General features: G+C 38.9%; 2 protein-coding genes across 2 annotated transcripts in view; one reads left to right on the top strand and one right to left on the bottom strand.

Annotated features, from left to right (window-relative positions):
• Positions 1-25,732: 25,732 nt before the first annotated feature.
• On the top strand, positions 25,733-51,556 carry LOC122019691 (callose synthase 5-like). Its single transcript, XM_042577158.1, has 41 exons — positions 25,733-25,943; positions 26,223-26,344; positions 26,439-26,535; positions 26,648-26,758; positions 26,882-27,010; positions 27,106-27,198; positions 28,764-28,855; positions 29,579-29,711; positions 29,811-29,948; positions 30,025-30,101; positions 30,216-30,291; positions 30,365-30,493; positions 30,563-30,677; positions 31,603-31,937; positions 33,206-33,258; positions 33,354-33,414; positions 33,511-33,592; positions 33,668-33,717; positions 33,836-33,922; positions 37,510-37,632; positions 37,707-37,801; positions 37,895-37,979; positions 38,062-38,222; positions 38,999-39,122; positions 39,269-39,363; positions 39,457-39,580; positions 39,662-39,813; positions 41,570-41,679; positions 41,806-41,931; positions 42,001-42,069; positions 42,155-42,344; positions 46,730-46,841; positions 46,927-47,046; positions 47,125-47,240; positions 47,330-47,413; positions 49,116-49,228; positions 49,297-49,526; positions 49,730-50,527; positions 50,651-50,701; positions 50,873-51,058; positions 51,157-51,556. The coding sequence occupies exons 1-41, from the start codon at positions 25,923-25,925 to the stop codon at positions 51,385-51,387; spliced, it is 5,496 nt and encodes a 1,831-aa protein (XP_042433092.1). The 5' UTR covers positions 25,733-25,922; the 3' UTR covers positions 51,388-51,556.
• A 2,202-nt stretch (positions 51,557-53,758) lies between these two features.
• Positions 53,759-72,089, bottom strand: part of LOC121996706 (WRKY transcription factor 6-like) — a 21,332-nt gene continuing 3,001 nt past the window's right edge. The window contains exons 2-9 of the mRNA XM_042550776.1: positions 58,436-58,514; positions 58,307-58,365; positions 55,682-55,799; positions 55,525-55,590; positions 55,272-55,415; positions 54,896-55,174; positions 54,068-54,181; positions 53,759-53,941 (exon numbers count right to left, since the gene is read on the bottom strand). Of these exons, the coding sequence (XP_042406710.1) occupies positions 53,759-53,941; positions 54,068-54,181; positions 54,896-55,174; positions 55,272-55,415; positions 55,525-55,590; positions 55,682-55,799; positions 58,307-58,365; positions 58,436-58,514 (1,042 nt within the window). The remainder of the gene's footprint in view (positions 53,942-54,067; positions 54,182-54,895; positions 55,175-55,271; positions 55,416-55,524; positions 55,591-55,681; positions 55,800-58,306; positions 58,366-58,435; positions 58,515-72,089) is intronic.

The raw sequence follows: 72,089 nt of genomic DNA, 5'->3' as shown, positions 1-72,089 counted from the left end.
CATGCTGAATCGATCAGTGAATCGATCCGAACACTCTAATCGATCAGCCGATCGATTAAAATGCCTGTTTCAGCTGGAAACACTTAAGTTCAGTCCTTTACCACATGTGAAGGCTAGATCTTCTCTTTGGAGTAAAGGTACAACATTTAAAAAGGTATCTTTAAGCATCAGTTCAGATTTAGTAGCGATTGGCATGGGTTTAGTAAAATTTTAAATTAGTTCACGTTTCCGCACCTTATAATATAGCTTAGCACAGCATAATGTGACGGTTCGGTCTCGCAGCTTAGTCAGTAGGAGGCGGGTCGTTACAGTTTTTCAAGCACAATCAAGGTAAGCGTAGGTGTTTGTGAGATGCTCTGGCTCAATTCTAGGGGAGCATGATTTCTAGGGTAGAGCCTAGGCTAAGTCCAAATTTGAAAAACTAGTAAAATTAGAATTTTGAAAACAACATTAGAAATATAATTTTAAACTTAAGCAGATTTTGAAAACAAGTAAAACATTTAAGAGAAAAGGTAGAAAACTGATTTGAAAGTTAATATCTATTCTACCCAACACATTCCTATTTGTCTTCTAAGTATAGGATTTAACCAAGAAAAAAATAATAAGCATAAATAATTAGAGTTCTACTAAGCACCAGTACAGTCAAACTAGACAATATAGGTCTCTATCCAGGATACATCAAATGATAGTGTCATGAAGCAGGATCATCGAAAGCAGGATCATCAACTGGAGGGTCGTCAGCTGGAGGTGGTACAGGGGGCTGCTCGGGTGCAGGCTGAGGCTATCCCTGGCGACGTATCTCGCCTCGGAGAGAGGCGACCCCTGCAGCTATCTTAGATCATAGAGATCGGAGGAAGCGATGGCTCTCTCGAACGGCGCATCGAGTCTTAATGGACTGAACCTCAAGATGGGCGAGTCTGTCCTCCACGGAGAGTGATGCCGAAGTCGAAAGCCCGGCTGATGTGGTGGGCCCGGCAAAGCTGGAAGGATCTACGAAAAACTCCTCTGCTAAGAAATCGGGTCACTCCTCTCCCTCGCGTGGTGTATCCTCGACCTCTAGAGCGATAGGAGCAGCGACTGGCGACGATCGACCCTTCCAGGCCAGAATCCCCTCGTCGGTGACCTCTATACCGGCTAGTCAAAGACTCCACTGCCCTAACTCATCGTATATGGTAAGTGGGATGAGTGTCCCTATGGACGTGTCTATCCTAGAGGTGGAGAAAATCTGGGTCTGGATATGACAGTAGGGCATATGGATCACTCCAGACGTGACTGTACTAGATGCATGAATGATGTTATGAAACATATGTAGTGCAATGTCTATATATAGGCGCTGACTAAGAGCGTACAAAAAGAATGAGTGGGATGATCACATCTTCGAGACGTCTCAAGATGTGATGGGCAAAATGCATGCTGTCAGGACTCTGTACATAACATAGTCCTGAACCCTAAGAAGAGTCGACCTGAACTCAGTCAGGCCAAAGGGTCTCTCCTCCCCAAAAAAATGCATATAGATGACGTCTAAGGTGATATGGGAATAGGGATCACCGAATGGTAGATCCCTAATCGGATAGCATAGGAAGGTGAATGTGGACTCCCTAAGCTCTAAACTCGTACGAATCAGGGAGGAGGGTAAGCTGGATGTCAATTCCACCAACTCTGGTGGATTATGTAGTATCATCAACCTTTTCAAGGTTGTGATAGAACTGGACATACAAATCCTGGTTTACTGTGTTGTTACAGTAAACCAGTTTCCCTAGGTGATAGTAATCTATCATCTGGACTGCGGGAAGACAAAACTGGGCAAAAAATGCCCTACCTACATACCTAGGTTTAATGGACTCAAATGTAAATCTAGCAAAATCTACCTTATGCTGCTCCGAGGGGAATCTAGTGTCCGTAGAAAGGGCCCTAGCCGGTGTAGGATCAACAATGCGACGTTTCCTATTTTTGACAATATATATAAAAAAATGCAGAATAACTACAAATAAGGACAATAGGGAGGTTTGAGATATACCTAGGAGGCATTGTTAGGAGTAGGGGAGGAAGAGGTGGGTTGAAGGCGCCTTGGTTGGGGAGAAATCGCACGAGAATCTCATGCTCGGCTTTGGCAGAAAACGAACAGAAAGCTTCTGTTCATGGAGATATTCCAGGTTGAAGGTACCTTAAATCATGTTTAAGGCGCCTTATTAGGTCTGTTGGAGGCGCTTCGGAGATGATCCGAGGCGCGTTAGGTTAGGTCGGCGGGAATTTTCCCGCCTCTGTTTAGGGCGCCTCCCTTGTGCTCTAAAGGGCGCCACGTGTTATAAATAAATTTTTTTTAAAGTATTAAGTTAATTTGTTTTAAAGGTTAGGTTAATTAAGAAAGAAAGAAAAAAATAAGTTAATTAAGTTTTTGAAAAATATTTTAAGTTAATTAAATTTTTGAAAAATATTTTAAGTTAATTAAGTTTTTGAAAAATATTTTAAGTTTAATTAAATTTTTGAAACATATTTTAAGTTAATTAAATTTTTGAAAAATATTTTAAGCTAATTAAGTTTTTGAAAAATATTTTAAGTTTAATTAAATTTTTAAAAAATATTTTAAGTTAATTAAATTTTTGAAAAATATTTTAAGTTAATTAAGTTTTAAAAAATATTTAAGTTAATTTAATTTAAAAAATAATTAAGTTAATTAACTTTGAAGGATAATTAATTTAATTTTAATTTCGAATTTTGAATTTTAATTCGAATTTCGAATTTGAATCTTAATTTAATTTTAATTACGAATTTTAATTTCGAATTTTAATTCGAATTTCGAATTTTAATTCGAATTTCGAATTTTAATCTTGAATTAGAATTAATTTAATTATAATTATGAACTTTAATTTCGAATTTCAAATTTTAATTCGAATTTCGAATTTGAATTAATTTAATTATAATTATGAATTTTAATTCGAATTTCGAAATTACGAATTTTAATTTCGAATTTCAAATTTTAACTTGAATTTTGAACTTCGAGTTTGTATTTGAATTTCAAATTTGATTTTTTTTTTAAATTTCTATTCCTTAGTCATCTCACCCGATCTAAATTTTCAATCAGGTAATCCTATAATTTTATGAGATGAATTAGGTTCAATTTTAGGGTTTCGTTTAACTTTATGTTAGATTCAGGTTTAGCTTTGGGTTCAACAAGTAGACATTCTTTGGATAAACTTCTGGGCTATGGTGAGTCACAAGGACATCATTAAAGTAATCATGCCTTCGAGGTTTTCCAAATAGTCCTACCCATTGAACTTAGTACAAAACCTTGGTCTAACTGGTATGATCCATAAAAGGGTAGCTTCGGTCAGTTCCACTTAGTCAAATGCACCAGGTCGAAGATATATCTTCCTAGACATGCGATGACTAAGCTTCCCCAACGTACTATCATCCAATACTTCACTAGTACCGTGGGTCAAGTTAAACCTAGCCCATTTTAATCTAACCTTAATTACCCTGCCGGGTAGTCTACTCTTGGTTACCCTTATCGGGTGGATTAAGTTCGGAGGTGCCAGCTATTCTAGAGCCTTCCCTTAGATTTTAATTTGATTTAATTTGAATTTAATTTAAATTTAATTTGATTTAATTTGAATTTTAATTTAATTTAATTTAATTTAAATTTAATTTTTATTATTTTTCTTCTAGCTCCCCCTGGATCATAGCCTCGATATGGTCTATCGAGGTAATGTATTTGATCCTTAGGGACCCAATATTGACCAAGTCCAACTTGATTAACTAGGTTGGACTTGGGTACCCATGCTTGGACTGATTTATTATTTTATCTATTTACTAAGGACAGGTAAGATCTATATTTTCTTTTAGTTTTATAACCTAGCCTAGTTTTGTTGTAAACGACTCTTTGTGTCCCAAGAATTAGGTCAAGCTTCTTGGAGCCCAAAGAGAACCGTTCTAATGTATTTTTTAAATCCTTAACCTGAGTTTTCAGACTGGAGTTTTCTTCCTCAAGTTTTTGAACTTGAGTTGAATTTCCAGTCTGACTTGGGTCAGGCAAGGTTTTGGGGTTAGTCACTTCTTTAAGGACTGTTACTTCCTTTAGAAGTGACTTGACCTTTAGGTTTGATTTAGCTAATTTGTGTAGTAAGTAATTAACTAAATTATTAAGTCGAGGAACACTTACAGCGGGGTCTGGCCCTTCGGAAATGGATACGAATTCGTGGCTTCGTTCGAACTCGGCTTCCGACTCGCTCTCGCTCTCGGACAGATTGATCTGGTCCCGGGCCATTAGTGCAAGTAGACTCGTCTGATCGAGTTCGTCTTCGTCGTCCTCTGAGGAAGATTCGTCCCATGTCACCTTTAGCACCTTCTTTTTCCTCTGCTTCTTTGCATCCTTCTGATTTGGGCAGTTGGCCTTGATGTGCCCTTTCTGGTTGCATCCGTAGCAGATCACTTCGAGTTTGACTTTTGAACTGGATTGAACCTCCTTGGATTGTACTGTCTTCTTTAGATCTCTCTTGTTGAAGCCTTTCTTTTTCTTGTAAAGCTTCTTCACTAGGTTCACGAGATCGGAGGTTAATTCGTCGTCTTCATCATCTGAATTGGGTTCATCTTCCTCCTTTGGTTCAATCCTTCGCCATGATCTTGGTTCGCGTGTTCGACTGTTACCTGCAACCAAAGCAATACCCTTCTCGGTTGGTAGTGTATTAGTCTATTCATGTAGTTCGAATTCCGAAAATAATTCATCTAATCTAATGGAAGATAAGTCCTTGGAGACTTTGTAGGCATCTACCATCGATGGCCATAATGTGCTCCTCGGAAAAGCGTTTAGAGCATACCTTATGATGTCCCGATTCTCGACTCTTTGCCCGATCGCATGGAGGGAGTTGAGAATGTCTTGTATGCGAGCATGGAGTTGACTTGCGGTCTCTCCGTCCTGTATTTTCAGGTTATATAATTTATTAAATAAAAGATCTCTTTTACTAACCTTGGTGTCGGAGGTGCCCTCGTGGAGTTCGATCAGTTTCTCCCAAAGCTCTTTTGCACTGGAGAACGTCCAACTCTGTTGAGCTCCTCCTTAGTCAGTCCACACTGGAGGGTGTAGGTCGCTCTGACATCAGCTTCCACCTTCTTGATTAGGGTCGGTTCCCATTTTTCGCAGGGTGTCGGCTTGCCGTCTTCGTCGGTTGGCAGTTGTATTCCAGTCTTGATGATCATCCACATGTCGAACTGTATCTTGAGGAAGGTTTCCATTCGCCCCTTCCAATATCCGAAGTCTTCTCCGGATAAAAGCGGGGGGGGGGGGGGGGGGAACGGTGCTGAAACCCTCTTGTTGGGCCATTGATAATATGCAAAAACAAAGACAAAGTAGAAATGTCCCAAGACTAGGTCTTGGATTAGCAATGCGGGAAATAAAATTTTAAGATTATGAACTCGAGTGGTGTTGCACCAACTTCAAGCTAAAACCGATTCAAAAAAATAATTAGAATGTAGCTATTAAGCTAGATTCTAATTGACTCCGTAACAATTGAAAATACCACGAAAAAATTTACGTGATTGGTGGTTGCACCATATCAACGCGACCCCGCTTTGATATCAATTGTTGGATCGAGAAGCGCTAGAGGGGGGGTGAATAGCGCTCGTGGCTATTTTGCATTTCAGAATCGTAAATCGTTCGAGTAATAAAGCAGCGGAATAAATAGAAAGAATCACACAAACACAGAAGACACAGGTCGTTTACTTGGTTCGGAGCCTGTGGCGACTCCTACTCCAAGGCCCACGATCGTTGATCGCTTACAGTGGCAACAACTATATCGCGCAAAGAGTTTGTACAAATGTAAGTTATAATAAGTGCAATAATTAAAGAAAACTTATACCGATGACAGAATCTTAAAGTAGCAGAGCTCCGGGTCGTCGGAAACTTGTAGCAGCACTTCAGGGTGTTTTTAAGGCAGCGCGTTGTAGCTTGATCACTTAGAAATTGTTGTATAAAGTTGCTGCTCAAGTCCCTCTTTTAAACAGTGTTGGAGGCGCCTCCAAGCCTGTCCGAGGCGCCTCCAGGCCGTCGAGTCGCACGCGTGGATCGGCTTTGATCTAGTCGCACCTATTCCATTGAAGGCGCCTCCAAGCTGCTCCAAGGCGCCTCCAACGCCTGGTCTATGGCGCCTCCAACGTCTGGTCCATGGCGCCTTCAGCTTCCTCCGAGGCGCCTCCAGCGCCTCTGGACAGCTGACTTCGGCAAGCACCCGAGGCGCCTCCAAGCCCCATGGAGGCGCCTTGGACACTATTCATCCGAGGTTAAATGTACTCCTTTGTTCCTGCAAAATGTGTTAGTCCCAAACACAAAACCCTGCAAAACAAAGTTAGCACAGAAATATGATAAATGATATCGACAGTCATCGAACTGTCCGGGTCTTATTTTGAATTTTCGACCGAAAACCCTAGGTCGACCCGACGCCTACTGTTCCCTCTATGGGGAATGCATCCTCACCTACTCCACTCAGGAGATTTACCTGTTGCCAGTGTGATCCTCCAGATCGATTGGACTTTTGCTCAGCATTCGAAGCTTCTGGACTTTCTGCTGGACTTCCGCTTCCCGGCCCGTCCAGTCTTCCACCTGGTTCACGACACCAGGACTTTCCACCTAGGGTTACCCCCTAGGACTTTTGCCTGAAGCTGTCGACCCGCCAAGACTTTCCGCATAGGGTTACCACCCCTAGGGTTTTCTACCTGCCTAATCGCAACTAGGACTTTTGCCTAAGTATTACTTGGGACTTTCCTGCAAGCTCCATGAACTTGTTAGAACACAACACTACTTAACTTTGAACCCTTTGTCATTAACAAAACTTGGGTTCGATCGTCTGATGTTTCCCGCACCAACATCTCCCTCTCGTGATGACCAACAAAATCATAAATAGAGAAAAGTTGACTGAGTTATTGTCGAACGACGTGTTTGACTATCTCGAGTAACCCTCCTCTCTATTTCTCAGGTTGCCTTTGTACTCTCTCAAGACGTGCTATAAAATTTTTCTAAGTGTTAATGAATAAATGCTCATTCGACACTTCCTCCTTTTGTTAAATTTTTCGAGTGTTCGTCCATGCATCGTCGTTCGACCCCTTGGGGCTATCTAGTGTCTTGATCACCTTATAGAGTTTTGTGAAAATTTTCTAAGTATGCATTTTTATACCTTCATTTGTCACTTTGACTATTTGACAAGCCATTTGACTGCCTATTTCGGTGTACGCCGAACAGTATTTCCCAAATTGTCTCTCTACTTTTGTGAGCGAGGATCCTTTTTACCAATCGGCAGTAGGACCGATATTTATAGTTGCCACATGACTTATCACTAGTTTTGATCTCGGGTTTATAGCCGCCGCTCGGCTGTTGTCGTAAACTCGAGGGTTTATAGTCGTCATTCGGCTGTTGATTGCTTAGACAATGATTTATAGTCGTCGCTCGACTACTGACGTAAACTAGGATTTATAATCGCTGCTCGACTTTTGATAGCGTAGACAAGGGTTTGTAGTCACTGCTCAATTGTTGACGTAGACTAAGGTTTATAGTCGTTGTTCGACTTTTAACTTGGCCGAATGACACAAGGGTATGGAACACTTGGAAATTTTATTCAATGTCTCCCTGCAGACACAGGACATACATTCATACAAGTGTATCTGGATTTAATCACATACCTCTCACCCGACCCTATAGAGCTGGAGATGGTTTGCGCTCCAGGGACGATCTAGTTATCTCCCATCTCCATCTTGTAGATAGTAGACTCCCAAGCGGAGCTTCTGAATGACTCTATAGGGATTTCTAGCTTAGTGACATCACCGACCGACTTCACTCTCTTTCAAACCAAGTCGCCGACCTGCAATAACCTTGGAATTACTCTCTAGTTGTAGTTATACTTCATGCGCTACCTGTACGCCATGAACCGGATGATGGCCTTATCTCGTGCTTCATCTACCAAGTCGAGTTCCATGAATCTCCATTGTTGGGCAATTTCCCTAGGTCAAGTTTGACTAGTTTGATTAAACTTGAGTTGAGTCAAGTTTGAGTTAGGATTTGAGTTTTGATGTTTGACAATATATGGAGATTGCTAGGACAATTGTCCGGTTGTGGAGATGGTCAAAGGGTTGACCAGGATGATGAGAATACAAGTCAAATAGGTCAAGGTTGATAAGAGACTTGACTGGGAAAGTCCTAACTGGAGGTTAGGCGTATGGAAGTCCTAACTGAAGTTTAGGTAGTGGTGGAAGTCCTAACTGGAGTTTAGGCAGTATAAAAGTCCTAACTGGAGGTTAGGCGTATGGAAGTCCTAACTGGAGTTTAGGCAGTGGTGGAAGTCCTAACTGGAGTTTAGGCAGTATGGAAGTCTTAACTGGAGTTTAGGAAGTGGTGGAAGTCCTAACTGGAGGTTAGGCAGATTGGAAAGTCCTAGTGAAGCTAGGTAGGAGAAAGTCCTAGTGAGGAGTCAGGCAACGGGAAAGTCCAAGTGTGATCTTGGTAAAGGAGAAAGTCCTGGTGAGGAGCCAGGTAATTGGAAAGTCCAAGTGTGATCTTAGTAAAGGAGAAAGTCCTGGTGAGGAACTAGGCAATGGGAAAGTTCAAGTGTGATCTTGGCAAAGGAGAAAGTCCTGGTGATGAGTCAGGCAAGTGGAAAGTCCAAGTGTGATCTTGGCAAAGGTTGTAAGTCCAAGCATGTGGTTTTGGCAAGGTAAGTCCTAGTGTGACTTGACAAGTAGAACTTGACAACTAGGATGAGGCCGAAGGAAGCTCTTGAAGGCAAGGCGTGAAGGATGGGGAGATATCCGAGAGACGCAAGGTTGATGGAGGAGGCTAGTGTTGGGTTTTTCGGGCCGCAAAAACTGCTTTTTGTGTTGCGGAACCTCGAATCCCATGCCACCGGATCCGTGCGAAGTTATAAAATTTCATAAAAACTTCGTGTACGAGTTTTTATAGCCTAGATCTACACTAGATCTACAAGGAAGAGACTTATACCTCTATAGCGATGCCCTTCGCGTATCCCGCTCGTCCAAGGTTCGCCGGATTTCAAGGTTGTCAAGTGTACAACCCTCTATGTGTATCCACACGAACAAATCGATGGAGAGAACCTTTAAAGATGTGCTAGCAACCTTAGAGGATCAGCAATGGTGGAGGAGAGGGAGAGAAGAAAGGTAGAGAGGAAGAAGAAGATGAAGTTACCAAACCAAAATGAAACTCCCAACCAAAACATAAAGTGGTCGGCCACTTCAAAGCCTTTTAAACCTCCATGGGATACCAAGAGTCACAACTCTTGGTCTCCCTCATGAGGTGGCACACACATATGCTAGCCTTGATGATGTGGCATATCATTATTAGCCCACTTAATGCCAACTCACAGATAAGGTGGCAAATGGTCAAGTCAAACTTGACCCTTCATCTTCCTCTCAAGTCAAGTCAAACTTGATCACTTCTCTCCCATGGTTGATAAAATCTAACCATTAGTTCAAGTCAATTTTAATTTAATGAATCTCTATTCATTGAATTAAATAGACTCAATGAGTCTAAGTCCAAATTAGACTCATTTAACACATGAACCAAATTGAGTCCAACTCAATTGGTCTAATTTGGATTACTCTTAATCCAATTTGGTTCATCATATGAACCCAATCCTCTAGGTATATCAAATGAACCTAATCTCCATCTAATTGCCCTTTGTGTGTGACCCTATAGGTTCTTGTAACATAGCAATGCTCCTAAACCCATTTAGAAGCATAAGTAATGAGCGGTATCTAGCAACACATCATTACTACCCAAATTACAAGAATGTTGAGATCCAACATCACCTTGTGACTACTAATTGTGACTCTTCACAATATATGACAAGTGTCCTTCTATCCTTGACATCTAGATTGATCAATATGAGGCATAGACCGTGTCATCCTCTAATCAATCTAAATCTTGAATTCCAAGTAGACTCACTCAATCAAATGAGCTCAACATCTCATATTGACTCATTTGGGCATGGTCATGCACTTAGTGGTCTCACTCTATCAAGAATAATGATGTCACTCCCGTCATATAGAAGGGATAGATCCCATCTACATCACTCACATCCTTCCGCATAATCCATTACATACCCAGTAATCGCCTTTATAGTCCACCAAGTTACGGGTGACGTTTGACGAAGCCAAAGTATGTAACTCCTTATGTAGGGAACCATGGTGACTTCATGTCCAAGGACTAATAGTCATACTAATAGCCACATGAGAAAGTATATGACACTCATATAACGATTCATAATACTTTCTCATGACAGGTCATTCAGTATACATTTTCCAATGCATACCCATGTGTCAACTTGATATCTCCATATCCATGACTTGTGAGATCAAGTCATCGAGTTAACCTACATGCTAGTCTTGTCGCATTAACATTGTCCCTGAATGTTAATACTTGACTATGAATGATTAAGAGTAGTGTTCCCTATATCATCTCACTATCGATTCAACCAATCGATTGATATAGGTAAGAACCTTCTACTCAAGGACGCTATTATACTTAGTTATTTGGCACCAATACAAGTAAGTATAATAACCATAAACAAATGTCTTTATATACATAAGAATATGATACAACGAGTCCATACAACAATCATCAAATGATTGGCTCTAGGGCTCTAACTAACAATCTCCCACTAGCACTAGTGTCAATCAGTATAGGCTCTAAGGCCTAATGACCTAGTGTGACCATCATGCTTTCTCTGTGCCAAAGCCTTGGTCAAGGGATCTGCGATGTTAGCCTCAATGGGTACTCTGAAAATCTTCACATCTCCTCTATCGATGATCTCTCGAATGAGATGGAAGCACCGTAGTATGTGTTTGGTCCGCTAGTGTGAGCAAGGTTCCTTAGCCTGTGCTATTGCTCCATTGTTGTCACAATAGAGCTCTATGGGATCAACTATGCTAGGAACCACCCCAAGTTCAGTAATGAACTTGCGGATTCAAACTGCCTCCTTTGCTGCTTCTGATGTAGCAATATACTCGGCCTCTGTTGTAGAATCAACGACTGTGTCCTGCTTCGAACTCTTCCAGCTCACAATACCACCATTTATGCAAAACACGAACCCAGACTGCGATCGATAATCATTCTGATCAGTTTGGAAGCTAGCATCACTATAACCCTTTACAGGTAGCTCGTCATCGCCTCCATATATCAAGAAATATTCTTTAGTCCTTCTCAAGTACTTAAGAATATTCTTGACCGCTATCCAGTGACTTTCACTTGGATCTGACTGTATCTGCTCGTCATGCTCAAAGCATACGAGACATCAGGACAAGTACATAGCATGACATACATGATAAATCCTATAGTAGAAGCATAAGAGATCTGATCCATGCGGTCTCTCTCCTCTCTGGAAGAGGGACCTTGAGTCTTCGAAAGACTTACACCATGTGACATCGGCAGAAATCCCTTCTTGGAGTTCTGCATGGCAAACCGTAGTAGTACATTGTCAATATATGTACTCTAACTTAGGCCAAGCAATCTCTTAGATTTATCTCTATAGATCTGTATGCCTAGAATGCGAGATGTTTCACCTAAGTCCTTCATTGAGAAACAAGTCCCTAGTCAAGTCTTGACAGACTGCAGCAAAGGGATGTCTTTCCCAATGAGTAGTATGTCATCCACATACAATATAAGGAAGACAATTGTGCTCCCAACAACCTTCTTGTAGACACAAGGTTCATCTTCATTCTTGATGAAACCAAACTGTTTGATTGCATCATCGAATCGAAGATTCTAGCTCTGAGAAGCTTGCTTTAGTCCATAAATGGACCTATGCAGCTTGCATACTCTGCCAGTATGCTGTGGATCTACAAAACCCTCAGGTTGTGTCATGTACACATCCTCGAGCAGGTTTCCATTCAGAAACGCGGTTTTGACATCCATCTGCCAGATCTTATAATCGTGGTATGCTGCAATAACAAGCATGATCCGAATGGATTTAAACATCGCTACTGGAGAAAAAGTTTCATCATAGTCAATACCATGAATTTGCTTGAAACCTTTTGCTACCAAGCGACCCTTATAAATAAATCCATCCATGTCAGTCTTTCTCTTAAAGACCCACTTACACCCAATGGGTTTGACCCCTTCAGGTGGATCAACCAAAGTCTATACTTGATTAGTGTACATGGATTCCATCTCGGATCTCATGGCCTCTAGCCATTTCTCAGAATCTGTCCTCATCACAGCTTCCTGATAGGAGGTAGGCTCATCCTCAATGAGCACAACGTCATCATGGTCAGACAAGAGAAATGAGTATCTCTCAGGCTGACGATGTATCCTATCAGATTTGCGAAGAGGTAGGTCTACTTGAACTGGTTGTGGTTCCTTAACTCCTTGTAGAATAACATCATCCACAACACTTTGTGGTTCCAGTTCAACTTCCATCGAGACTTCAATGCTATGGTCCACATCTTGAACTTCTTCAAGATCGAACGTACTCCCACTAGTCTTTCTAAAAATAAAATTCCTTTCTAGAAATACCCCAGTCTTAGCCACAACTATCTTGTGTTGACTGAGAATGTAGAAGTAATATCCCTTCGTTTCCTTGGGATATCCAATAAAATAGCACTTATCATATTTGGGTCCCAATTTGTCCGAGACTTGATGTCGAGCGTAATCCTCACAACCCCAAATCCTCATAAAAGACACCTGAGCATCTCTCCCAGTCCATATCCTATATGGTGTCTTTATTACAGCCTTGGATGGAACTCGGTTGAGAATGAAGGTTGCTGTGTCTAGAGCATAACCCCAAAGCACAGCTAGAGCATAACCCCAAAGATACATAGGAAGATCTGTGTGACTCATCATAGACCGTACCATATCTAATAAGGTATGATTCCTCCTTTCGGATACACCATTCCACTGTGGTGTTCCAGGAGGAGTGTGTTGGGATAGAATCCCACACTCAGCTAGATAGTTACGAAACTCATGGCTAAGATATTCTCCACCTCGATCTGATTGAAGTATTTTAATACTCTTGCCAAGATGGTTTTGTACTTCATTCTTGAATTCTTTGAACTTTTCAAAGGATTCTGACTTATGTGTCATCAAATACACATAACCATATCTACTGAAGTCATCAGTAAATGTAATGAAGTACCTATAACTACCTCTGGCAGCGACATTGAAAGGGACACATACATCACTATGTATAAGTCCTAACAAGTCAGTTGCTCTCTCACTGTGTCCACTAAAGGGAGTCTTGGTTATCTTACCCACTAGGCATGACTCGCATGTCTTATATGATTCAAAATCAAATGAGTCCAGCAAACCATCCTTATGGAGCTGGGATAAGCGTTTGTCATTTATATGACTTAAGCGACAGTGCCAGATATAGGTTTGGTTCATGTCATTTGACTTGAACCTCTTGGTACTTATGTTATAGATAGGGTTTTCAAGGTCTAGAATGTAGAGTCTGTTCATCAGAGGTGCACTACAATAGAACATATCATTTAAATAAACTGAATAACATTTGTTCTTTATTATAAATGAAAAGCCTTTCTTGTCTAAACAAGAAATTGATATAATGTTCTTAGTCAAAATAGGCACATAACAACAATCATCCAATTCTAGTACAAGCTCAGATGCCAGAGATAGAGAATAAGTTCCTACAGCAACAACAGCAACCCGTGCTCTATTACCTACGCTAGGTCCACCTCGCCCTTCGTCAATGCTCTGCTATTTCTCACATTAGTACAAATGTGATAAGCACATCCGGTATCTAATACCCATAATGAATAAATAGATAGATTGACTTCTATAACATATATACCTGAAGTGGAAGTCTCACTTCTCTTCTTCTTAAGATCTTCCAGGTACACTTTGCAGTTCCTCTTCCAATGTCCGGTCTGACCACAGTGGAAGTAGGTAGCATCCTTGGCAATCTCTCCTTTGGGTTTTAGTGCCTTGCCTTTGATCTTGGCTTGGGACTTTCCCTTACCTTTGGGCTTGCCCTTGCCCTTATGCTTCTGAACCATCAGAATAGAGTTGGGCTTAACCTTCTTAAGGTTGAGCTCAGCAGTTCTTAATATGCTAAGTAGCTCGGGCAGTGACTTGTCAATTTCGTTCATGTTATAATTTAGAACGAATTGACTATAGCTATCTGGTAAGGATTGCAAGATCAAGTCAGTGGTCAGCTCTTGGCCAAGTGGGAATCCCAACCTCTGTAGATTTTCTATGTACCCAATCATTTTGAGTATATATGGGCCTACGGGAGTCCCATCTTGCATCTTGCACTGAAACAGTGCCTTAGAGATCTCGAATCTCTCATGCCTCACTTGTCCTTGATATAGTTGACGAAGATGTTCAACCATATCGTAAGCACCCATCAACTCGTGTTGCTTCTGAAGCTCAGAGTTCATGGTCGCAAGCATAAGACATGACACATCTAATGCGTCATCTTGATGCTTCTTGTAAGCATTGCGATCAGCTCGCGTGGCAGTGGCAGGAGGTGCCTCAGGAATGGGTTGCTCCAGGACGTACATTTTTCTTTCCTGAGTGAGAACTATTCTCAAATTTCTGTACCAGTCCAGGAAGTTAGCTCCATTGAGCTTGTCCTTATCGAGGACAGAACACAGGAAGAAGGAGTTCGTGTTTGACGACATGGTAATCTACAATAGAAAAATGCAGAAAAATAAATATCATATTCTAATTAATCATCTAATTAGGCCTTTAATTAAATGATGCTCCCACTGAATTATAGAACTTTTGTAGAATCAAGTCATGGTCGTGGTCAAACCACACTTACTAGATTCTAACTAGCTATAATTCGTGCGGGACAAGATCTACATCATACTACGCCTTGAGTTAGCTTTGGCTAAATCACCCAAGACTTAGTATGATCAGTAGGTAACTAATTACCAATTACATCTCTATGCAACTTTTGTTTATAGGATCAAGATCCGCATGTATATTAAAACTTGAGTTAGCTTTGGCTAAATCACCCAAGAATTAATATAAATGTGATTTTGACCTATCTACCAACCATTGGAAAATGCCTATAGTTAAACTCGATCCAATTGAGTTAACTAGTTACTCAATTTAATTGAGTTGTACTCACCCATACGTTGATAGGCGGGACCAAAATTGTCCCTCCGCACCCTACCAAGATAATATGCGTTGCTCTGCTTTGGCAGATTCAACAACAACATGTGATCGAGCTAGTGATGGGTATCACAGCATGGTAGGCATTTCGAGTTGAAGCGATTGAGATCTAATCTAATCGACGATGTGTATCATATACGTGATTTAGATCTAATCTAATCGTGGAGGTGTATCATGTATGCGATTTAGATCTAATCTAATCGTTAAGGCACTAATTAATTACTAATCTAGCATGCATCACATACACACACAAGCAATTAATTAAATTTTGTGATTAGTCATGGCCCTACTACGATCTTCTCAAGCCAATGAGAAGATCGGTTGGTCAACCTAGGGTCAATAGCTTCCTCAAGCTCCTCCTTTTGACCGTCATGTGTTGCTTGCACCCTCCGCATAACTCCGTCTCAAGTGGACCTTCCACCGCTCCAATTTTGTACATTACAAAAGGTGAAACTCGATTTACATTCGAGTCTAAAACTATTTTACAACAGGAATATAAATAGAAGGGCACGATGCGCAGGTCGCGAATCAAGTACAACATGCACAAACACACAAAATGGCGCGCATACCATATTATGAATTACAACACATATTTCCAATCAAATTGGGTTCTTTGGGTCATGACCATCACAAAATGATACATAATTCTAAATTATGTAATTTACATAAATTTATGTAATTTTTCTAATATTTTTACGATTTTATGAGTCGCAACTTTCCAGCGGTCCCAATTAGCGATTTTCAGGCGCAATCGCGGAACGAAGCCCCTTGCGGGGTTAGGGGTAGCACCCCTACTTGTGATATAACCATCGCAAGTGTTCCTAAGCGATCCTACAACACCTTAGCCCATTGTCCCAAATCATTCTGGGCGAGACCTTGCCGATTCGGAAGTTGTTTCTTGGTAGTCGAAGCCTACAAGTGTTCAAACACTTGTTGCTTCGCTTCTACGAGAAAAATACCCATAAAATACATAAAAATCATAAATTTACAGAAAGTTACAGAACTGATATTTTTCATAAAAATATAAAAGAAATTCATACACGCTTCGCACGTGGCTCTGATATCACTGTTGGGATTTTCGGGCCGCAAAAATCACTTTTTGCGTTGCGGAAACCCCGAATCCCATGCCACCGGATCCGTGTGAAGTTATAAAATTTCGTAAAAACTTCGTGTATGAGTTTCTATAACCTAGATCTACACTAGATCTACAAGGAAGAGATTTATACCTTTGTAGCGATGCCCTTCGCGTATCCCGCTCGTCCAAGGTTCGCCGGATCTCAAGGTTGTCAAGTGTACAACCCTCTATGTGTATCCACACGAACAAATAGACGGAGAGAACCTCTAAAGATATGATAGCAACCTTAGAGGATCAGCAATGGTGGAGGAGAGGGAGAGAAGAAAGGTAGAGAGGAAGAAGAAGATGGAGTTACCAAACCAAAATGAAACTCCCAACCAAAACATAAAGTGGTCGGCCACTTCAAAGCCTTTTAAACCTCCATGGGATACCAAGAGTCACAACTCTTGGTCTCCCTCATGAGGTGGCACACACATATGCTAGTCTTGATGATGTGGCACATCATTATTAGCACACTTAATGTCAACTCACAAATGAGGTGGCAAATGGTCAAGTCAAACTTGACCCTTCATCTTCCTCTCAAGTCAAGTCAAACTTGACCACTTCTCTCCCATGGTTGATCAAATCTAACTATTGGTTCAAGTCAATTTTAATTTAATGAATCTCTATTCATTGAATTAAATAGACTCAATAAGTCTAAGTCCAAATTAGACTCATTTAACACATGAACCAAATTGAATCCAACTCAATTGGTCTAATTTGGATTACTCTTAATCCAATTTGGTTCATCATATGAACCCAATCCTCTAGGTACATCAAATGAACCTAATCTCCATCTAATTGCTCTTTGTGTGTGACCCTATAGGTTCTTGTAACGTTGGCAATGCTCCTAAACCCATTTAGAAGCATAAGTAATGAGCGGTATCTAGCAACACATCATTACTACCCAAGTTACAAGAATGTTGAGATCCAACATCACCTTGTGACTACTAATTGTGACTCTTCACAATATATGACAAGTGTCCTTCTATCCTTGACATCTAGATTGATCAATATGAGGCATAGACCGTGTCATCCTCTAATCAATCTAAATCTTGAATTCCAAGTAGACTCACTCAATCAAATGAGCTCAACATCTCATATTGACTCATTTGGCCATGGGCATGCACTTAGTGGTCTCACTCTATCAAGAATAATGATGTCACTCCTGTCATATAGAAGGGATAGATCCCATCTACATTACTCACATCCCTCCGCATAATTCGTTACATACCCAGTAATCGCCTTTATAGTCCACCAAGTTATGGGTGACATTTGACGAAGCCAAAGTATGTAACTCCTTATGTAGGGAATCATGGTGACTTCATGTCCATGGACTAATAGTCATACTAATAGCCACATGAGAAAGTATATGACACTCATATAACGATCCATGATACTTTCTCATGGCGGGTCATTCAGTATACATTCTCCAAGGCATACCCATGTGTCAACTTGATATCTCCATATCCATGACTTGTGAGATCAAGTCATCGAGTTGACCTACATGCCAGTCTCGTCGCATTAACATTGTCCCTGAATGTTAATACTTGACCGATCAAGCTCTGACCGGACTGAACTCTGTTTTGGTTTGAACTGATACCTACTTTAAGTTAACCTGGTTCGGTTGACCGATCCTCATGTTTGGTTGACCGATCGGGTCGAACTTGCAAAATAGTGTTAGACAATAATCCTGCAAAACAAAGATTAGCACAGTAATATAAAATGCATGAGTAATAATATAAAATAGTAGAACTGTCTTGATCTCAACTTAAAAACCTACCCGATTTCTTCAGTTGGATCAGCGACCTTAGGTTGTTCCTTTCAGGAACTCGATCTCACTGTCGCTCCTCCAGTTGCTTACTTCAACTTAACTGCCAAACATGGTCCTCCAGATCTGTTTGGACTTTTGCCTGCTTAGTGTTTGATCGCCTGATCCACTAAGCCTTTTCCTGCAATATTATATTAGCAAACAGCAAAATAATACAGAAAACAATGGTAAACCTAAACCTAGATTTATCGAGATCCGCTGGTCCGGTCGATCGCGCGCGGTCGACCGAAAACCATCCGATCAACCTTGCTTGGAGTTCACTCGTCCAAGACTTCTCGTTACCTAAGGTTACCACCCCATAGGGTTTTCTCAACCTGGCTTCACTCACCAGGACCTAAGGTTACCACCCCTAGGGTTTTCTCAACCTGGCTTCACTCACCAAGACCTAAGGTTACCATCCCCTAGGATTTTCTCCACTTGGCTTCACTCACCAAGACTTAGTATTCGGCTACCCAGGGATCAAGTCCTCCAAACCTTCTACCTGGCTTCCACGATATACCGAGATTTCTCCCCTTGCCTAGCCTACAACTAGGACTTCCCTTGATCAAGCTCCATACTTAAACATACTTAAGCATACTTAAACATATTTGTCTGACATTAAAACCTTGGAGGTCGATTACACCAACACCTAGTAGTTGTTGAGCTGCTAGTTGAGAATCTGAGTGGATGAGGACCCTTGTGGCTCCTATATGCTGAGTTGCCTGTAAGCCAGCTATCAAGGCCTCATACTTAGCTTTGTTATTTGTAGCCCTATAATCCAGCTGCACGGACAATTGTATCATGTCCTCCCAAGGTGATATTAAGAGGATGTTGATCTCGCTTCCTTGCCGAGTGGATGAATCATCTACATAGATCTTCCAAGTACCGTCCGACTCGGCGTTCTGGACCTCGATAACAAAATCAGCCAAGGCCTATGCTTTGATCGTCTTTCATGGTTGATATTGTATATCATACTCGTTTAGCTCTGCGGCCCATTTGATCAGCCATTCGGATGCTTCTAGGTTAAGGAGGACTCTTTCCTGTGCGCTATTAGTCATCACCATAGTCGGATGTGATATAAAATATGGTTGGAGTCTCTGAGCGACGAGTACTAGTGCTTATGTCAATTTTTCAAGACTAATGTCGCAGGACTCTACATCTTTTAATATATGACTTATAAAATATACAGGTTATTGCTCAGGGTCGTTCTGCCGTACCAACGTCGAGCCAACTACATACTCTATGGATAACAAGTAAATCCAGAGCAATTCGTCGGTGTTAGGCTTTGCCAATATAGATAAGGAGGTAAGGTACTCCTTAAGCTCCTTCAGCGCCTTGTGGCACTCGGCATCCAACTGGAACTTAGTTGCTCGGTGCAGTATCTTAAAGAATGAGTGACTCGGTTAGATGATTTGGAGATGAATCTCAATAATGAGATGATCCGTTCGGTTAGCTGTTGGACCTCCTTCAAATTGCGGGGCAGGGGCATGTCCTGCAACACCTTCACTTGCTCGGATTCGCCTCAATTCCCCCATTTGGTGACTATATAGCCCAGGAAGCGACCACTCCTTGCTCCGAACAGACACTTATTTGGATTCAGCTTGATTTCATATGCTCTTAAAGTTCGACAGGTTTCTTCGATATCTACACAGAGGTCAATGGCTCGAAGAGATTTTATCAAGATATCATTAACATATACCTTTATATTATGGCTGATATACCGTTAGATCACCTTGTTCATCAATCTTTGATAGGTGGCACTGACGTTCTTCAATCCGAACGACATAACATTGTAGCAGTACGCCCCATCAACCGTAATGAAGCTGACCTTCTCTTGATCTTTCACGGGCGAGCGACACTTGGTGGTAGCCTTGGTATGCGTTGAACATGCAGATCAACTCACAACCCACTATGGAGTCCACCATTTGGTCTATCCGGGGTAGGGAATAGAAGTCCTTTAGGTAGGCCTTGTTCAAATCATGAAAATCAGTGCAGACATGTCATTTGTTGCCCCGCTTGGAGACTAGTATGACGTTGGCAAGCCAGATCGTAAATTGCACCTCGTTGATGTGGTCGACCTCCAACAATTTTTCTCTCTTCACTAGGATGATTTGGTTCTATTCTGCGCTAAAGTCCCTCTTTCTCTGTTTCACCGGCCGAGTTTCTAGTCGGACTTAAAGCTCATGTTGAGCTACGCTTGGCAAGATGCCTGAGAGCTCGTGTGTCGATCAGGCAAACACATTATAATTTCTCCTAAGATAGGCAACCAACTCTGCCTTCTTCTCCTCTATCAAGTCGGCGATGACAAATGTAGTGGCTTTCAATCGGCTAGAATAGATCTGAACCTCTTTCTTTTCCTCATAGACTAGTGTGGGAAGTTCTTCGATGATGGCATTTACCTCCAAACGATGCATCTTCTGTGCGGCCTTCACCTTAGATTTGACCATCTCAACGTAGTACCGCCGAGTGGCCATCTAGTCGCCTTTAACTTCGCTCACCTTGTTATCTACCGAAAACTTGATCTTCTGGTAAAAAGTAGACACCACTGCTCGGAACTCATTCAGGGTCGGTCAACCCACTACGACATTGTGGCGGACATCACGTCCACCACAATGAAGTTTGTTATCCTGGTTCTCTTAAGAGGTTCTTCTCCGAGCAATATGGCCAGTCGAGTTTGGCTAATCGGTAATACTTCATTGTCTGTAAACCCGTAGAGTGAGGTCGTCATGGGCTACTGTTCACTCCAGTCGATTTGTAGCTGATCGAATGCCTTTTTAAAGATTATATTCACCGAGCTACCTGTATTAATAAAAATTCGGTGAATGGTATAGTTAGCTATTACCATCCTGATGATCAAGGTGTCATCATGAGAAATCTCCACTTTCTTTAGGTCTCGGGGGGTCGAAATTGATCTCAAGTCTCTTGGGCTTCTCCTTGTTGTATCCAACAACATGTATCTCTAGTCACCGAGCGTGCGACTTCTTGCTCGGTTGGAATCCTCACTAGTTGACCCACACGTGATCATTCCAATTTCACCCCGAGCAGCGTTATTTTGGTTCTCCTCCTCCCGAGCTGAGAGACTAGTCCGCTCAACAGAAGCTCGGATAGGACTTGTGTTATTTCTTCTTTGAGGCTGACGCGCTGTTCGTTCGTCAGTCTGTCTACTTCTCTTTGCTCATCCAACTGACATCGATGTCGTCGCTCGGGAGTCAGTGAGCGACGACGATGTCCTAGAGGAGCTGGTCAGCTGGAAATCCACGTCAGGTCATAGCAGTTGCGCATGTTGTACGTCACCGACTGATGGAAGGAGAAAAACAATAGTGTTTATGACTTGCCTTTCATAGCTTTTGGATGATCTACTACAACATGTTGCACCACATGTGTTCTTGGCTCTGGATGTGACTGTACTACTCCCGATCGAGGGCCTTTTGGTGGTTGATGATTGGTAGTCGGCCGCCATTTTGAGGGAGTAGTATGCTGAGCATGCACTTTCTTCCTTTGCGCCGTCTGGGCTTCCTTCACATTTATGTATTTAGTGGCCTGCCGGAGTAGGTGGTTGAAGTCTTTTGGCAGCCTTCGGATGAGGGAGCGGAAAAATCCCTCCTCGGTATGCCCTTAAACGAAGGCATTTACCAATATCTCTGAGGAGACTGATGGAAGGTCCATGGCCACCTAGTTGAACCGCTTAATGTAGGCCCACAGTGCCTCCTTGGGCCCTTGCTTCAACATAAGTAGATTAACACTTATCTTCTGGTAACGACGACTATTGGCTAAGTGGTGCAAGAATGCTGCTCGGAAGTCTTTGAAGCTTTGAATGGATCTGATAGGCAAAATCGTCTAAACTAGCGTTGTACTGATCCGGAAAGTGTGGTGAGGAAGACCCGGCACTTCACTCCGTTGGTGTATTGATGGAGCGTAGCCACATTATTGAACTTGGCCAGGTGGTTATCCGGATCGGTCATTCCATTGTATTCCCCGATCGTCAGTAGAGTGTAATGTCGTAGAAGAGGGTCGTTCAAGATCCCCTGAGAAAACTATCAGTTGATTCGCTCGGGTGAATCATCATTTTTTGGTGCTTTCCCTTTCCGTGCATCCCGAACTGACACGCTGTCCGATGAAGATCTTGATTCTTTGTCTGCTCGATATTGTTCCTCTGATGGAGTCTGGCACAATGCGTGATGAAAGGGGATCAACACATTAGGCGTGCCCCCATATGTGCCAGTCGTTTGCTTATTCTGGTCCGAACGGATACATGTTCCGCTCGATCTCTATATCCAACTTGCTGCCCCACTACTGATGTCACAAGCTCATGTACCTGCCGCTCGGCCAACGCTTGTTGCTGCTACTGCTCTACCATTTTCGTTGTTCAGACTTGTATCAGCATATCTAATTCTTCCTTCATCAATGTCACTGTCGTGAGTTGTCCAGTGTCCTCGATCTTCGCATTTCAAATACAGGCTACGTTTCCCACAAACGATGTCAGTATGATCCTGTCTGAAAATCATGAAGAAGGCCGGCAAAGTTCACAAATTAATCAACTTCAGTAATAAACTCATCTTTAATAAATTTATTTTATAATCGATTATACATTCAAGCTTTGTTCATAGACATTATCAACTAGTGAGAATACAATTTCATATAATTTGTTACAAAGTATATATATATAAAATGATATAAAATGACTATATCATGTTATACTTGAAAATTAGTAGTCTAGCTGGAAAAGAACAACAAATGCGGTAACCTACAAACAAAAAACAATTTGTTAAAATTAACCACCAAGAATGTCAAGTTAGAACAAATTCACAATAGGACCAAGCACACGCTTGGATAAGTTGTAGGGCACATGCTGGCGAGTGGCCACACAGGCAACCATGGCGAAGCTCAGAACACAACCACCAGCCGCTAGTCACGTGCTGGCGGCCAGCACAACTACCAGTCGCTAGTCGTGTGTTGGCGGTTGGCACAACCACCAGCCGCTAGTCGCATGCTGGCGGCCGACACAATTGCCAACACGTGAGTTGGCTATCGACATAGCCCCAGCATGAGAGCTGGCGATTGGCACAGCCGCCAGCACGCAAGTTGGTTGTCGGCACAACTGCCAACATGCGTGCTGGCCAACTGTTAGTCGCTGCCGGTGCTGGTGAGAGGGAGAGAGATAGGAAGGAGAGAACTCACCATAATTTTTCGGAGAAGTTCAAGAATGGGGAGCACTCGCATGAGGAAAAAATCAGGGTGTGCCCTAGAAATTTATGTGGACTTATCGACGGAATTATTTCCATCGGAAATCCGTCGATAATCCCTAATATTACTGATGGAATATGTGTTCCGTCGGTAAACATCGATGGAATCCACATTCTACCGATAATTATTAACGGAATGTGGATTTTACCGGTAATCTTATCAGTAAAATTAGGATTCTTGAATTATGAATAGCTCTACTGACGGAAATAATATTTTATTGGTAATTATTGATGAAATATTATTTTTATCGATAATTACTGACGTAAATTCGATCAATAACTCTATAATTATATATTATTCTTAGATATTTTTTTTTATGTAATATTGGTTAGGATGGAAAATTAATCTCTTGTTAAAACTCTTTGGTTTAATCATACGGCAAACTCAGATGTGTCACTCTTGGTCTGGATTTAAACGAGAGATGACAAAAATAACACATATATTTCATTCTTAAAAGAATTATTTCTCTCCATTTCGTTAATACATTATTTTTTAAATTAATTTTCCATTATTTTATTTCATTGCTTGGCGATTCATTTCCAATGCTAAAGTGGAGGCATCTTTCCTTACCCAGATAATGCACCCATCAGAGGGAAACAAGGGTCCCACTTTTCCCCGAGTCATCTCATCTCGACAAGTATTCTTCGAGCAAGACAATTAAGAGTACTTCAAATATATTTCTAGGTGCAGCATAACAGAAGCAAAAAATGGCATCCCTTGGCAGGCCTCCTCGTACTTCGGGCGACTCGAAGTAGGCCCACCGCATGACCCTAACTTTTTCCTGATCCCTCACACTCTCTCCAATGAAACCGGTGCACGTTCCTCCTCGGCGGAATAATACCCAGCATCTTCGTTCCTTGGGACAAAAAGCGATATCTCTTGACGGCGAACCCTGTCATTTTGAAGTTATTTCTACGCGTTGCTCTCTCCTCTCTCTCTCTCTCTCTGCTCTCTTCGTAGCTCCCGTCCCGCCCACTCCGCCTCTCGTTCTTCCGCAACGAAAGGTGAGCTCCTCGGACGTCGTCGATTGATCTATGGAACCGATCGTTTTCTGAAAATTGTTTTCGAGTTGGAGCTCCCGATCGATAATCCTCGATCAAGTTGAAAATCTTGGTATCGATTCTAATTTTTCACCCTCGTCGGACTTCGCGGCCTTCGACCTCTGCTCTGCTATAAGATTGCGCATTGAGAGGGGATGAGAAAAGAGTGCAAAATGACAGGCGGCGGTGAACCCTCATCGACGTCCATCCCAGCGGCACCGACGGGGCCGCATTCGGGGCCCCGGGGGTTGTCGCGGAGGCCATCGTCGAGGAACCCCGCGATGCCGGCTGGATTTTCAATGGAGGTATTCGACAACGAAGTCGTGCCGTCGTCGCTCAGCAGCATCTACCCCGTCCTCCGTGCGGCAGCCGAGATCGAGGCCGAGCGCCCCCGCGTCGCCTATCTCTGTGAGTTCTCTTCCCCTCCTTTGGAGCCGCCTTCTTGCTATTCCTCCTCCGATCCTCCTCCTCCTATTATTATTATTTGATTATAATCTATTATTGTTATTATTTTTATAATAATAGTAATGATAATATTTTTATGATTTTGTGATGCGCATCAGGCCGGTTCTATGCATTCGAGAAGGCGCATCGACTCGATCCTAACTCCATTGGACGAGGAGTTCGCCAGTACAAGACATCCCTCCTGCAGCGCCTTGAGCGGGTAAGCATATCGCTCATTTTATCAGCCTTTTTATGCCCCTCTGAACTCAATGAAAGCGAATTTCTGTTACAAATGAGAATTAATTTTCTAGATTCCCATTTTTATCAAATTTGCATGGATATGGCATTTGATTTGCGTTTAACTTACTCGGTCACCCTCATTCGATGACGGCATTATTAAGGCTGTTATAAAATGAATTAAACAAAAATATCAAGTAATGAAAAATAAGTGTCATAGTATCTAAGTTTAGAAACTGATATACATGTTAGTAGTAGGTAGCTAACATATTTAAAAATAATAATAATTTTTGAAATGCCTCTCCCCTATTCAATATTTTGAAAATGACAAAATATCTTTAAATATTTTTATTTTACTGTCAAAAAATCATAATTTAGAAGTCTTGAGTAGTTGTTTTAATTTTAGATAGGGAGTATTTTAATAGCAAAATCAAAATTTTATAATATGTTTTAACACTAATGAAACCTTATCCAATTGGCATGCACAATTTCCTCAACTTTTGATTTCCGATTTATATGGGCAGAAGATCGTACAGATTGCATTAAAACCTGACTAAACCATATCGAGGATATGCTATTCTCTTGGGCATAGAGAAGTCTGTACGATGTGCTGCCAACAATTCAGTTGCTGGATTGGGTGAGTAGCGAACGTTGAAGAGTAAAACCCTGTCGCGTAACTACCTGTGCCATAATGGCAAGATTGGGAACTTGCCCAAATTTTGTATTCGTTTGATTTTAATCTCTGTAGATCGCTCTGGATGTATCACTGGGAAAGGAAACATGTTGTTTCTGGATGGATAACTACTTTCTGGCCTTTAATTTTTCGTCCACCCTAGATGTAACTAACTTGAGAGGTTTTCTGTTAAACCTAGCTTTCGCAAGGCTTCCTGATTGTAATTGTGAATGACGATTTTTTATACTCAGGTAATTTATAGGTTTTCTTTCAACCTCGCAATTTGTTGTTTTTCGCCAAATATATATTTATGTACCATTCAGGGGGTGATAATGAATTCGGCATTAAGCTCTGTTTGCCAGTTTCATAAGATTTACTCTTATTACGAAATGCTCTAGAGAAAATAAATTCTTTATTTTCTCTTCTCTACTTCCATCTTTCTTATAATTTACTGCATTAAGTTGTCATGACTTGTGAATAAGACGATTTTTATTCGATGACTAGTAGAATAATTTGAGTCCAATTTTTAGGACAATTCACCCAGTCTTGCTAAACGGGTAAAAAAGAGTGATACTCGAGAGATCGAGAGCTTCTATCAGCAATACTATGAGAACTACGTTCGTGCTCTGGACAAGGGCGAGCAAGCAGATAGGTAAGCCTGACTTCACTTGGTGTCTATTATTTCCTGACATTTTATGGATTTTTAATTTGGATCTATGATCAATAATGTTTATTCCTCCTGGCAGAGCTCAACTTGCAAAAGCTTATCAAACAGCCGGCGTCCTTTTCGAAGTCCTCTGTGCTGTTAATAAGACTGAAAAAGTTGAAGAAGTTGCTCCGGAGGTTTGTTTAGTTGCCCATATTTTTAATTTATCTTATCCCCTAAGAGTTTTGAACATCTTGTATTTATACACAAACTTTTCTCTTACAAGTCTTGTCTACACCTTTTGGATAGATTATTGCTGCTGCAAAAGATGTCCAAGAAAAGACAGAAATTTATGTGCCGTATAACATCCTTCCCTTGGATGCTGCTGGTGCTTCACAAAGTATTATGCAGCTTGAGGAGGTATTCTATCTCAGTCATCGTACTTGCAAAATATTTGTCAATCGTTAGTTAGCTGACATGAGCTGTATATCTCGTTCTAGATTCTAATTAATCGGTTCCTTAATGCGCCTTCATTTTTTTCAGATTAAAGCAGCTGTCACTGCCCTGAGGAATACGAGAGGTTTGAATTGGCCCGCTTCCTTTGAACAGCAAAGACATAAGACTAGGGACTTGGACCTACTTGATTGGTTAAGGGTTGTATTTGGATTTCAGGTAGAAGGTTCTTAAGGTTTTTTTTTTTTGGGTTCTTTGTGATGAAACATTGGTTTTGTCTATAATTTCAAATTGATTTTATTTTTTGTTTACAGAGAGATAGTGTAAGGAATCAAAGAGAGCATCTGATCCTGCTCCTTGCCAATGTTCACATAAGGCTGACACCAAAACCTGAGCCTATTAACAAGGCAAGCACATGCTTCTGAGTTGCATTAATACTCATTTATGCTTTCAAATTGGAAAGGTGCACTAGCGAGAAGTATAGATACTGTCTGACATGTTTATTGATGATTTCATCTATTCATGTCTGAAGAGATACTTGATATCTTGTGGTTTTGTTCACTTCATCAGATAGCATTTGCCTTCATAAGCTAGGCTTCAAAACCTTATCGAACACAAATAGCTAGTGCATTATTGTTTAAATTTTTTTAATTACCCTGTTTCTCTTGACAATTAAATAATGCATCTCTATGAGCGATGTGTACATGATTCTATGTAGGAGATCTTTTTTAGGATATTTGCTTGGAGGATTATTAACTATTTAAAATTTAAAAAATAACGAGAACAATAAAATAAAAGAAACATAAGTAAGACTAATTTAAAGAGTCATCAAATTACATTTTTACACTTTCAAAGATCTACTGTTGATAGGAATTGCATGGTTCTGTTACATGGTTTGTAAGTCATCATTCTCAAAGTGAATAATATAGTCCTCGCAGAGATTGTTTTGTTAATATTAGAACTAATTGTCAGTCTAGATGCTACTTGTTAGATTTTGTGCTTTTGGTGAGAACAAATCTTGAGCAAGTTATATGCTAAAATAATGTAATGAATAAAAAATTGTTCAACTTAAAACTTTAAGACAATTGTCAAAATTACGATGCACTAAGAGTGCATATATCAAACAAGGTTTTTACTGCTAGAAAAAATTATAAATAAAAGTATGCATAATACCTGAGAAAGTCATGGGGCATGCATATTGAGTATCACACATACACAGGGCTACCATAAAGTCGTCTAAGAAAGTGATGACTTCCGGGATACCATGTTGTATGTTGATGTACCTTATATGAGGAGTATCTGCAGTGATATTACCTGAATGTGGAAGTCCAAATTCCTATGCAAATTATAGCTGATCCAGTAGAGATTCTTACATTCAACAGAACTAGCTATGCAGTCAGCATTTAATGCTAATAGCAAAAGTATAGTTACCATGGTTACCCAAAAAAATTAATTACTACTATCTGGTTTAGAAAGAAGGGAAGCCTTGACGTAATGATAAAATTATTATTAAAATTATTGTCATGTGACCAAAAGGTTACGGGTTCGAATCCTGGAAATAGTCTTTTGTAAAAAGCAGGATAAGATTGCGTACTATGGATCTTTCCCCGGGACCTCGCATGGCAGGAACTTCGTGCACCGGACTGTTCTTTTTTTTTATCTGGTTTAGAAAGAACATGCTTAATTTAGTTGGTACGTAATTTGTGTCTCTTTCATCATTTTCATTTTTTCCAAATTTGCTGCGGTGAAATTGGTATGGTAGGATGTAAGCTAGTAAGCTCCATAATTGTCGTCATCCTGCTTTTGTGTGTCCACATTGATTATGGTTTCTGATTTATGCATCCATCAGGTGTATAATTGATGAGCAATTTATTAGTTTCTTGATTGCTTGACTTTGTATTCTTTCTCTTGAATTGCTAGTATTTTAATGATATAAACTCCTGGTTTTAGCTAAGCTAGTTCCTTGCCACAGCTGGATGCTCGAGCCGTTGATGCAATTATCAATAAACTTTTCAAGAACTACAAACAGTGGTGCAAATTTTTAGGACGCAGGCATAGTTTAAGGTATTTTCTCATAAATATGTTTGGGCCTATTGTTTCAACAAAGATCGTCAGATTGAGGTCCTTGAGATCCTAAGTAGAGAGAGATTCATAGGTGTTTGTATTATAAAAATACAATTTAATTAAATTATCTATTATATTAGAACTATATTTTACATTTATAACTTGTCATATATTTTTTTTAAAAATATAGAAAAAAATATATAAAATTTTAAAACTATATCATTTACAATCATTAAACATTTTTAGTCCATTCATATATTATAGATGTGAACAGCGATTCAGTTCTTAATGTGTGGCATCATTATGCAACACCTTTTTATATGTTGAATGATATTAATAAGATGGACAATTGATATAGTTGAAAATGATTTACTAATTAAAAGTTAAAATGAACTCCAAATTAAAGGTTTTCCAAAATGATATAACATAAAAAGATTGTCTATTTCCAACAGATGTCAAGCTTTAAACTGTTAATGAATATAAAATATTTCATTATCAGATTAATAGGATAGAGACCCTAACCTATGAAGGATGAGGAAGTGTGAGGGAGCTTATCTTTAGAATGTAGATTCCTAAGCTCTCGGCCGATTTAGTTCCTATTTGGGATCTACATCATTTGAGTTTGTTTGGACCATAAGATCCTAAGGTTCAGATCACAATCCTAACTACCATTTTTTCAATGCTTAAAATTGCTTACAAAAAGTTGTCTGAATATTTATTCAGGTTTCCACAAGGTGCACAACAAGAAGATATCCAGCAAAGGAAGATCCTCTATATGGGGTTGTTTCTTCTTATATGGGGAGAAGCTGCCAACGTCCGCTTTATGCCTGAATGTCTGGCCTACATATTCCATAATGTGAAATCCCTGTTTCAAAATGTGCTTTTATTTTATCTTCCATTGGAAAACTTTATTTTCTAAATGATTTCTTGTTAAGTAAAATTGTGCTGATGTTAGATGGCATATGAGCTGAATGGCCTACTAGCTGGGAATGTCAGTGTTGTGACGGGTGAGAATATCAGGCCTTCATATGGGGGAGATGATGAAGCATTCCTGAAGAAAGTGATCAGTCCAATTTATCGTGTGATTGAACAGGTGTGCATAGTTATAATAGTTTGGATAAAACTAAATAATCACATTTGAATGACTGTCTGCTGATTGTATTTGTTAGGAAGCTAAAAAGAGTAACGATGGAAAAGCCCCACATTCAGCTTGGTGCAATTATGACGATCTAAATGAATACTTCTGGTTTGTTAAGAAATTTGTTCAAATTAATAGATAATTTGTCCCTACATTTTTTTTTTCAAGAATTTGTATATTCTATTTATTTATTTTTCTTGAAGTTAATTGCTTAATCATCAGGTTTTCTGATTGCTTTTCTTTGGGGTGGCCAATGAAGGATGATGGGGATTTCTTTAAAGCCATACGGGAAACAAGGGTATGAAATTTGTCACGTTTATAACTGAATTGAAGTTATGCAAATAGAGTCACACTGGTAAGCTATATCACAGGCAGCAAGTGCATTACAAAATGTCTCTAATAAGAGCACAGGAAAATCGAGTTTTGTCGAAACAAGAACATTTTGGCACATATTTAGGAGTTTTGATCGCATGTGGACTTTCTATATACTTGCACTACAGGTATTACTAAGTTCATATATGGTTTCTAAATTTCATCCCTGATTATAATCCAAATTTATTTATGTCCAGGCAATGCTAATCGTGGCCTGGAGTGGATATTCACTGACAGATATATTTCAGAAACATATATTATACTCAATTTCTAGTATTTTTATTACAGCAGCGCTTTTACGCCTCCTTCAAAGTATGATCATTTTAAAGTTTAATTTTTACTGCGCCTTTGTTTTTGTTATTATAATGTTTAGACTTTGAAGTCAAACTCTGCAATTAACATTGATGGACGTTTTGCCGAGTATGATCTTGTTGAGGATATATTATATGAAAAATCATTTGGAATAAATAATTTCCTGTAGAATGTCTGACTGGAATTTTTTAATTACATGAGATCTTCATTGACTTTGAAGCGCCGAATTTTCTTTAGGAGATGGTAATGGAAGATAATTTGATATGGAAAGTCTTAAGCCAATGTCTTTGCTTTCTTGTTTAGAACATAGAAGAATGTGTTCTCAGGACTCTAGTACAGTAGTTCTGTGATTGTATGTAGCTTGTGCTGGTGACAGCACACTATTCATTGTGGATCAATAGGTTAAGATTGATTTGGAAGCTATTCCGTATTTTCCTGATTGAGAGGTTTCACTCACTTAGCATAAATAAGAAGATAACAACTTCTTTTGGTCACTTTGCCAGAGAACTTAGTCAAATGTCAAGATTTTTTTTTCCCAATTCTAAAACACAATCGATGCAATATTATGTGACACATAACAAGCAATTAGAAAATGTAATGCATTTTTTACGTAAAGGCTTAAGGAGTGCGGAGTTTTGGACGTTGTTGCACCAAGGTTTAGGCAGAAGGATATTTAATCGTGTGGAAAATCTTACTTCAATTATTTTTTAAAACTCTGGTCCTTATTTATTCCTTGCTAATTTTGACAAAATTAAAACTTAGATCGTTTTGTGTTTTTCCTCGAACCTACGGTTAAATTTCAGCTATGAGATCCTTTAGCTATCAGACTTTTGGTATTTCTGTTGCTATTTTATGCTTCATTTTCTTTTGCGTGTTTTTTTTTCAATAATATCACTGACATCGTTGACATCCTTTGCCATTACAGGTGTTCTTGACCTTGTTCTAAATTTCCCTGGCTACCACAGAAGGAAATTCACTGATGTCTTACGAAATTTTCTTAAGATATTCATCAGTGTTGCATGGGTTATAATTCTTCCTCTCTTCTATGTTGATTCAGCATCAAATATAACTCTTCCTTGGGAAGCCTTGACAGAGTGGCTACGTCAAGTAAAAGGGGTCCCACCTTTATATATCATAACGGTGGCATTATACATGTTACCAAACTTATTGGCAGCATTCTTGTTCTTGTTTCCTATGCTCCGAAGATGGATAGAGAATTCAGATTGGCATATAATCCGATTACTAATGTGGTGGTCTCAGGTAGATATATTACTTTCTCTTCTATACTAATAACTAGGCCTTCTGTGAAATCTAAATTGTGTAGAACTTAGTCTATTCAAATAACAAAGTTGCAGAAACCTGTGTTGTCAAGCCATTCATCCAACAAAACCCATGGAAATACTGAATAAGTCTCTAGTTGGCATTTGTTTCAGTGTATACCATAATTTTTTTTCAATTTCTTAATAGAACCAATGACACCTTCGGCCAACCCTTTATGAGGGTGGAACTGAGTCGGTTTTTGGAAAAAAAAAAAACTGGCCTGATCCTATTGGTTCCATTTTTATTTCGAACCCCCTACTGGTTTAATAAACCTATGAATGGAAATTTTGAAAAATTAAACTGCATCGAATTAAGTCAGCTTGCAAATGATTTTTGATTTTCTGGGGTTATATTGTACATTTGACACATATTGTCCAATGTAAAATACATCTGCTTGTATCCTTCCTCCTTTTTGTGAATCCATAATGGAATCATTTTGATGTTGTCTAATGCACCACGTGTTGGCATAAATTGGTAAGAACTCCATCTTAAGAACCCTAACCAAATGAAGTATATTGCAACATAGACATTTTAAAGCTTGGCGTTCAGTATAAGTAGATTATTTTTTTCATACAAATACCATAAAAGATTTTTTATTTTTTTGGATTATACCAGAATTCTTTATAACTTCCATGAAGCAGAATCTTTTATAGTTTCTGACTTTCTGATTTTGTCATCAGTCTTATAAAAGATATCACTTGCTGTATATAAAATATAGCATATTGATTATTATAACATTCTTCATATACATTTTTTTTGATGTTTTATGGTATGATGATGATGAAAAGTTTGATATGCTTATATTAATCCTATATATTCAAAGCTAGTATGTTGATGAAACTATAAATGTTAAATAATAGTTTTTGAAAAGTATTTTTTCAAATAGCGGGGATTATGGTCCAACTATTAAACCTTGAATCTCTCACTGTTCTTAAGCGTAAAGATCTGGGTGAAAAGATCTGAGAACCAGGAACTATGCCTGTTTATGAGAGTATGAGAGTGGAATTACCAGGCTTCAACAAAGATAACAAATTATTTTATTGCCATCATTATAGCTAGCACTTGATGTGTCAATTCTCCTTCATATGACGTACTTTTGTTGCTACAGCTGATGTAAAATACTTGTAATAGAGTTCAATATAAACACTATTTTTTTAAAAAAAAAAAAATGTGTAGATTTCTCAACTAAGTTAACATCTTTATCTCAGCCAAGAGTTTATGTGGGCCGCGGTATGCATGAGAGTCAATTTACATTATTCAAGTGAGTTTGCCATAAAAGATTGATTCTCTTTTGACATATAGGAATATTTTTATGCATCTCTGAAACTGCTACCTGGATATGTTCTCTTTTTCTAGGTATACTCTTTTCTGGGTTTTGCTATTGACATGCAAATTTGCCTTCAGTTATTTCTTTCAGGTGCCTTCTCCATTTGGTTCTTACTCTTTTTGATCTATATTAAGGAAAATATCATTTTACCTTACTCTTACCAAAATATTCTTTGTTCTTTGGCAGATAAAACCTCTAGTAATGGCCACAAAGGTTATAATGAATGTGCACAACATTCATTATGCCTGGCATGAATTCTTCCCCAACTGTAATTATTTCTCTTCCCTTCTTTTTAAATTTTTATTAGAAATTGTTCAAGCTGTTTAGCTTCTGGTTCATGCAGCTTCTGGTAGTCTTGGGTCTGTTGTTTCACTATGGGCTCCCGTGATATTGGTAAGTCAACATGTTTCTTCTTTAATTGGATACATCTAGTGTATACTAATCATTTTTTCTCGATCTAGTGTTTCAGAAACCAAAAAATAAATTACACATGTTAATTTTTCTCTGGCAGGTGTACTTCATGGACACCCAAATATGGTATGCAATTTTTTCCACCTTATATGGAGGTGGCTCTGGAGCATTTGGTCGACTTGGAGAGGTATGGGCCAGCAAAACCATCCATTTTAATCAGTTCCATTTCACTTCCTGTTAATTAAATAAACCGAGGACACTTTGTTATTTTATTGTTCTCGTTTCTCTTTTAATGAAACTTTTAGTTTGGTAGTCACATCTTGGAATACTGCGATGTCATTTCTGAGTTGCTTGAAAATCTTATTTCACCCTTGCAACTAGAGGTAGTTAGAACGTGAAAGTGAAATGACTGTTTTAGTGCATGCTGGATGATAATGCACATCATGGCCATATAGCCAGCTGAAATTGTGCATCTGGCAGCAGCAATTGCCCTTCTTACATTGACTAGTATTGATACCATGCATAGCACTGAGCTTGCTTCCACAATACACTGGAAGAAGAGTTGTTTCTTAATTTTCTTTTCCTCATAAAAATAAGGTTCAACAGAAACAGTTGGGCAACATAATGTTCTGAAGTTGTCCAAGTAGGAAGGTTTCTTTAGGTCCTATTTTTTGCAAATTATCCAGGATTTCTTTTGTGATCGTAACATTAATCACTAAGATGCCTATATTGAACTGGATATTTTATGATTAATGCACAAAAATTCTGACGATATTTGACATTCCATGAACTTGATGCCAGGCTTGAATTGCTAGGTCGAAGTTGAAAATATTGTTTTTCCAAATAACTTATGGGTTATAATTTCTTAGTGAGAATATAAATGTATAGATTGCTCTCTTTTCTAAGAGGGGGTTTTTTTTTTAAAAAAAAAAGATGAGTGGTTACTAAACCTTTAACATCTTTAATGTCAAAGTAGATCGATGCTCCCATGTTCAAATCCCATCTATGTCCAAAACATTGCTATGCTGGGTGGAGAATTAAACACTGCATATATTACCCCTTTTGTATTTAAACTAATTTATTTATTTTTAAATGCTCACAAATTACTCTAAAATACTTGTGAAAATATTTAATAAATTCTTGACTCCGGGCAAAATAATGATTATCTTGCGAGCTGAAGTTAGAGAAGATTTGTGGAGAAAACAAGACTAAAAATTGACAAACGGAGAGAAACCGTCAATAGGTTTCACTAAAAATAGATGTTTTATTCAATAGCAAAAGATAATCTTCAAACAACTAAATAGGATGCTTATATAGATCCAAAAACCTGAGTTGCAAGATGAAAATATTAAAAATACCTTAAATATAAAAAAACTAAAAAATACTAATTAAAATAGTAAAAAAAAATATGTTCGAAGTCTCCGAAAAGGTCCTAAACGATATTTTTTTGGGACCTGAAACTTGGTCGATTATGAATTCCTTGTACCAAATCTGGATATTTGAACGAGCTTTGATTAAAAAAAATTACGCCTCGTTCTATACTTGAGTTAAAAGTTATGACGCATTGAAGCTCAGGTCATTAGTCCTTCATCAATTCTTAATGAGATTTTTGTATTTTAAAATTTTTTATCTTCTATATTATGTTTTCATTATTTTTTATTATTAAATTTTTGATCCAATGAACTAACCTTTGTATGACTCGTCCCATACACGTGAGAAGAACCATTGTAACGCCCCGGCCCGGGCGGGCCCCACTCGGACCGAACCGGGAACGCCACCAAAATTGTCCATCGGGTTGACGACTAGCTCCACAGACCACCGGAGGTCCTTTCAGCGTACTTTGTCCTCACTCGCACGCACCTTGGAAAAACTTCCCAGGAGGTCACCCATTCTCAGATTTCTCCAAGCCAAGCACACTTAACTTTGGAGTTCTTAAATTTGGACTTCCAAAACGGAAGGTGCACCTTGGTGATATGGATAGTACCATCTAACCTTTTAAGCCATACTTAACCAGAATCTCAGAACCGGGGTATTTCAATCACCCACACTTAAAGACACAACATCCTCGTTGTGTAACCACGAATCACACCACAAGCAAATCCCAGAATCTCCCTCGCTAGGTGGTGCCCTGGGTGCTCCTGCCACAAGCGCATTCACGGTCGCAAGGTGGCTCTGATACGTCCGGGCGGGCCCCACTCGGACCGAATCGAGAACGCCACCAAAATTGCCCATCGGGTTGACGACTAGCTCCACAGACCACCGGAGGTCCTTTCAGCATGCTTCGTCTTCAGTCGCACGCACTCTGGAAAAACTTCCCAGGAGGTCATCCATCATCAAATATCTCCAAGCCAAGCACGCTTAACTTTGGAGTTCTTAAGTTTGAGCTTCCAAAAAGGAAAGTGCATCTTGGTTATATGGATAGTACCATCTAACCTTTTAAGTCATACTTAACTAGAATCTCAGAACCGGGGTATTACAACCATGACCAAGCTTGTGTTAGGCAAATGAGACACTTGCTTTGAGTTCTACTAAGCATTGCCTTGAGCCATGCATGCCAGACCCAAGATGACACATATGAACATTGATTGTCTCAATTCCAAATTTGGCTCATTGACTATTGGGGTTTTGCCATAGAATAAGTATAACCATCTTATACATGGTCATGGGAGGTGTCCACACAAATTTTCCATTGATTAAGCGGTTACTTTGGATATGGGACCTTGTCTTGTTGGTAGCTAGGACACCGGAGGTTGCTAGACAGATGCCAATAGATTGGTTTACTTGAGATGATGTAGTGGCTCGGGCTTATAATTTCTTTAGGCACCCTAGCCCTAAGAAACCATGGGTTCAGTTAGTGTGGAAGACATATATTCAGCTAAGGCATGCAGTTACATTTTGGATGTTGATGCAATGACATCTTCCCACTAGATATAGACAGGAGTACTTGGAGGATCGACAGTTCACCTTTTGTCGTCATCAGGTGCTAGAGTCTCAAGAGTATCTTTTCTTTGGTTGCCCCCCTATTGCGAAACTTTGGAGGAGGATTAGAGAATGACTTCATATGCGATAGGAGAGTGGATGATGTGAGTCTTTGGGAGATACTACTGAGGGAGTAGGGTATCAATAAGGCATGTCTAGTCTTGTCTTTAATGATATCATTATCTTTGACGAGCAAGGAATAATAGTTTCTTTGGAGAGGTGCAGTTAGATATTGAGAAGATTTTCAAGAGTGTGCAAACTTATGTGTATCGGTTTTTGGGAGTATACTCTGATTTGATATTGCGTCAGACATAATTACTTCGCATGGACTAGTGACTTGATTGAGGTGAGCGTTTGATGGCTTCTCATTAGCTATATGGGACGGTTGATGTTGGTGATTGGGCTTGCCTGATCCATTTTGTAGCCCTTTTATTTGGATTTAATATATTTTTATTTATCAAAAAAAAAAAAAAAAAGGGTGTGAGAAGAGTATAAATATTTAAATTGAATCATTTCCTAAAGCTGAGCTTTTTTGAGATATCATTGGTTAGTTGATCAACTTTGAGACACCTTTTTTTCACCTCAGATTGTTTCCAAGAAATTATTCTTTTTTATAAAACTCTGTTTCATTTTTACATAGATTGACAGTATTTAATAACCTGATAAACCAAATACACAGTGATTAGAATAATTTTCTATCCCATTAGATTCTGTGTATGGGATGAAAATTTGTCTCTCTCATTCTTTAATTAACTCACATCTGATGGATGGCTTTCTGCTTCCATATTTTTATAGATACGGACACTTAGCATGCTGAGATCAAGGTTTCACTCTTTGCCTGGAGCTTTCAACACATATCTTATACCAGCTGAGAAAGTTCGTAAAAGGCGATTCTCACTCTCGAAACACTTTTCTGAGGTTCTGTTGCAACTATTAATATGGAAATGTATTCACAGTTTTGGTGCCTTGTATCTAAAACTACCAAAATTTAGGCATCTCCAAACAAGAGAACTGAGGCAGCAAAGTTTGCTCAGCTATGGAATGATGTAATATGTAGTTTCCGAGAAGAGGATCTTATAAATGATAGGTAAGGCTTCATTATGCTACTTTTGTTGCTACATCCAACTTTTTTCAGTTAATTGTTCTGGAAGATTCATATTGCTTTCCTTCTTTAATTCAGAGAGGTGGATCTTTTGCTAGTCCCTTACTCTTCAGATCCTAGCCTCAAGATAATACAATGGCCACCGTTCCTACTTGCTAGCAAGGTCTTTATCAACACTGATTTGGTACTTCTTATCGTGTTAATGTCATTTTTTTCTTTCAGTAATTTATCAACTTGTGGAACAGATACCAATAGCATTGGATATGGCTGCACAATTTCAATCAAAGGACTCTGATCTTTGGAAAAGAATCTGTGTGGATGAATATATGAAATGTGCTGTCATTGAATGCTATGAGTCCTTTAAACTAGTACTTGATCTTCTGATAGTTGGGGAGAATGAGAAAAGGTCTTCTCCACCCTTTTTCTTCTAACCTGGTTTTTTTTTTTTGTTTCACACCTTACGGTGTCTACTGACACTCGTCCATTTCCATCAGCTCAATTTAAAGTTTAGAGTTTTTTTTTTCCCCCTTTTTTCATATACTTGCAAATGATGGGGGTGCTAGGAAAGATGATTTGGAAAATTTAGTTTGCAACTTATTTTGCTTTCCTAACCAGAAAAAAATCACATACCTTGATCTTAACATGTTAGATGGATCGATACATTATTCTTAGAGTATGTGCAGCTTCTCTGCTCACAACTGGAGTTAAATCACCTTCATAGTCACTGTTTTAAACTAGCTCAGAACACAATAGCAACAGGACTGGGTGAACTGTTCCAAGATTATCTTGGCACTGAGGAATTTAAGAGGCTTAAACTGCAAAGTCTATTTCTTCAATAAGCAACGACATTAAAGGGACCTTAGATTTCAAGGATTACCATATTAACTTCATTAAGGCAATTTAGGATATTTATCTGCACATATGATAGGATACTGCAGTCATATGTGAGAAGACATCCATAGTGATCTGTTGAATCGTTCTCATAGTTCATTTTCTTAGGCAACAATTAATCTGCCAAAATTCTTTTTAATTATCCACCTTAATTTTTATTTGATGCCATGTTGAGAGCATGTTTTAATGGGTGATAAGACACTAAAGGCTAGATATTCTCATATTTCATATAAAATTGATTTCCACCAGGTGTCATTATGTGTCAAATTTAAACTTATCCTTCCGTGACAGGATCATTGGCATAATTATTAGGGAAATTGAAGCTAGCATAGCAAAGAATGCCTTCCTCAGTAACTTCAGGATGAGCGCATTGCCAACATTGTGCAAAAAGTTTGTCAAACTTCTAGAAATCTTGGTAAGTCACATTTCCATCTTTAATATTCTATATCTTTGCATCATTTTATTCTGCTTACAACGCTTTTTTTTGGGTTTCATCAAGAGAAAGAAACTTTTTTGTTTCAAAAGTAGGATGGCATTCCTATTTCTTTTTTAATATTGCAGAAAGTGGGTGATGCGTCTAAGTTTGAAACAGTCGTTCTATTGCTTCAAGACATGCTGGAAGTGGTCACCCGTGATATGATGGTTCATGAGATTCGGTTGGTGAGCTAGTATCTGTTTCAGAATGGTTGACTTCGCCTTGTTTGTTTCTAACATTATTGTTTGACCTTTAATATTGGATTTGCTTTTAGAGAATTGGTTGAGCTTGGCCACAGTAATAAGTATTCTGTACCTCGAGGGCAACTTTTTGCGGGAACAGGTTCAAAACCATCAATAGTGTTTCCACCAATGATTACACCACATTGGGAAGAACAGGTTGATGTAAATTAATGTTTGTTGTTTTCTGTTTGAAATCATATTTATTTATAGCTGAATTGCTTATAACCTACATTGCAGATTAATCGGTTGTACCTCCTATTGACAGTGAAAGAATCTGCAATAGATGTACCTATTAACCTTGAAGCTCGTAGAAGAATAGCATTTTTCTCAAACTCTTTATTCATGGAAATGCCACGTGCACCTCGAGTTCGGAAAATGTTATCATTCAGGTATGCTGCTCGGTTGTTCAATTTATGTTCCCTTAGAGTGGTGTGGTGGTTGAGACATGAGATATTACCACATTAGATCATGAGGTTGAAACTCGACATATCCAAGCATGTCTTCCTCATGCCTTGACCACTACACTAATGGCTAGTAGCTACTCCGTGATTTACCTTCTCCGTGTTGACCTGACGGGAGTGCTGGGATGAGCGCATCACCTTTTTACCACATTGATTGTTTAATTTACAATTAGCAATCAAATTTAGTTAGTTGAGTTTATCATGTATGTTGCAACGAACTATTTTATTTACACTCTAAGATACTGCTCACTAGTACCATATTTTTATGACTTGCAAAATATATAGTGCTCCTACTAAGTCCATATTTTTGACAAAACAACTTTGTAGAAGAACCTTCATTTAAATGCCTTAATCTCCCTCCAAATCTAGATTGGGCCAAATAAGGTCTCCATGTAAATCCTAACTCCTAAGAGTTCCATGTGCTCTTTTTTTTTGTCTCGTCCTCGTCATTTTTTAGTATCTTTTTGAGAACATTAAAAATTCCTACAACATCAAGAGTGATATAGCCTTGCTTAGAACTCGATGAATATATAAGATTCATATATTCGACCACAAATACTTTAAAATGGTTTACGATGATAATGACTATTAATTACTCTGAATATTCATATATTATAAAAGAGTCATAAGGAATTTTCTATAGTATATTAAGGAAAAGGTTGCATTTTAAATTAGTACTTGTACTCTTTAATCATGCATTTAATTTCTTTGTAATATTTTTTTAAATTAAAAAAAGACAGTGTGCACAAAGATCTCGCTAATGCGAGATTCCAATAAAGGGTCCGATCACATTGGATATTGTATGTAGTCTTACCTCTTACATGTATTGCAAGAGTCTTTTTTTTTTGCGACTCAAACCCGTGATCACTTATCGTTGTGTCAAGGCTCTCCTTCAATATTTTTTGTCCAAGAAAAATAAATGCTATTTCCTACCTAATCATTATGGCAAATTGGGTTCATCTTCATCAGAGTACTACTAAACTTAGTTAAAAAGTGAATAACATATTGGTATAGCAAGATGCCATGAAATTAATTTTTCTCTCAAGTGAGGCATGATAGTATGATTGATTGATGGAAGCTTGAGAAGTGTTCATGTTTGAGTATAGAATTCATAAGTCAATTGTTGTGATTCTCAAGAGAAGTGGTCACTCTTTTGAAGAATACAACCAATGTTTTTGGAACCTTCAATCTTTTTAAATAGTGTCAGTTAACTCAATAACATCATACTTTGAAGGGTGAATCAATAAGCATTTGGTTTCTTTATTGTTCTTGGCACATATGCAAATTTGCTTAGTCAACATAAATAAATTTTAAAAAACTTAACACAACTCTCTATTGTTGGATCTGATGTCTAGTTTTTGGTTGGATTCAACTTAAGTTTGATAGGGGTGAATCAGTAGGCTGAACACAACATAATTGAATATTGAGATTGATGTTTAACAAATTGTTAGGCTAAACTACCAACTGGGCAATTTTGTATTAATAAATTACTAATTGGCTAGCTTTATTACCAATTTGGAAGTTTGATTTAAGTTAGTCCCTTTGAAACTAGGGGCTAGAACTTGTTAAAAATCTTATTTTTGTTGGACTTAGGCGTTAATTTGGTAAGCCCTACTTTATATAATCACTTTATTGTGTATTTTCCAAAATGAAGAACATATTTATGAATCTGTGTCATTGGCAGTGTAATGACCCCTTATTACAGTGAGGAGACTGTATTTTCTAACAACGATCTTGATTTGGAGAATGAAGATGGGGTGTCTATCATATTTTATCTGCAAAAAATCTATCCAGGTTTTGATCCATTTCTTCTATAGATATCATAAATCTGAACTTGTTAATTTGCTATACTATGAATTAATCCATTTCCAATTTTCATGATCTGTTAATGGAATCAACGCAATCGATGGCTTTTGATAGATGAATGGAATAATTTCGTGGAGCGAATCAATTGCAAACATGAGGGTGAGGTTTGGTCAAATGAGGAGAATGTTCTACAACTTCGTCATTGGGCCTCTCTTAGGGGACAAACTCTTTGTAGAACTGGTACCTTAAGTTATATTTCTAGTTATTTTAATTTATAGATCAGCTGTTGATCTGTCTCACATGGCACAGTTAGAGGTATGATGTATTATCGGAGAGCGTTGAAACTTCAAGCTTTTCTTGACATGGCTCCAGAAAGTGGTGAGAGATCCTTTTGTGTCGAGGCCGCATTCCTTTAATTCCTGAGATTTTGTAGAACTTAATTACTCATGAATTTTACATGCAGATATACTTCAAGGATATAAAGCTGTTGCTGATCCAGAACACGCAGAAAAGAGGAGTCAAAGATCATTATCTGCTCAGCTTGAAGCTATAGTGGATATGAAATTCACATATATTGCAACTTGCCAAATATACGGCAATCAAAAACGGTCAGGAGATCGCCGTGCAACAGATATCTTGAATTTGATGGTCAAGTACGTTTTTCCCTCTACCATCTAAGTTCATTGTTATTGAAAGTTCTTTCGTATACTTAAATATTGCGTGCAAAAAAATTCCTGAAGAAAAATTTTAAAAAGATTTCAAGGGTAGGGAATTATGTTATAAATATGTTATATACTTAAATTGAATCTATGTATCAGCAAAAAATTGACTTAAACAACTGCCACTGATAATTCTCAAGTTAGATTTATGTTATAAATATGTTAAATTCTTAAATTCAATGTAAAGATGGTAAATATTGGCCAAATTTTCTTTTTCATTCTAGATTTTTTTACTACTGCATTTACATTTCTATATTTTGAATCTATATGTTAATTATTTTCTTTTATGCTCCTTTATTATCCTACCTTATCGGATTTCAGCAAAAAAAAAAAAAAATCAAAAGAAAAAAAAGGGAAAATCTGGGATCAAGATGCTATTGGTTAGTATTTTTTTTTATTTATTTTTTTGCAATTTGCAAAGAAAACAGTTATGTTTTACCAAAAATTGTGCTCCTTTCCCGTGTTTCTGATGTGGTCAAATCGTAAGTGCATGATTTTATCGTCAAGTAATAAAATATTGATTCATAGGTGATTAAACACTAGTTGAGTTAGCAAAGCAAGTTATCTAGAAAGTCGAGTTTGTATGTGGCTTGAGAGATTGAAGGAGGAAGAGAGAGAGAGAGAGGGAGTTGAGAGAAAGAGGAGTAGGTTTGAGAGAGGGCCTAAAGTAGAGGTGGTCAAGGAAAGGCAAGTGGTCAAAGGGAGAGGTTGGAATTGGGGAAAACGATTCTAAGACTTCAGTTTCACCACAATAATTGTAAACTCATAATCTATGTTTGGTTTCCTATCCTCATATTTATGTAGGTAGACTATCCTATAGTATCTGATGTGAACTTTTGAACTACATCGGCATATCCATTCTAATTTGTTGTCTACTTTCAGAGTGACATACTCGAAGGATTACTTTCTTAAGGAGATCCCTATTACATGATCCCACAACCCCTGAATTGCCTTATCCTACTATGTGGCGATGAATTGGAACCGATCCATTAAGATCTATAATAGCCTATTGCTCCTCGTGGCATACCAGTCTACTTTCATAGGCGACTTTCCACGTCTCAAGTTTCTACATGTCGGAGGATTGAGTTCTCCTTTCGATTCATCCCTACACCTCATGGAATACGAATCTTGTGCTTTTGGCATCAAGATCGTATGTACATAGTAGGCCCTGACCACAAACACACATGTCGTTGAATAAGAAACATGAAAACTCAATAGATTCAACAAAATAATGTTTACATATCAAAAGGGCTAATCCCTAATCCTATAATTTAGAGATCTACTTCATGGAGAAGGAAATACAACCAAGAGACAAAGAAAATAACAATCTACAACTCAATATACAAGATAGAGAGAAGAGAATGCATATCAATGTGTTGCCAGTCTTCTCGGATGAAATCCTTGTTCCGGAGGTGGATGAATCGTTGAGATGGATGAAGATGGTTGTTCTAGGGTTTTCCTTAGAGAGGAATACCCTATCCCATTGGAGATGATCTAAAGAAGGGTTTCCTTGACTCTTTTATATCTTCCCCACACTGCCTAGATTTGTTAGATTTACATGGCTCCGCGAAAATGGATTTTTCACTCCTTAGACCCGGTTTTCTTGGGTTAGACCCTGAAGTAAACTTGTAGATCTTGAGATTATCTACATTTTGATAGGTCGTACGACCCGTAACTCCAACTGAGCCAAAAGTTATGGTTGTTTGAAGTTTAATCTACAGTTTTAGGCCTAAGATGATACGGTCGTGGCAAGATGATACGGTCGTGGCAAGATGACACGGCTGATGGTGGTTAGCTCTGGAAAATGGCCAAAATTGACACGGTCGTGCCTGCTGGCACGGCTAGGCCATGGTGGAATCTGTTTGTGGCATTTTAACACTGTTTTGGACTTGATTTCGTTTGTACAAACATGATTGTGTCATAAAACACAACTGAAGCGTGTTCATTGATTAAAACTTCATTTTGATGTCTCTTGAATACCCTTTTTTTCTTCTTGAATGCTTTGGGTGTTGGCTCGATGATGAGGTATGCTTAGCCTGTGTTGAGCCTTTTTTTGCTACATTTTTTGTCTTTCTTGGTTGTAGGAGCACACCCGTGTCATGGGACACGACCAGAGCGTGTTCCTTGCTCCAACTTCACATTCCAAGGGGTTTATGGTTCATTTTTACTCTGAAAATACGTCCTATCAATCAAAATAAGTAAAGAGCAATTCTCCGAACTAAAAGAGTAAAAATAATGAAATCACATAGAAATAGGGTGCGATAATATAAATTATGCTCATGAAATGTAGGTAAATGTATGACAATCAATGCCTAGAAACATACATAATCTACGCACATTAGTTTCGACTCTAGAAAACATTCTACTTTTTTTTAAGGGTTCAATAACAACCAAGACTTATCCCATTAGATAGGGTCGGTTATATGGATTCTTTTATGTCATTGGGCTCTATCCCCTACTATATTATCATCTATACTTAAATACAATTTATCTTATTTTATTGTTACTAACTAAGTCTTTTTTTGGTCTTCCTCTTCCTTGTTTGATGTGCATATTTGTCATAGTTTCTCATCGTCCACCTGGAGCATTTATTGGTCGTCTAAGTACATGTTTGTACCATCTTAAACGTGTCTCTCGGAGTTTTCTCTTAATAGATGCAACTATGATTTTCTCTCTAATCCTCTCATTTCTTATTCTGTCCATCCTCGTATGTCCACATATTCACCTTAATATCTTCATCTTTGCAACTCTCATCTTCTGCTCATGTGCTCGAGTCATAGCCTAACATTCAGCACCATATAACTTAACAGATTTAACCGTCGTTTTGTAAAACATCCCTTTAAATTTTAGAGGTACTTTACGATCACATAAAACACTCGACGCTCTCCTCCATTTCAACCATCCTGCTTGTATTGTATGTAAGACATCTCTCTCAATCCCTCCATCATTTTGTAAAATTGGTCCTAAATACAAGCCTAAAACCTTTCACTTCTAGTGTTTCCCGTTGAGATTTTAGTTTAGCATTACTCCTTCACATAGCTCATCTACCAAAATAATACCATCTGCAAACAGCATACATATTATATTTTGAATGTGTACAATGAGTTCGTCCATAATTAGTGTAAAAAAGATTGGAACTTAGAGTTGATTTTTGATGTAATCCTCTATTTATTGGAAATGCTTCAGTTAATCTGCTCGAAATCTTCATTCTGGTCGTTACAATCCTCATACATATCTTTAATTAATTCAATATATGTTACATTAACACCTCTCTTTTTTAGAATTCTTCATATAATTTTTTTCTATCATAAACTTTTTCCAAGTTAATGAATACTATGTGTAGATCTTATTTTTACTCCGATACTTTTCAATTAGTTACTTGACAAGATGTATAGCTTCTATTTGACAAGATGCATAGCTTCTATTGTGGATCTTCTCGGCATGAATCCAAATTGATTTTCGATCATCATGTTTCCTTCCTTAATATTTTTTTATTACTTTTTTCAAAAGTTTCATGATATGACTCATTAGTTTAATACCCCTACAGTTTACACAATTGTGTACATCTCTCTTGTTCTTATATAAGGGAACTAGTATACTTACCCACTATTGATTAGGTATTTTTTTTATTTTCAATATTATGTTAAATAATTTTGTAAGTCATTCAATAATTTGTTTCCCTAGGCACTTCCATACATCTATCGGAATATCATATGATCTAATGATCTTTCCATTGTACATCCCATTTAAAGGTTGTTCTATTTCTGAAGTTTGAATTCTACGATAAAAATTTAATTTTTCATACTCATTTGACCCACTTAAATTACCTAAGTTAAGTTAGCCACTTAAACCTTCATTAAAAAGTTGATAGAAATATAATTTTCACCACTCTTTTATTTCTCCATCGTTTACTAGTACCATATTGCATTCATCTTTAATACATTTTATTTAGATAAGATCTTTTATTATTTTTTCTCTCAATTTAGCTATTCTATAAATGTCTCTTTCCTTTTTTTTTTAATCCAATTTTCGATATAGTCATTCAAAAGTTTCATTCTTTGCTCAAGCTATTCTTTGCTCAAGGGTGAGTTGCATAATTTACACTTCCGTGCTCTCACATATTAGGCACCAGGTGGATAAGACAACCTTTTGTAATATGTGAATTAGTGGTTAAGTATAGCTAATTTTTTTGTAGAATAACAGCAAAAGCTATCTAATGAAACTATTGAAAAATGTAAAACTTATGGGATTGTGGAAAAAAAATCCTACTGTTATACCAAAAAAATCTTTCCTGAAAGTTAACACTTCCAAATATGCAGCTACCCTTCTCTTCGTGTTGCATATATTGATGAAATTGAAGAGAGAGATGGTGACAAGGTTCATAAGGTCTATTACTCTGTTCTAGTAAAAGCTGTTGACAACCATGACCAGGTAAAGTAAAAAAAAAATAAATTATGTTGAATTCTTCTACTCTACTTACAAGATAGTGGAACTAGTTAAACGTTGTTATTTTCAGGAAATATACCGTATTAAGCTTCCTGGATCAGCAAAAATTGGTGAAGGAAAACCAGAAAATCAAAACCATGCAATCATTTTTACTCGCGGCGAAGCTCTTCAGACTATTGATATGAATCAAGTAACGAGAAGCTGTCAATAACTCCTAATATTTCTCAATATTCTCCTAAAATGGTGGTATTATTTATGACTTCTATAGGATAACTATTTGGAGGAAGCACTTAAAATGCGCAACCTTCTTGAAGAATTCAATGAAGACCATGGATTGCACCAACCTACTATTCTTGGTGTACGTGAGCATATTTTCACAGGAAGGTAAAAGAAACATAATTGGTAACCAAGGAAATTATCCCTGTCCTGTCATAATATTTGTGTCAGTTAATTGAACTATTAAATGTTTGCAGTGTTTCATCTTTGGCATGGTTTATGTCAAACCAGGAAACGAGTTTTGTGACAATAGGACAAAGAGTCCTTGCAAGCCCATTAAAGTAAGTATTTTCTTTCCTTTAAAATCATAGATTTTCCATCTGCTATGGCCTTCTTGATATTATTGACAAGCTAAGTTAAGGTTTGTTTTTTCCTATACTTTCCATTTCTTACATCTTTGTTATGATTTATCATTAGAAAATGTAGCTCCTGAATCTAGAACTAAGGGGATAATGTCGACGTATGAGAAATATATCTACCTCCATGAACTAATGAGGTAGTTGGCCAAGATGACACACTAATTATAGCATGAAATTAGAGGAACTGCTAACGATAGTTGGCAGAAATTTCAATAGACCCTTCTAGGAAGTAGCATATGGCTGAGCCATATAAGCTATATGAAGAAGGATAACCAAATCATTAGACAGGAGACATTCCTGATATGCCCATGTTTTCTAAAATGGGGACAATTATGGCTTCTCTTATCCTTCAGTATGATTGCCAGACTCATTGTGTTGATCTTTTGGCTGGCATGTGAATCCAACAATTTGAATTGAGGTAAATTCTAGAATAATATTGCATTGTTTCTGTTCTATTTAATTATTCACTAGGGATGTAGTAACACAAGATTAAGCATAAAATTTGTGGCAGATTTCATGCACCACCAGGGGAAAGAAAGTGGTGTTTCCTTTCACTAGTCAAAGTCTCCCTGAGCTTGTGAAGGTCACCAGCCACTCTTAGATAAGAGACTGACGACTGGTCAAGAAAAGTCAGATGTGCGATTCATTGGGGTTGATTTGGAGGAAGTGAGATACGCGACACCACATGGGCCCAAGTGATGACAAGACTTGTTCCGATTGCAAACAAGTTCTCTAGAGATCAATGGAAGTGTCACCCTGAGATATCCCTAAGCAATTTTGCAGAACAAGCACGACTATCTAACTAGAGCGGCAAGATCCTACTAATTAGGAAGGCAAGAGGTTGATGATGATGTTGAGTGAGCACGAGGTTGGCGGTGGTAGAGGCAGGGAAGGAGCATTTTCTGGTAGGGAAAGGATTTTTGTTAATCGGGAAACTCCAATTTGCAGTATAAAAATCCAATTCAGGTGATCCTTCAAGGTCAGAATGAAGTCTGCAAGCCAAGATTAATATGTTGAAGAGGGCCTAAGATAAGATTGTGAGTTGCATTGCAGTAACAAAGTCTGTCTACTGGTCCTTGTGGTAGCACCATGCAAGAGAGAAATCAAGAACCTAAAATGAAGAAACAAGATCAAGATTGTTCCTACAGTAGAGACTGTCTGCTGTAGCTATTCCAAATGATAGCTGGCAAGAGTGGGAGGAGAACTAATGCGAGATTAAACCCACTAGATTAATAATCCTATTTATTTAATATTGCTAACATTGTAGAAACTCTGCCAACCGAGTACCAAGTTGGGTACACCCGTGGCGGCAATTTAATATTGCTAACATGCATCATATAGGGTTTGTTGGCCTTATAAATTGAAATATGCGTAGCTTTTTAATTGGCTAAATGATGGTGTCATAATATTTGTTGATCAAAATAAGGATTGTTGGTTACGTCCATATTTTGGTGATGGTATACTGTGATTTGTGCATCTTGTATGCTTAATTTCCACTTCTTCAATATGTCATAATTTTGAAGTAACTCTCAATTCTTCATTCTAATCCAATAGTCATCTAGCCGACTCTTTGTTCCTATATAATAAGTTTGATCTGTTTACTGACTTTTTGCTATCTGATCAGAGTGCGGTTTCATTATGGTCACCCAGATGTCTTTGATAGAATATTTCACATCACCAGGGGTGGAATTAGCAAGGCGTCTCGAGGAATTAACTTGAGCGAGGATATATTTGCTGGTGAATTTTCGGCTAGTCTCTCTTAGCTTGATTCGTATACGCATCCTAACACAGCAATTTTCACTCAGGCTTCAACTCAACATTGAGACGTGGAAATATCACACATCATGAGTACATCCAGGTTGGGAAAGGCCGAGATGTTGGACTTAATCAAATCTCACTCTTTGAAGCAAAAGTGGCTTGCGGCAATGGGGAGCAAATACTTAGCAGAGACATTTATCGTTTGGGCCATCGTTTTGACTTCTTCCGTATGCTGTCATGTTACTTCACTACTGTGGGATTTTATATCAGCTCAATGGTAACCTCTACACCTCCTACTAGATATAAATCTCAAAAACTTGTAAATTCTGAAAAATCAGAGAAACAGAATTTCCTCTCCCAAAGCACATAGAAACAAGTTCAATTATAATTTGTGAGGGGATCAATAAAAAAAATTCTCTAGAAACACATTCCTGTTTTAATACTGTTAAGATCCTCTCATGAGCCACGGACACTATGCAGGTGGTTGTAATTATAGTCTACACCTTCGTATATGGAAGACTATACATGTCATTAAGTGGGACTGAGGCTGCAATTTTGAAAGAAGTTCTAATGAGTGGGAACACTGCTCTGGAGTCAGCGATGGCATCACAATCCGTGGTTCAATTAGGCCTACTAATGGCCTTGCCTATGTTTATGGAGTTAGGATTAGAACGAGGGTTCAGAACTGCGATGGGAGACTTTATCATTATGCAACTTCAGCTCTGTTCAGTTTTCTTCACATTCTCTCTGGGAACAAAGTCACACTATTTTGGACGAACCGTCCTGCATGGTGGTGCAAAATATAGAGCAACTGGACGAGGTTTTGTGGTGCGGCATGTGAAGTTTGCTGAGAACTACAGAATGTATTCCAGGAGTCACTTTGTTAAAGGGTTAGAGTTGATGATAGTTCTGATAGCTTATCAGATCTATGGAAATGCAGCTGCAGGTGCAACTACCTCACTGTTCTTAACTGGATCCATGTGGTTCATGGTAATTACGTGGTTATTTGCACCATTCCTATTCAACCCATCAGGCTTTGAATGGCAAAAGATAGTGGAAGATTGGGACGATTGGACCAAATGGATTAACAGCAGAGGAGGAATTGGGGTGCCAGCAAACAAAAGTTGGGAATCTTGGTGGGGGGAAGAACAAGAACACTTGCAGTCCACTGGGTTTGTTGGTCGTTTAATTGAGATTGTCCTGACTCTGCGCTTCTTCATTTTCCAATATGGCCTTGTATACCACCTTCATGTTGCTAATGATGATAAAAGCATCATCGTAAGTATTTCAAATTTTCAATCAAAACTACTTCAAAAACTAGCGAGAAAGATTGCCATAGATATCATGACAATGCAACTCTTTTCCGCTATTTTTATCATCTAATATTCTTTCATTGATCAGGTGTACGGTTTGTCCTGGTTAGTGATCGTTGCAGTATTTGTAATTTTGAAGGTCAGAAAACAACTATAATTTTTGTAATGTTGGGTTCCATTTTCTGTTGTTAGCTTAATAGAGTGAGCTATTACTATCTAAATTCATATCAGGGTGAACTTTGGTTCTCTCTATTGGTATTTTATAGTAATAATTAAAAAAACATTCTTAATAGAACTCTTGTATACGCAGGTGGTATCACTTGGTAGGAAGAAGTTTAGTGCCGATTTCCAGCTTATGTTCCGACTTCTTAAATTACTGCTCTTCATTGGTTTAGTGGGGACGGTGGGCGTCCTCTTTGCACTTCTTAATCTAACCATTGGTGATATATTTGTCAGTATCCTCGCTTTCATGCCAACTGGATGGGCCTTGGTGCAGGTAACAACATCGCTATCTAATTTGAAGTATCACTGTCATTTCTTCCTTCTATAGCACTTAGTGTTGGTTCTAATTTATTCGCATTATTGTTGTAACAGATATCACAGGCACTGCGGCCCCTGGTTAACGGAGCGGGCTTATGGCCCTCGGTGAAGGCTTTGGCAAGGGGATACGAATACGTGATGGGGCTGGTGATCTTTGCTCCTGTCGCCGTTCTCGCTTGGTTCCCCTTCGCCTACGAGTTCCAGACGCGGCTGCTGTTCAACCAAGCCTTCAGCCGAGGGCTCCAAATATCGCGTATCCTTGCTGGTGGTAAGAAGCACAACTGAACCGAGTGATGATTGTGCATAGTTTTGTAACTTTTGCCTATTCTACAACTACCGTAGCATTTACTTAGATTCAACCAATGTGTTGGTAAGAAACTCACCAATGGTTTTCCGAAATATAAAGGAAAAAGAAACTCCTACATCAATGGTCAATGAAGTTCCCTTTTTTGTCCATTCGATTAGATCTCGCTGCCAATATCGTTTCCCTTTTTTATTATTAGGTTGGTGGAAATTTTGAATTGTTAGTGGAAAGAACAATTAATAATCTGGAATATTCACTACTATAATAATAATAAAACTCAAATCAGATCACTTGGGTCTGCTTTCTTCACGTGGTGCCATCTCCCCTTTGCCGTAAAGAACATGGTGATTCTTGCTAATGAATTGTGATGTGATACATCATTTGCTGCTATAGCCATGGTGACATTGGGGTCTCTCGCTATAGCCGCCGTGATGGCGCTTTTCTTGTCATCTACGGTCGCTGGCAGTATTGCCGGTGCCGGTGCTGTATGTGGTGGACAAAATCCCTCAGCTTTTGATTTTGACTCTGTGACTTCCCCAACAACATCCCTTCAGCGCCGTCGACGAACTGCGCCGGAGGTGGCCTCAGAGATGGCAAAGCATTCGAACCGCGGGTGAGGTCCAACAAAACGGTAGTCTGCGTCAAGGGTGATATTGTGGCTACGCCTAAACAGCTGGGAATCGTATCTGCCCCTCAGGCATGGTTAACTTTAGACATATGCCATTAAGGCCTATGTTTAGGATTTCAATATTTATTGAACTCATTATTTTTAATATATTAAATATATCTTTAAATACCTAGGGCTCTAATTTTTATTAGATATATTATTTTTAATATATTAAATATATTTTTTTAAAGAGAATGAAAAAAATAGACCCACATAATAAAAGATTGTGCAATTTCATTTGGTAAAAACTGGGATTATTATTTTTAATATATTAAATATATTTTTATGTATATTTTTAAGAGAATATAAAAGAATAGAGTTCATATGATTAAATATTTACATGATTTCAATCTATCAAAGTTTTAGATTTCTCAAAGATCTCAATAGAATCATAAAAAGACTCTTTTTGTAACAAATTAAATTTATTTTTAATTATGAATATTATTTTATAAAACTTAATATATTCCTTTTCAATATCTTTCGATCATAGTCTACACTCATTATATTTCTTATTCGTTGATGATGTTTTATCTTTAATCAATAAGAACATGAATTAAATTTTTTTTATTTTATCCATACAATGTAAAATAAAAATACTAGTTTTTTTTTAGTTCCCCCTCTTCTCCTTTTCCAACTCCCCTCTTTGGTGATGCTTTCTCTTTAATCAATAAGAACATGAATTAAAATTTTTTTTATCTTATCCATATAATGCAAAATAAAAATGCTAGTTTTTTTAAGTTCCCCCTCTTCTCCTTTTTCAACTCCTCCTTTCTGTGCTTCTCTTATTCATTGGGATTCGAGAAGAGAAACTTCACGTCTCCACCTAACATTAACATGCTAATTCTGTCGATACTATGATGATTCTTGCTTGATTAAATTCAAATGTTCATGCATTCATCCATATCATGTCGGATCAAAATGGAAGATTTTATTATTTTTTAGCAATAATGAGTTAGAGACTTTACCATTTCGCTTCCTTGATAGGCATTAAGTTTAACTTTTATTTAGATATATTTATAGTTATAAATTATTCGATGTTCCTTTTGTCTCCATTCTATCATTTATAATTGTTCTAGTTTAAATAATAAAAAATATGATTTATTTTTTCTTTTGCTTAGTGTTTAAAAATACTTCCATTTAGTTCTTTATAAATGATAATAGCTGGTTTAGTCTCATTGTGATCTTTATTTTCTAAGGATTATATTCAGTTTTGTCATTTTGTACATTATTTTTTATTTATTTATTTTTTGTGTTTCGCCGATGATGATGAAGATGAGTTGAGCGAAGCATGATTTTTTTTATTGTTATCCTATTTTATTCTTCTTATTTTTTAAATTTTACTCTTTTTTCAGGGGTTGTTCTCTCCTCTTATATTTAAATAATTAGACATACTTCTATCCTTCTTAATTTTTAAACAATTTTGAATATATTGAATTGTAAACTTATTATCTACTTAAGGTGTATTATTACTGTAAACCTTATATTTCTGTAAAATTTAATTAATAATTTTACACCTAAAAGTGAGAAAATTAAATTATATAAAAAATATTTTTAAAAATTAATATTTAATTTGTTAAAAAATATTTAAATCATAATTTTCGATCCAAGTCTAAATAAAAAAAAAAGTAAGGGATTTATTTTTTCAAAACAACATCAAATTCTAAACAAAATTTTCCGTCAGGATCTCAAATAAACTTAAACCGCCCTGGCTCAGGTTTCGACGACGTAGTCATAGATCCGGAGAGGAGCATTGACATTGCCGAGGTAGTAGCTGCCGCCATCTTCTTGGCTCCGGGGGGAAGCTGGTGGTTGTGTTTACCCTCATAGGTGATTGTCAACAATGATGCGTCATCGGCGCATCTCTGCACCTGTAAATCACCGGCCAAAAAGTGAGGAATGTTTTTTTAATGATATTTATCATATATAATGATGTTTTAATTAAAATTTTGAGACGATCGGTAAAGCTTAATATTTAACAAAAAGAGTTTGATTACCTGTTTGCGCACGGGGCAATTGGGTGCCAAAGTGCATTTGAAGTACGCCCTTGGGAATGGGTTTCCTTTGGCCATCTTTTGTCCGTATTTTCGCCAGTGACATCCATCAGGAATCTGAGAAAAACATTAGTTTGAGGCTCATCAGTGCTAATCTTAATAACAACAACAACAAACAAAAAATAGTTTACTATGAATTTTTTTTCCATCGGTTAAATTAATTAGATTCTACAGCTCAATATATAGGTCATTATTGTTATAGTGACAACAACGATAAGCCTTATTACAGCCTCAATACTTCAGAAAAATAAAAATCAAAAAAGGAAGGAGAATGAGATGATAAGAATATAATTGATGATCCCTGAGACTCTCTCCTCCTAAATAGGAGAGTTGTTTAATTGTATGATTAGCACGATTAGGCATGATCAAAATGAGTAGGGATCCTCAGGTCCATAAATTGTGGATCAAAGGATGATTCATTTTTTTGGACCCTTAATTTAAATGGATCCAATCTATTTAAAAGGGGAGTCTATCCAAATCAAGGGTCCTCATATAATGTATCATCCCATGATCCACAATTTACAGATAGGATCCCTATTGGATCAAAACTAGATAGGCACACACAACTGAGATGTTAAACCTAACTCAACACCTTATAATATGATTGGGATTAATTAATTTCTCAATGACAAGTGCAAGAATCCATATCTGCAGTCTGAACATCAATTATGAGCAAGGAAAATAAAGGTTATATGATAGTCCTAATTCCTAAATCCTTAAAACAAATAAAAAGAAAAAAAAATAAAAAATCATTTTTTCCCCCAGAATTACCATCGGTGCTTCCGAGCGAACTCGAAAAACAACACGAGCTTTGCTCATAAGGCCTTCCTCAGCTTGCTCATTTATGCTCCTGGAACTGGAGCCGGATTCTCCCTTGGTGGCTTTCCTAGAAACACAATGCGATTGCACTTCCTTCTCCACGTTGTCTAATTCGTAGCTTGCCGCCGACGCCAATAAGTGCGGTGGAACATGTTTCATCAGCTGCCTAATTGGCACAGTAATTGCATTCTCAGCAGTATTCTTCACGTCCTCAATTTTGCCATAAACTACCTGGACGAACAGGATATTAATCACTCAACCGTTTTTATAAGACTGCTCTTCGTTGATTGATAACTATTATATATACTCGAATTAACTAATCGCTTACTTTCAATTGATCGTTGCCTTGGTTTTGTTGCTGCCTTGCCTGCATCTTGAGGGTTCTGCACTCGGCTCGCTCTTGCTTCAATTCCTCCCTCAGCCATTTGTTCTCTTCTTCCAGCAGTTCCAAGTTCGCTTCCACTTCTTCAACCTAAATCAACAATCATTAATTAACTATGTAATTAATATATATTGGTCGATTTCAATCAGTGATAGAGTTCCAACGTTTATATCTTTTTGTTTTTCAATTTTTCGCTCACCGCTCTCTTACTTCTGCCGTCCGCCGCCGAATGATCGCCGTGGGGCGTGCAGAGGTTCAAGTCAGTCTACGCACGTTTCGGACCAAGAAATCAAGCCACTGAAACTATCAGGATTTATGATCGACATAATCTATATGACAAATAGTAAATCTTATACATTGACATAAACATGGTGGTGGTTAGGTGTTTCTTCTCCACGGGCTGCCGTCTCCGAGCGCTCGCCTGAGAAGAAGTCCAACTCGCGAATAGTGGTGCTGCTCTGGGGAGGATGGTACCTGGGAGAGCACATGATGCCATATGAATCAACAATCAGAGAAACATTGTGCAGATCGAAAAAAAAAAACTTGAAGCGAATGTTTATATTTTATAATTTCATAATTTTTAATTCTTTTGCATTTATTTTGAAATTTTAAAAGTAGGAAATTTGCGTTTTGGATCGATAAATTAATACTTGGTTAGAGATATAATCCATATGGGTTTGATTTGTACGTGACTAAGTCAACTGAGACCACTTCTTCTGATATATAAAAGACATTTTCATATTTATTGTAAATACAAAATGAGTTAAAGCAATAATTCATCAATTTGTAAATTATGTTTTTTCTTCATTTTAATGTGCTTTTAGTGCTAGCAAAATAAATGCAATCAAAATAAGTGTTGATGAAATCGAGAACTAATCAAATTTTGTGAAGAAAGAATTACCAAAATTTATACTTCAAACTAAATAAACTAATTCAGATTTAATGCATCAATTGGGAAAATATCATAATTTAATCTATGGGATCTTGAGGCTACTGTTAGTAGGGGTAAATATTAGATTAAAAATTAAATTGACCATATCAAATGCAAAATGGAAATAATTGATTTTTTAAAGATAAATAGAACCAATTAAAATTGAATAAACTAAATAGATATAAATTTATTAATTGGGTAGACTACTGAATTAACTAATTTTTTTTATCTATTGATATTGATATTGATATTGAATAACCAAATTTGATATTAATCAAATTGCACAGTTATTGTTGGATTTGGTAATACAATTGATGGCTCACGATATAATAGTTAAGAGATGCTTCGACGTTTTAATCGAATTTAAAATTTTAAAATGGAGACCTAACCAAATAAATTGAAAAAAATATTTATTTATTTTAAAAAATAAATTAACTGAACTTGAACTTCCTAATTCATTTGAACTATTGGAAAGTTTCAACTCTGTCACTTTGGGTTCTAATCGTATAGAGGCATTGATCGGTAGCAGTGCTGACGGAACTTGGGCATTTGAAGAAGACTGGGCTACGTGTTGCGTGGAGGAGGAGATGAGATATATTATTGATACGGTCAATAGGAAACGCCTTTTAGTGGGCGGGGGTTAAAAGGTCAGTACAATTATCGGTGTTGCTTAAAGTCTAAAATGGGTTAAGAGACCGAGAAGCTGACATAGTAAGGGGCACTCTTTCGATTGGCTCCCTGCCAATTGGACATATTCTTATGGGTTCCGCTTCCAATTTAGACCTGACGCTCGAGATTTTGCTCTCCTCTTTCTTCCAATTGGCTTTCTACCGATCAATCGTACTCTCTACGAGTCTTATTTTTGGCTCAGATCAAATTCGCTCCGGACTATGCTCCCCTCTCTCCCCTATCAACTCCATGCCGATCAGACACGCTCACTATGGGCACAATTTCTGGCTTAGACTAGACTCACTCAGGGCTCTGCTCCCCTCTTTCCCTTGATCGGCTCCATGCCGATCAAATAGACTCTCTATAGGACTCATTCTCAGCTTGGACCGGACTCGCTCGGGGTTCGGCTCCCCTCTCTCCCCTGATCGGTTCCCTGTCGATCGGACATGCTCTTTATGGACCCCATTCCTAGATTGGACTAGACTTGCTCGGGGCTCAGCTCCCCCTCTCTCTCGATCGACTCCTTGCCGATCGGACAGGCTCTCTATAGGCCTTATTCCCGACTTGGACCGGATCTTCTTAGAGCTCTGCTCTCCTCTCTCTCCCGATCGTCTCCCTGTTGATCGGATAATTAAGCTTTCTATAGGCCTCATTCTCGGCTCGGCTCGGGTTGGACTCACTCGGGGTCTCTGCTCCTCTCTCTCTCCCGATAGGCTCCCTGCTGATCATACAATTAGATCTCTATAGGCCCCATTCCTGGCTTAGACCGGACTCACTTAGGGCTCTACTCTTCGCTCTCGTCAAATCGGTCCTACTAATCGGACGGGCCCTCTGAGAGCCCCACCTCTAGTTCTGTTGGACCTGTGTGGGGCTCCGCTCCTCGTTCTCTCCTGATCGACTCTTTGCAGATTGGACCAACTGTAAAAAGTCCCACACTATCCTACTGGGTCACCCTTGGAACTTTACACCCTCCTCTGGAAATAACACTCAACCCATTTGTGCCTCATAAAAGGGTGGGTTTTCTGTAGAGGACACATCTTCTGGTTAGACAACCCAATAGGCCTTTCGGCATGTGAGCTTGCTTCATCATTAATACAACATATGGGATTGTCGAAAAAGCATAGGATAGAATCCTTGTACAAATACATAGCATGCCTCCCCATACCTGTGATGTGACTATTGGATACAGTGTAAGCATGGTAAGGGGACGCATTGTTCGATAGTAGGATAATGTCTCATTAAATGTGGGGATTGTGAGGGACATTATAAAAGACGATCATTCTCCGCTGGTGCAGGTACATGTGAGCACATCCACATACTTGCCTTTATTTCTTTTTTGCTCCACCACAGCCTTCTGACTTGATTGTCAGAGGAGTTGTACCATGGACCCCTTCCTGACCTACTTATTGATGATATCTTTTCCTCCTCTTTGTTGACTATCTGCAAGATATCACTGGAGTTCCATGGTCAAGCAGTTCTCAGAGTTCTTTAAGTAAATCAACTTTCATACCATGTCACCATGGATCATTCTGCACCACTTCCAGATGGGATCAAATTTGCTGTCATCTGTGAAAACTTCTTCGCTTGATCTGGAACATGAAGATGGATGACAACGAAAAAGAAACTGTCACTTTATCGCAAGAAGATCTCGATTTGTTTGTGCTAGCCAAAGCACAGGCCATGTCATCTAAAGGACCACCAATGACGGGTGGGCAGTCCAAACTTAAGCACCCCGTGGACTTCCCAAGGTCTTAATCAGAGCACCCACGAAAGATTGAACTGGAGCCAAGCGGGCTCAAGGGTCCTGCACTAGGGATTCGTCGCCCCGCCATCCGAAGCATGGCAAGGCTCTCGCCGCTAGCACCTCACTCGAGCGGTTGGATGTTCCCTTCTTGAAAGAAATTTTGGAGGACAAGTTGCCCGACTATTCCACCCTCGGTGATCGGATAATACGGAGGTTCTACCGACCCCAAAGATCATCTCCACAAGTTTGAGAATGTCGTCCTACTACACTAGTACACAGATGACGTTAAATGTCGAGTGTTTTTAATCACTCTCTTTGGTTCGGTCCAAAGATGACTCGATCAGTTCCCTGCTGGCTCTGTCACATGCTTCAAAGGCTTCAAGAAGACTTTCCTTTAATATTTCGCCATCTGCCAAGGTACCACAAAACTAACTTGAACCTATTCGTTCTCAAACAAGAGTATAAGGAGTCCTTAAAATCTCATATAAAGATGTTTGATTAAGTGGCAATTGATGTTCCATCCACCACTTCTGATATTTTAGTGAGCGCCTTTTTACAAGGTCTCTTGGAAGGATATTTCTTTCACTCGCTGGCCAAAAAGCCCCCAAAGGATTTTGACAACCTATTAGGCCGAACGGGTAAATACATCAACGTGGAAGAAGTCTAAGCTGCTCGAAAGAAGGAAGTAGCCCATCCAATCCCTCCCTTTTAAGCCAAGCAGAAGGCCCCTCTAGCTCCCCTGCGGCACAAAGAGCACCAATCGGCTCCCATCTCACTACCTCCTATCCACCCGGCTAGGGAAGTAGCCCTAGATATTTTTATGGACTTGATGTATTTGGTATTCCTATGGCGTTTGGATTAGATTTCATTGTCTTCATTGACAATGTTGTGATCTATTCCCAATCCGAGGTGCATCACGTACACTATCTTTTAGAGATGTTTCGACGGAAATATCTATATGCGAAGTTCAGTGGTGCATATTTTGATTATCTTTTATGGGATTTCTGGGACACATTGTCTTTAGTAGAGGGATATTAGTGGATCCACAGGAGATAAAGGCTATTACCAGTTGAGAGTAGTCGTAGTCTATACAGGAGATTCGTAGTTTCCTTGGTCTAGCTGAATATTACCAGAGATTGGGTGAGGGTTTCTCTAGCATTGATATATCGTTAATTGGATTGTCTAGGAAGGGTAGGGAGCTTTCTTGGATAGATGCTTACGAGATCAGTTTCAAGAGTTGAAACGAAAAACTGATAATTGCACCTGTCTTAATTTTACTTTCTAGTGTAGACAGATTTGTACTCTACACAGATGTATTGTACCTAGGGTTTGGTGCAGTTATGATATAGCATGAGCGAAGTAGTCTTGTGCCAGTAGTTAGAATTCTCGTGTAATGAGAATGAGATTCTTTATTTTCGTCGGAGATTATTTGTGTTCCCGAGTCACTTCTTATTCGGAAGGAGTTACTGTAGGAAACACATTGATCTTGATTTGTGATACATTCGGGTGACACCTGATGTATGGAGACTTAGAGCATTCTTCTTGGTGGAACGATATGAAGAAAGACATCGTGAATTTTGTAGCTTGATGTCTAGCATGTCAGCAAGAGAAGGTTGAACATCAGAGATTTGTAGGATTGTTTCCGTTGATTTGGATACTAGAGTGGAGTTGGGAGCATGTTATGATGGATTTGTCGTGGGATTATCCAGGTCATGGAGAGTATATGATGGTTTGGGTAATCATTGTTGAATGACGACTTTACTCCATAGCTATCGATTTGTAGGACGAATTCTTTTGGATTGAGTAGCATGATTATATTGCAGAGAGATTATAGGACCTTATGGTATATCTCTGAGTGCTATATTGGATGGAGATCCGCGATTTCACATCATGATTTTGACTGAGGTTACAACAGACTTTGGTTTTAGAGCTTAGCTTTAGTATAGTTTTCACCCTCAGACTGATGGATAGTTTGAGCACCCTATACAGATGATGGAGGATCTGATGATAGTGGATTTTGGATTTCAAAGGTAGTTAACTTATCCACAGTTGGTTAGGTAACAATGTGGGAGTAGTAGAAGTAGGATGAGCTTATAACCCACAGAGTCATCCTTTAGGGTTGGAGATTTGTCTATGATACTTGGATGGAGTGGTATGTGAGTATGTTGCTTGAAGGTTATCCTTGGATGAGGATCCCTAAGTTGAGAAGTAAATTTGGAGATCAAATTTTTATTAGTGGGGAAGAATGTAAAATACGACATCCAAATAATAAATAAATAATAAGATTATTTGAGAAATAACCTTATTAGATTTTTCTGAAATTTTAAGAAATTTTTCGAAATTTAAACGGAGTTCGTATGACTCATTTTGAAGGGATGAATCGGTGGGGCTAGCTGAGAGCCTGTTTGGAATACCCCTAAGTAGGAGTTAATTGAGGAATTAATTTAGAGTTTAATTAACCTAACCTAAGTTTTTAATCCCTAAAATATCCAATTCTTTCTCCTTAACCCCCGATTCTTTTCTCCTCTTTTTCTCTCGTGTGCGGATAGCTCAATACCGACGGAGCAGTGCTCTTCACCGGCGATCTTGACTTCGTCGTGTCACCGGGGGGGATGTCGCCGGATCTCGACCGCTTCGACTATCTACAACGGAGTGATCCTCTCTTAGGCTGTGCTTGCGCACACGACAACGACTCGGCAGAGCTAGGGCACGGCGGGGAGGAGTTGATTCGCATCATCCCCGGCTGATCAAGCCCTTTTCCGGTTCTTCTCTTTGATCTATTCACTGGAGAACGGTACGGATCGCCACCAGCCGAGGTTGATCGTGCAAGATCATTGGGAAGTGATCGATCTAGGTAAGTGTTGTCTAGAATTATAGAAATTCAAAGATCTTGCCTAATCTATTCTCTTTGCAACGTTCTTCCTCATTTGATCTAGAGGGATGCACCAGATTAGCATACGGGTGGATTTTCCTTGAAGCCGATCACTACATTCCATTTCTTGTGGCTGATTGAGTCTTGGTTGGGGGATTAGGGATCAATTGAGGTGAGTAAGGTTTTGTTGGTTGGGGTTTTAGTTAATTAATTTCTCTATAGCTAGGTTTTGGATTTGATTCTAGGAAGAATTAGTGTAGGGGCTCTTGGTGGCATTCAGCAGGGGTTCTTGTGGGGTTGTGAGTTTTGCTTGGCTGCCATATCTTAAGGTAAGTGATGTTCCAGTAAGGTATTTCAGTTGGTTTCATTAGTATGTTGCTAAATTAGGCTTCTAAAGGATGGTAGAGTTTGTGCTTGCTTAGATTTATGAGTGGTATGATGTGGATGGGATGAAATATTTGTGGTTGGATTAATTGAGGTGGATGAACTATATAGGATTGATTCTTGATGTTAGTAGATGATACATAGATTAAATGATAGTGGTAATTGGATTAAATGATTAGAATTTGGAATTTGGTTGTGATATATTGATTTGGGTGAGTTTTTGGAGATGAATCGTGTATAAACCTATTCTAATAAGGTTGTATGATTAAGGATTATTTGGAGGATTAATTAGAGATCAGATTTGATTGGAGTGATCCTAATTGCGTTAGGGCTTTTATTTAGCTATTTAATTCATATGAATTTAGCTAAATAATATATATATATTGATTGATGCAGGACTTTGATATGGGACGATCATCACAATGAGGAATTTATTTTTTAGCACGAGCGACAGATAAAGACAGGTATTTCTTTCTTATTTCCTATTTAGTTCTTTGAACTTAAAGCATGGTTATATTTGGATGTTTAGGTTGCATTACCTTAAATCTGTAAGTTTGCCTTTTCCTTCTTGTTACTTCTGTTGATCTTGGATGTAATCTAGTTTAATTTGATACAGTCTCGACTCTTGTTATTGTTGGAACCCCAGGTTGTTTTGGTGTGATCAACAAGCTAAGTTAGGTCCTATGGTGTTTTGACATTGTGTCTAAGTGTGCAGGAACTTAGGAGCACAGGAAGTCGAGCGGAAGACGTGGCTAGCGAGAAGGACGACACGGGGAGAAAGCTGACGGGCTCGGTGCGTCCGAGGGACGAGGTGCCGCGGAAGAGTTCCCCGGTGGACGAGAAGGAAGCGTGCGCTAGTTCCGAGGGATGAGAAGCCGGAGTGGAAGATTGCTCGGGGATCAAGAGACGTAGCTAGCGAGAAGATCGGCACGGGAGAGAGCCGACGGGCTCGGTGCATCCGAGGGACGAAGAGCTGTAGATGAGTACGCTAGTGGACGAGAACGAAGCATGCGACAATTTCGAGGGACGAGAAGCCGAAGCGGAAGTCTGCTTGAGAAGGCCGGAAGTTGGGTTCGAATGAGCCCTATTTCGGATGGCCAAGATTACCCAAGCAAGAGGAAGATTTGGACCGAGGCGAACGGGGCCGGAGCAAAAGACCCGGGCTGAAAAAGTCAACAAGGTTGACTTTTCCCACCCGGGGCACTCGGAATAGTCCGGGGCGCCCGAAACAGTCTGGGGCGCCCGAAACCATTCCGGGTGCCCGGAGTTGACTTTTGACCAGGATCGCATCAAATGCGATTCGTTGTGAAGGGGATAAAATTTTATCCCCTCCCAAGCACCCGGAACCCTTCCAGGCGTCGAACCAAGGTTATAAATACAACCTTGGTCCAGAAGCTAAAAACAGACAAGCAATTAGCATTTCCAACACTTATGCGCTTCATTTGTAGTTTAGCTTCTTTATTTTCTATGCTTAAATGTTGTAAGAGGCTTCTCCGCCCAAAAGGAGATATCTATTGTACTTCAAATTCCTTGGATTAACAACCTCCCCGGTTGTAACCAAATAAAACTCCTTTGCCTCTTCTTTCCTATTTTATTTGTTTACTTTATTTATGCAAGTGTTTATTTGAAAGATCGAGAAGGGTTGCTTTTTAATTTTTACAGGGCTTTTTAATCAGCTCAGAAATTGTAACAACGTTTGTGCACTTCCACTGTTTAGATTAGCTTATTTCTTTCTGTGCCTATATTGCTGTAAAAGAGGCTTCTCTGCCTGAAGGAGATAGTAGTGCGATCATTTTCTTTGGATTAACAACTTCCCCGGTTGTAACCAAGTAAACATCTGGTGCCTCGTCTTTTTCTGTTTTAATTTATTGCTTTTCTATTTTATATGCAAGTGTTAGTTTGAAAAGTCGGGAAGGGTGGTATTTTATTTTTACAGGGCTATTCAACCCCCCTTCTAGCCGACCGCAACGGTCCTACAAGTGGTATCAGAGCCGAGGCACTTCAGGAGGACTAACCGCCGAATGAAGCAACGAGATGGCCGGACCAAGCATCCACCCACCGAAATTCGAAGGAGATTTCGCCACTTGGAAAAAGCTAATGCAGGTATTCTTTACCACCGATTTTGAATTAATGCTTACAATGGAATTTAGTTTTACAGCACCGGAAGGTAAGGAGAAAAACAATTGGACGAAAAAGGAGCAGGCCAACTTCGTGGCGAACGACAAAGTAGAATACCATCTGCTAAGTGTTCTTCCGCCTCAAGAAGTCAACAGAATCGGGAACTATGACTCGACAAAGGAACTTTGGGAGAAGTTCCTCGAGCTGCACGAAGGGATGCCCGAAGCCAAGCTCGCTAGACGAGATTTGCTTCGTAATCAGCTCACCAGCCTGCGACTTGGGGAAGACGAGACAGTCGTGCATCTACACTCGAGAATAAAAGAAATCATTACTGAACTTTCGAATCTCAGAGAAAAGCTAAGTAACCGAGATTCGCTCAGGTACGCACTAAATTCCTTTCCTAGAAATACCAAATGAGCATCATTAGTAGATGCCTTTTACATTTCTAAAGATTTAGAAAAAATTTCGTTAGAAGAATTCTTTTCAACATTTGAAGTGCATGAGTCAAGATGTGCAGGAATGAAGGAGCCCAAGAACAACGTCACACTCAAAGCTTCGATAGACGAACCAGAGTCGGAATCTTCTCTTGACGACGAGGAAATGGTAATGATGGTAAGAAGATTCAAGAAATTTTGTAAATCCAGATCTATTAACCATCCGCAAGGGAAGAAGAAAAGGATGATCCGCTGCTACCACTACGACGAAGAAGGGCACGTCAAGGACAACTGCCCCAAGCTTAAGAACAAGGACAAGGAGAAGGGTAAGAAGCCTATCCAAAAACGAAAGGCCCTAAAAGTTGTTGGTGCAATATCCCTCAGGTCAAGGTTGACCTGGGTAACCAAGCTGAGTCTTGGTTTGGGTTTAGATGTTTGACAATAAGATATTGATTGAAGAAAAGTCAAGTAGGTCAAGGTTGACTGGATACTTGACTGGGAAGTCCTAACTGGGATGTTAGGCAAAATGAAAGTCCTGGTGAGTGAAGCCAGGCAGAAGAAAAGTCCTGGTGAGTGAAGCCAGGCAGAAGGAAGTCCTAGTGAGTGAAGCTAGGCAGATGGAAATCCTGGTGAGTGAAGCCAGGTGAAAGTCCTAGTGAGTGAAGCTAGGCAGATGGAAAACCCTGGTGAGTGAAGCCAGGTGAAAGTCCTAGTGAGTGAAGCTAGGTGAAAGGCCTGGTGAGTGAAGCCAGGCAAGGGAAAATCCAGATGGATCAAGGATGATCGGACATCTGGTGTTGGGAAGTCCAAGTAGGTCAAAGGATTGACTGGATACTTGGCATGAAAGAAAAGTCCAAGTAGGTCAAAGGGATTGACCGGATACTTGGCACAGAGAAAAGTCCAAGTGGGTCAAAGGGATTGACCGGACACTTGGTAAGGGAGTCCTAGCAGGTCAAGGGAGTGACTAGATGCTAGGCATGACATACCAACAGGTCAAGGTTGACCGGATGTTGGTTTGGAGGTTTAGGACTTGGTTTTGGACAAAAACCAAGTGCTGGATCGATCAGTGGATCGATCCAGGCTCTGGATCGATCAGTGGATCGATCCAGACCTGTCCCAGCGAACAGAAAGCTTCTGGATCGATCCGTGGATCGATCCAGAGGTCCCAATCGATCAGTGGATCGATTGGGACGCGGCTGCTTCGCGCGATAAGCGCTGGATCGATCCGTGGATCGATCCAGGCGTGTTTCCAGAGCACAGAGGTGCTCTGGATCGATCCATGGATCGATCCAAAGCCTCCCCGATCGATTGGGAACATTCGAATCGATCGGGATCCGACCGTTGGCGTCGTTTATAGCTGTTGGCGTGCGATTCCTTCAGTATAACTTCTCCGATTCACTCCAGAGCTCTCGCCAACTCCTCGACAGCGCTCACAAAGCTCAGATCGCCAGTTCTTGAAGGATCTTGGAAGCTCTCCAAGTCAAGAGGCGGATCAAAGCCAAGAAGAGAAGCTAGGGTTAGGGTTTTGTACTCATTGTAAGCTTGTATTTCTTGTATCCTTTCCCTCTCTTCTTGTATTGAGTCTTGTAGGGCTTCTCCGCCCTTGGTAGTTACCATAAAGGAGAGTTTTATTTAGTGGAGGGTGTGTGTGTTGGTGTGGATCCTTGGATTAGTCACCTCTTGTGAGGTGGATACCAAGTAAAACCAACCGTGTTAGCGTTGTGTGTTTGTTTCTGTATTTTCCGCTGCACATCTTTGAAGGAACAAGCAACGCCGAGCACCGAGCGAACGCGACGAGCTATTCACCCCCCCCCCTCTAGCTACTTTTGGTCCTAACAAAAGTGACGTGGGATAATACGTCATTGGAGTCGGAAGTCGAGGCATTCTCCGGACTTGCTCTAATGGCAAGTCATCAAGATGACGACTGTGAGTCAAGCTCTTCCGAAATGAGCATCGAGAGCATCTATGAAGGGGGAGCCACGTCGGAAGCAAGCAGCAGTTCAGGGGGAGAAACAGGCAACGAGATCGACAAGGTAAGTCAGGTACGATCTCTTCCTCCCGACAAAATGTTTAAGTTCATTAAACTTTTAACAAAAGATTGCTGCAAATTAGAAAATAAAAATAAAGATTTAAAAGTAATTTTAGCTAAGTCCTGTCCCTTAGAAGAATTAGACAAATCAAAATTTGAAAATGAGAAATTGAAATAAGAAAATAAAGATATGAAAATTTAAGTAGATAATTTGAAAAACCATGCATGCTCATCTAATTTTAGAAAATTTAAAAATTTAAATTGGTATTATAGATATCACCAGGGACAAATTAGGAATATTTCAAGAAAATATGTACCTAAGAAACATTCAGTTAATCCAGTAGGTTGAAACTTATATTGGGTTCCTAAATCTTGTTTAGTCTAAAGTTTAAACGAAATTAGCGCCTTCAGTGAGAAAATTAAAACAGTGAATTTCTCTATGAGGCTTTGTCTAAGGAAGTGGTTGTTGCTCCAATAACCAAGAAGGCCTAGTGCCTCACCACGACATGGAAGCCAAAATATTGAAATAAATATTTAATTAACTTACTAATAAAATATTAATATTAGAATTAATTAATGCTTTTAGAGTTTTTCAAACATTTTTTCCCCCCAAAAAAAAGAATTTCTGCGAAGTCTTAAAATTTTTTTAGAAAAATTCTTGAGTGTTTTTTCTTTCTTAGAAAACTTCTCTTTTATACTTAGAAAAATTTTAAGATGACATTTTTGCCTAAGTTAGAATTTTTTTACTTAGAAATTTTAAAAAAAATATTTTTAACTTACAAATTCTCAAAGATTTAAGTTAGAAATTTTTTTAAATTTATCTCAAAAATATTTGTACTTAGAATTTTTTTTTGAAAAACTCTCAAAAATTATTTTTTTTCCTAAGTTAAAAACTTTTTCCTGAAACTAGAAATTTCTGCTTAAATTACTTAAAATTTTTTCATATTTTTCTTAAACTTAGAACTTTTTTAGAAATATTTTTTCAAAGTCTTTAACCCTTAGATTATTTTATTTGGAACCCCATTTTTTTGTGATCAAAGGGGGAGAAGGAAAAGTATAAGTGTAGGGGGAGGTAGATTAAAATTTAACTTGTTTTATTTTTGCACTTAATTACAAATTTAGTTAAGTTTATTTTATGTCTATTTTTACCCTAACTTAACTTGGGTTGCTCATACCAAAAAGGGGGAGATTGTTGGAACCCCAAGGTTATTTTGGTGTGATCAACAAGTTAGGTCTTGTATGTTTCTAACCTGGTGTCTAAGTGTGCAGGAGCTTAGGAGCACAGGTAGTCGAGTGGAAGATGCAACTAAGGAGAAGGACGGTACATGGTGCGCCTGAGGGACGAGGCGCTGCGGAAGAGTATACCGGTGGGCGAGAAGGAAGCGTGCGGTGGTTCCGAGGGACGAAAGCCAGAGTGGAAGACTGCTCGAGGAGCAAAAGACGCAGTTAGCGAGAAGGATGACACGCGGTGCGTCCGAGGGATGAAGACTGCAGATGAGTACGCCGGCGGACGAGAAGGAAACACGTGGCGATTCCGAGGGACAAGAAGCCGGAGGAAAGTCCGCTCAAGAAGACCGAAAGTTGGGTTCAGGTGAGCCCTTTTTCGGATGGCAGAGATCACCCAATCAAGTGGATCCGAAGTTGAAGACCCGGACTGAGGCGAACTGAACCGGAGCAGTGGTCCCCGGATGAAAAAGTCAACATCTGTTGACTTTAGGCTCTGGGGCGCCCGGAACCCTTCCGGGCGCCCGGACCTGGTTTGTTGACCAGATCGCGTCAAAAGTGATCTGAACGTTGGGGGATAAAGTTTTATCCCCCTAGGGTGCCCGGAACCCCTTCCAGGCACCTCAACCAAGGCTATAAATATAGCCTTGATCCAGAAGATTTTTAATCTGTTCAGAAATTGTAACAACGCTTGTGCGCTTCCACTGTTTAGATTAGTTTCTTTCTTTCTGTACCTACATTGCTGTAAAAAAGGCTTCTCCACCTGAAGGAGATAGTAGTGCGATCATTTTCCTTGGATTAACATCCTCCCCGGTTGTAACCAAGTAAACATCTGGTGCCTCATCTTTTTCTGTTTTGATTTATTGTTTTTCTATTTTATATGCAAGTGCTAGTTTGAAAAGTCGGGAAGGGTAGTATTTTATTTTTACAGTGCTATTCAATCCCGCTTCTAGCCGGCCGCAACAGTCCTACACCAAGGATCTCGACAGAGTCGGAAAATACAAAAGAACTTTGGGAAAAGTTCTTGAAGCTATACGAAGAACCAGTTAAGGTCAAAGTCGACTCCTCGATGGACACTGAGCCGTCGTCAGAAGAATCTAAAATAAAAAAAATTGCCGGAACATCTCTCACTGCCGAGTATCTACCAGAAGACGCAATCAGCTCTTCCTCAATGAACATCGAGAGCATCGATGAAGGGGGAGCAACATCGGAAGAAAACAACTCAACATGGGGAGAGTTAATAGGCAAAAAGATAAGTCAGGTATGGCCTCCACCTCCTGACCAATTGATTAATTCAATCAAAACCTTATTGAAAGATTTTTTCGAATTAGAAAAATATATTGTCAAAAGATTTTTACAAATCAGAAATTATTTTGTCGAAAGGATTTGCGAATTAAAATCCAAAAAATTATTAAAGAATAGTGGGTTAAAGGAAACTCATGCAACAGCTTGTCGATTAAAGAATTTTGACAAACTAATAATAGAAAATAACATGATAAAGGAAAGAATACAACTTTCTGCATGCTTAATATTTTCTGCTTCAAATTTGAAAAATTGTGACTTGAGAAATTATGATAGATTAAAATGAAAATTTAGATACCATAATGATATTAAAGAAATGGTAATAACTTAAAAATGAATTTTGTTTAAATAAAAAATAATAATAAGCCAATATTATTCTTTTTCAATTGTTAAACTATGAAAATTTCGTTTGAGTTATCCGTGCCTACAAAAGTTTTTTATTTTATAAAAAAATTTCTTATCTAAAATGCAATTTGTGTTAAATCTTGAAAATGCATGCTCTATTTTTTTTCAAAATCTCAAAATTGATTTAGAAAGCTATCAAAAATTTGTTTTTAAAATCATACTCTAATTGGTTTGTATTTTTCAAAGTACTTCAAATAAATATACTTCGCTTATTTTCAAATGAATATATTTTGTTTTACCCTTAGATTTTTTCTTGGAACCCCATTTTTTATGTGATCAAATGGGGAGAAGGAAAAGTATAATTCTAGGGGGAGGTAAACCAAATTTTCTATTTTCTTTTGCACTTTAATGCAAAATTTTATTACTCTTAATTTATGTCTATTTACCCTAACTTAACTTGGGTTGCTCACATCAAAAAGGGGGAGACTGTTGGAACCCCAGGTTGTTTTGGTGTGATCAACAAGTTATGTTAGGTCTTGTGGTGTGTTAACCATGTGTCTAAGTGTGCAGGAACTTAGGAGCACAGGAAGTCGAGCGGAAGACGTGGCTAGCGCCTAGCAAGAAAGACGACACGGGGAGATAGACGACGGACTCGGTGCGTCCGAGAGGTGCTGCAGAAGAGTACCCTGGCAGATAAGAAGGAAGCATGCGCTGTTCCTGAGGGACGAGAAGCCGGAGCAGAAGATTGCTCGGGGAGCAAGAGACGCAGCTAGCGAGAAGGTCGGCACGAGAGAGAGCCGACGGGCTTGGTACGTCCGAGGGACGAAGAGTTGCGGATGAGTATGCTGGTGGATGAGAAGGAAGCACGCGACGATTCCAAGGGACGAGAAGCCGGAGCAGAAGCTTGCTCGAGAAGGCCGGAAGTTGGGTTCGGGTGAGCCCTATTCCGGATGGCCGAGATCACCCAAGCGAGCGAAAGACCCGGACCTAGGCGAACGGAGCTGGAGTAGAAGACCCAGGCTGGAAAAGTCAATGAGGTTGACTTTTCCCACCCGGGGCACCCGGAACAGTCCAGGGTGCCCGAAACAGTCCGGGGCGCCCGGAGTTGACTTTTGACAAAGATCATGTCAAATGCGATTCGTTGCGAAGGGGATAAAATTTTATCCCCTCCCAAGCGCTCGGAACCCTTCCAGGCGCCCCGACCAAGGCTATAAATACAACTGTGGTCCATAAGCTAAAAACAGACAAGCAACTAACATTTCCAACACTTATGCACTTCATTTGTAGTTTAGCTTCTTTATTTTCTATGCTTAAATGCTGTAAGAGGCTTCTCCACCCGAAAGGAGATATCTATTGCACTTCAACTTCCTTGGATTAACAACCTCCCCGGTTATAACCAAGTAAAACCCCTTTGCCTCTTCTTTCCTGTTTTATTTGTTTATTTTATTTATGCAAGTGTTTATTTGAATGATCGAGAAGGGTTGTTTTTTAATTTTTGCAGGGCTATTCAACCCCCCTTCTAGTCGGCCACCGCGATCCAATAGTTATCTGAACTCTGTAACATATACTCATGTAGAGTTCATATCATAGGGATGTCCGGTTTATTCAGTTAGTATGTTGATTATGCATATTGATGTTGATGATACATGGAATGGGTATGTGTTGTTGGAGTTGCATATTTGATTATCCATTTGCATTGTGTGTATGCATATACCTTTGGTTTGGGTATCAGAGGTGTTTGGTTGTTACATGTGTGATGATAGTGTCTATATGGTGATTATTCACATCATGTTCATCATTCATTGCATGCTGACGACTATTGTCTCCCTTGTGGTTGAGAGGGTCGTCAGTCGTTTATAACTGCCCATTCGACCATTGTTGGAGAGTGGTAGCTAGGAGTGCAGCTAGTCCTATCGCGCTTACTCAGCAGCTCAGTGTTTATACTCTGTCAACCTCGACCACTCTGGAGTAGTGGGTCTTGAGGGTACAGTAGTCAGAGGGCTAGTCCGCTAGAGATGTGAGTGGTCAGGGACCCTTAGCTATGTAGTTAGATAACTACTTAGCGTGTTGTCCATCTCAGCCGCTCTATAGCGGTTATGTGCGTGAGGTTAGTATGATTTGTCACGGACCCAAGCCTCTCGGTCATACCGGGGTCGTGGTGTCTGGAGAGGTGGCGGGGGTGACCATGGAGCATGCATACGTATTTGCATATGATGCGCGATGCATCTGTGGAGATATATATTTGCATACATGCCTAGTAGTTATTAGTTGCATGTGATTGTGAGATGTTGCACTTATTTGTGCTATGTATGCTGCATTTGGTTGTCATATCTCATACATGCCATTTATTATACATGTATATGCTATCTTATATATTTCATAGGTGTTACGAGTAGATCTATTACTGAACTAGTCAGTACTGTTCATTATTATCATGTGTCGATTCCAGATTGGGCATATATTTATCATTATGTTAGTTGTAGTTTTATGCAGTTTGTATGTCAGCTATGATCATTATACCATGTGGGATAGACTGGTACAGGTAGTTGTGTGTTTTTTTTTTTGCTATGTCAGTATGATCATGTTCTTTATTATTTACTGAGATTGTATACCTTTGATCTCCATGTTTATTTATGGACCATGCACTATTCTATCTATTACCCACTGAGTGATCCGCACTCACCACCGCATTTATACCTTTATGTTTTCAGG

Source organism: Zingiber officinale, chromosome 1A (genome assembly GCF_018446385.1).
Source record: "Zingiber officinale cultivar Zhangliang chromosome 1A, Zo_v1.1, whole genome shotgun sequence".
Lineage (NCBI taxonomy): Eukaryota > Viridiplantae > Streptophyta > Magnoliopsida > Zingiberales > Zingiberaceae > Zingiber > Zingiber officinale.
Note: the sequence above shows the minus strand (reverse complement) of the source record. Positions and strands in the feature narration are given on the sequence as shown.

Excerpts from the sequence above, each read along its gene's own strand:
- LOC122019691 (XM_042577158.1), top strand. The coding sequence starts at position 25,923 with ATGACGATTTTTTATACTCAG. Across the intron at positions 26,345-26,438 it reads AAGGGCGAGCAAGCAGATAG|AGCTCAACTTGCAAAAGCTT; the intron begins GTAAGCCTGACT and ends TCCTCCTGGCAG. Across the intron at positions 38,223-38,998 it reads GTTGGGGAGAATGAGAAAAG|GATCATTGGCATAATTATTA; the intron begins GTCTTCTCCACC and ends CTTCCGTGACAG.